This window comes from Zea mays, chromosome 3 (assembly GCF_902167145.1).
Source record: "Zea mays cultivar B73 chromosome 3, Zm-B73-REFERENCE-NAM-5.0, whole genome shotgun sequence".
NCBI lineage: Eukaryota > Viridiplantae > Streptophyta > Magnoliopsida > Poales > Poaceae > Zea > Zea mays.
In genome coordinates this window covers 226,191,914-226,262,776 of record NC_050098.1, presented here as the reverse complement: position 1 = coordinate 226,262,776, position 70,863 = coordinate 226,191,914, and the positions used below count along the sequence as shown (strand labels likewise).

Genomic DNA, 70,863 nt, shown 5'->3' with positions numbered 1-70,863 from the left:
TATTATACCCGTGGGTCTGTTATGGGCAAAAATCTTCACCCAATGGGTAAACGAGTATTAGAACGTTCCGCCTTCCTCCATACCTGTTAACCCGTGGGTATAAAATACCCAATATAAACTTAGCTCAAGCATGAACTTGGACTTTAGTCATCCATCTTTTTTACAATTTAACAACCTTTTAGACCATAATATCATAGAAGGCTTAACGACAATTTAATGGCCATGTAATAGAACATGTAATGTGCTATGTAGTACTATCCTAGTGTTACTATTTTATCCAATTATCTTTGGTGTGTTGAATGGATGGTTAAATGATGCTAGAAAATTTGTAATGGTATTTATATGGATATACTTGACATTTGTATAGTATAATATTTTGATAGATGTTTAATTTTCGTGGGTACGGGTGACCCGATGGGTGACCCATACCCACATGGGTATGAGTATGGGGGTAAATCCATACCCACCAGTGTATATGGGTGACCCGATGGGGTTATTTTTGTGTTGTGGGTATGAGTATGAGATAGTAATACCCGATGGGTATTTACCTATTGTCATCTCTATTCATATGGATGGTTCAAAATTCTTGTTCTTTTATGCGCTCGGAATAGTGGTCACAACGCGTGTTTTCTGTGATTTGCAAGTTGCAACTATGCTTTTATGGCTTTTTGGCACTGTATATTGTGCTGGGAATAAATAAAAGCGCTTAGAAAATGGTGGCTGGAATGTGTGCAAGTTTTGCGAATGATTAAAACCTACGTACTGCTCGCGAAAAATATATATTCTTGCGTTCAGGCCACTATACATGCTGGCGAAATGCCGTTTGGCCATTCCCTCCTGCTGGGAATAAAGGCTAGAATTCGTGCCAAATTTGCCTTGTCACTGTCACAGCTTTGTTTTGACTTAGCGCTGCCTTCTCGAACTAGGCTAGAGTGACATCCGGGGTTTGTTATTGATTCCAAAGCTAAAGTCGTGCTTACATCCTTCAACGACAGAGCTATTGGGTGTTCCGTTGACACGTTTGCTGGTGCGGGCGTGGAGTTTAGCAAGGGCTAAATGGCTCATTCATGCTGCGGTATCACGACGGTACAGGATAGCAACGTTTCAACACGACAACACCTTCACTTTTTTTTAAAAAAAAAACTTATCATCACCTTCTCTTGTTTGGAGTATTTCATTTTTTATACATGGATAATGCATCATGAACTTAGTCACCTCCATCGCATTTTTATAAGTAAAAAAGCTCAAGTTGTTAACCGAATTGTTGGGGACTTGTTCTCAAATGCTAAGAATTAAGAACAAGGCAACATAGAAAATGTTAATCGTTAATATCCTTCGTCCTCCGAAGCATTATTTCCCTTAGGAGATAATGACTTCCGGACGAAGGTGATGAAGGTCATACCTTCATCAATTCATCAAACAATGACGAAGGGTGAAATATAAAGAATGTAAAAGAAAACGTGAACAATCATTTATTATTATTGAGCATAAACAAAGATATTATTGAATTACAAGTGTACCTTCAATTGGAAGGAAATGACAGTACAAGCGTGACGCAAAAAGCGAATGCCAAGTCAGCGTGAACAGTACGGGGATACTGTTCACCTATTTATAGACACGGGACACAGCCCTTACAAAATTACATTCATGCCCTTTACATTTGATAATAACTCTATAGTAGTCTATTGAGGTCTGAATAGCCTTTTCATCTTTAAGTCGGTTCCATTCTTTGCTGTCGCGCCGAAGCTTTCCTGCTCGCACCTTCGGCTCTGAGTCAACCTTCGTATTATTCCGGTCCACTGCAATGCCGACTTTAGTCCGAGGGTACCTGTTTACACATTGTACTGCAGGAATACTGTTAAATCCTGTTTTTGAGGACCTTCGGACGCCGAAGGTCCCCAACACGAATCTACCTTATTTCTGCTTCATCATAAATCACTGGCAAGTGCTTCATCAGAACTCCACCTTATTGCATATCTATTTTCAAAGGGGGCGTTTCAGACTTTTGAAAACCCTCAAAAGACAAAAAGGCGAAGGGAATAGTTCTTCCACGGCTCTTTTACCTTGTTATCTTCACATCTCCTTCAGCAACCATTACCCACGCATTCCCAGTCTTCATGCTACCCGTTGATCGAATCTGTAGGCAAAACAGATTTCAGGCTTTCAGCTACCACTCCAAGTCCAAAGGACAAGCAATTTTTTTATAAAAAAAACCAAACGCCTTTGGAGCAAACTAACTTACCGCATTAGCAGAGATAGTTGCTAACACGATCTAGTTCAAAATCAGAACCTCTCTGTTTCTTACAGTTGGAATACCGTGAGCATATTTACAATTCTGAGCTTTTTCACCATGCTTTGATAGGTAAGTACAGGAGATGTCAGTATGCCACTGATTATAGCAGTAACAATTTTTTTTTGGCACAGAACCTCAACATTTTACGTGCAGTGCTATACTGAATTGGCCTTTTTTTTTTGTTGACATGCATGCAGGAGGGCATGATTCAGGAGATGACGTACCTGAGGGAGAGCAACGAGCGACTGACGAGGCAGATCGAGCAACTGCACAACGACCACTGCGCGCACGTCGAGGAGCTCGTCTACCTCAAGTGGGTCAACGCCTGCCTCCGCCATGAGCTCCGTGACCATGACGGCCAGCCCACCGCCGAGCAACAAGGCCCCAGCGCCGGCTCCAGAGACCTGTCGGCCCTGGAGCTGAGCAAGAGCATGAGCTTCCGGTCCAGCGAGAGGGCCAAGCAGCTCATGCTGAGGTACGGTAGCCCCGGCCTGGACCGCTTCGACCCTGCCCTCTTCTCCCCGCTGCACGAGTCAGTCGACGGCGACGGCTACGGCTACGAGCGGTCGCCGGCGCACAGCTACGAGCCCGAGCGGAGCCCTTGCGCTAGGCCCGCGACGGCGACGGCCTCGTCCTCCCCCGCCGCAGCACCGGGGAAGAAAGCGGGGCCGCGCAGGCTCAAGCTTCTCGGTAACATCAAGAAGCTGCTGCCGGCGGTCGGCAAGAGAAGCCACTCAAACCACGGGCACGGGCACGCCGGCCACGATGGCAGGAAGGCGCCGGCGCCGGCTCCGGCTCGGAGGGACGAGTACCTCGACAAGGCCATGCAGTGGCTGTCGGCCCACGACGTGCTCGACGGCGACCACTCGTACGTGAGCACGCCGCTGTCGTCGTGCGAGAGGACGCCGCTGAGCAGCGCCACGACCAGCACGACCGCGGACTCACGCGCCCGCTGCGGCGACGGTGGTGGTGGCCGCAGCGAGCGCGGGGAGGCGACGCGGCCGGAGGCGGAGCCGACCTTGGCGAGATCGAAGAGCGACGCCGGCGGAGCGTACGGGCGGGAGGCGAGCAGGTACCACGCGCTCAGACCTGAACACCCGGGCAGAGAGGCGGACGAGCCCGACGGGTTCCGTGCGCCGGAGAAGCGGGAGGCAAGGAGGCAGTCGGCGGAGGAGCTGAGGACTCCGGCGGTGGCGTAGTACTTGATGGCCCCATTGCAGTTAACGGATTAATTGACAGGAACGACTGTTAGTCTGTTATGCAGTGATGCACAAGGCTGTTTTTTTTTTTGTGTGTGTGTGTGTGAATATTTGTACTCATGTATGGTTAGGGGCAGATCTAGCTGTAGGACGGATGGAGCTTGATTAGCCCACCCCTACTGCCTCTCAAACAAAAGCCCTCCTTGAACCCCCTCCGTAGCTTTTTATTAGGAAGAAGAAAGAAGAATAATGGAGAGAAAGAGAGAGGAAGGAAGGAGTCCCTGCTAGGTTCATGCTCTGCGTCCGTACCCATGTATGGGTGAATCAAGATACAGAGTTTAATTCCCTTTGTATTATCATCAAGCTTTTCACAAATCCTGGTAATTCAAGAGCTCAGGAGACGATGGCAAAAGCATGGACGCCCCTCAAACTAGAGAACGGCAGCTTACCAATGATGTGATGGCCAGGGACAAAATAGACAACCCTTTGAATTTTGATCTAATGGACACACACTATTCATAAAGTTGTCTCGTCTTGACGCACCCATCACGATAGCACCACATGTCGACTTTGATTCCCTCTGAAACCACGAGCCCAAATAGTGAAACCCGCAAATTATCGTGTTGGGTATTTTTTAGGCTCAATCACAAAAACCTCGTGGGTGCATCCTCAATACACGTCCACTATGTATTGGACATGTGTCCCACCAGTACACAACCGTGTCAGAGACATAATTCGCTCTGACATGTCATCACGCATGTCGGTGTACCCAGTTGTCAACCATCGGGTCTAGTAAGTGAAGACACTGCACTCATCCATCGCCGCTAACCTCCATGACCTTCACCTTCATCGTTGACCACCATCTCTGGACTCCACACTTAGACCAAGAGACATGCTGCACAAAAACACTCATGTCTCATCCCATGACGCTACACTTGTTGACAACCACTCATCACAATCCAAATCACAAAGCCACATATCATCCTTATGTTCAAAAAAAAATCTTTCCTACAAGTACTCAATAGCCTTTTGTTGGTAAATCCTCCTCATGAATGGGCCATGGGAGAAGAGTAATTGCTTCTAGAGCATAGCCCCACATGTTGTAGGTGTTGAGCCCACTTTTGGGCAGGCGGACGGTCCGGCCCTTTAGGCCGGCCGGTACGTGGTCTGGACGGACCGCGGTGGTGGCACGGACGGTCCGCGCGTGCACAGAATCAGTAAAGGTTCTGAGTTTCTTGCGGGATTTGTTAGCTAAATCTACGGGATTAACTCGGGAATCGACTTGTAACGGGTCCAGACCTTCCCCTTTATATAGATGAAGGGATACGACCGATTAAACCCCCCATAATCGATCAAATCAACTTTACTTCTCGTTTTTACCTTATGCATTAGGCATAGCTCTAGTTTAGCCTCCCTCTACCTCAAATCTTCACCTCTCTTTGACTCTACGTCGACTAGAAGCGTCTTGGATGGCCTGCCGACGCCAAGACACACTCTAGGATATCTCCTCCCTGACGGGGTCCCTCCCGGGAGGCGAGATCTAGGTCTGCTGCGAAGAAGCAGACCCTATGCACCATCGCGGACCGTTCGAGCCCTAGGCACGAATCGTCTGGACGTACGCAGAGGAGGAGATGCTCCTACGTTAGGTCGTGGACCAACCGGCTGAAAGGGAATTAGGATTACACCTATTTCCTAATTGATTTTGGTGGTTGAATTGCCCAACACAAATAATTGGACTAACTAGTTTTTGCTCTAGTGTTTAAGTTATACAGGTGCCAAAGGTTCACACTTAGCCAATAAAAAGACCAAGTATTGGGTTCAACAAAGAGAGCAAAGGGATAACCGAAGTGTGCCCTGGTCTGGCGCACCGGACTGTCCGGTGTGCCACCGGACAGTGTCCGGTGCACAAGGGGACTTCACGCTGAACTCCTCACTTTCGGGAAAATCCAGAGGCGCTCCGCTATAATTCACCGGACTGTCCGGTGCCCCAGAGGAGAGCGACTCTGGAACTCGCCAGCTTCGGGAATTCGCTCCGCTATAATTCACCGGACATGTCTGGTGCACACCGGACTGTCCGGTGAGCCAGCGGAGCAACGGCTACCTCGCGCCAACGGTCACCTGCAGAGTCATTCAATGCACGGCAGAGCGCGCAGAAGTCAGGCACGCGCGTAGTGGCGCACCGGACACTCTACAGTACATGTCTGGTGTGCCACCGGACATCCAGGCGGGCCCAGCAGTCATAGCTCCAACGGTCGGAACCCAACAGCCTGGTGACGTGGCTGGCGCACCGGACACTGTCCGGTGTGCACCGGACTGTCCGGTGCACCATGCGACAGACAGCCTCCACCAAACGGCTAGTTTGGTGGTTGGGGTTATAAATACCCCCAACCACCCCACATTCAAGGCATCCAAGTTTTCAACCTTCCAACCACTTACAAGAGCTAGGCATTCAATACAAGACACATCCAAGTGATCAAATACTCTCCCAATTCCACAAAAGCTTTAGTGTTAAGTGAGAGTGATTTGTTGTGTTCTTTTGAGCTCTTGCGCTTGGATCGCTTTCTTCTTTCTCATTCTTTCTTGAGATCAATACTCATTTGTAACTGAGGCAAGAGACACCAATTGTGTGGTGGTCCTTGCGGGGAAGTTTTGTTCCCGGTTGATTTGAGAAGAGAAAGCTCACTCGGTCCGAGGGACCATTTGAGAGAGGGAAGGGGTTGAAAAAGACCCGGCCTTTGTGGCCTCCTCAACGGGGAGTAGGTTTGCGAGAACCGAACCTCGGTAAAACAAATCCGCGTGTCACACTCTTTATTCGCTTGCGATTTGTTTTGCACCCTCTCTCGCGGACTCGATTATATTTCTAACGCTAACCCGGCTTGTAGTTGTGATTAACTTTGTAAATTTCAGTTTCGCCCTATTCACCCCCCTCTAGGCGACTTTCAATTGGTATCAGAGCCCGGTGCTTCATTAGAGCCTAACCGCTCGAAGTGATGTCGGGAGAACACACCAAGAAGGAGATGGAGACCGGCGACAAGCCCGCTACAAGCCACGAGAAAGCTTCATCAGGAGAGTCCCGCAACAAAGGGAAGGGGAAGGAGAAGAAACCCTCTTCCCACAAGTCGCATCGGAGTGGGGACAAGAAAAAGAAGATGAGGAAGGTGGTCTACTACGAGACCGACACCTCATCGCCATCTACCTCCGGCTCCGACGCGCCGTCTGTCACTTCTAAGCGCCATGAGCGCAAGAAGTTTAGTAAGATCCCCTTACACTATCCTCGTACTTCTAGACATACTCCATTACTTTCCGTTCCATTAGGCAAACCGCCAACCTTTGACGGTGAAGATTATGCTAGGTGGAGTGATTTAATGAAATATCACCTAACCTCACACCACAAAAGTATATGGAATGTTGTTGAGTTTGGAGCACAGGTACCTTCCATAGGGGATGAGGATTATGATGAGGATGAAGTAGCCCAAATCGAGCACTTCAACTCCCAAGCCACAACCATACTCCTCGCCTCTCTAAGTAGGGAGGAGTACAACAAGGTGCAAGGATTAAAGAGCGCCAAGGAAGTTTGGGACGTGCTCAAGACCGCGCACGAGGGTGATGAACTAACCAAGATCACCAAGCGGGAAACGATCGAGGGGGAGCTCGGTCGCTTCCGTCTTCGCCAAGGGGAGGAGCCACAAGACATGTACAACCGGCTCAAAACCTTGGTGAATCAAGTGCGCAACCTCGGGAGCAAGAAGTGGGATGACCACGAGGTGGTTAAGGTTATTCTAAGATCACTTATTTTCCTTAACCCTACTCAAGTACAATTAATTCCTGTCAATCCTAGATACACACTAATGACTCCCGAGGAAGTAATCGGGAATTTTGTGATCTTTGAGTTTATGATCAAAGGCTCAAGGAAGATCAACGAGCTTGACGGCCCCTCCACGTCCGAAGCACAACCGGTCGCATTTAAGGCAACGGAGGAAAAGAAAGAGGAGTCTACACCGAGTAGAACACCCATCGACGCCTCCAAGCTCGACAACGAGGAAATGGCGCTCGTCATCAAGAGCTTCCGTCAAATCCTCAAGCAAAGGAGGGGGAAAGATTACAAGCCCCGCTCCAAGAAAGTTTGCTACAAGTGTGTTAAGCCCGATCACTTTATAGCAAAATGTCCTATTTCTAGTGACATTGACAGGTGCGACGACAAGAAGGGGAGAAGAAAGGAGAAGAAGAGGTACTACAAGAAGAAGGGCGGCGATGCCCATGTTCGTCGCGAGTGGGACTCCGACGAAAGCTCTAGCGAGTCCTCCGACGACGAGGATGCCGCCAACATCGCCGTCACCAAGGGACTTCTCTTCCCCAACATCGGCCACAAGTGCCTCATGGCAAAGGACGGCAAAAAGAAGAAGGTTAAATCTAAATCCTCTACTAGATATGAGTCCTCTAGTGATGATAATGCTAGTGATGAGGAAGATAATTTGCGTACTCTTTTTGCTAACCTCAACATGCAACAAAAGGAAAAACTAAATGAACTAATTAGTGCTATCCATGAAAAGGATGATCTCTTGGACTCCCAAGAGGACTTCCTTATTAAAGAAAATAAAAAGCATGTTAAGGTTAAGAATGCTTACGCTCTAGAAGTAGAAAATGTGAAAAACTATCTAGTGAGCTAAGCACATGCCATGAGACTATAGACAACCTTAGAAATGAGAATGCTAATTTGTTAGCTAAGGTTGATTCAAATGTTTGTAATGTTTCAATTCCCAATCTTAGAAATGATAATGATGATTTGCTTTCTAAGATTAAAGAATTGAACATTTCTCTTGCTAGCCTTAGAGATGAAAATGAAAAATTGCTTGCTAAGGCTAAAGATTTTGATGTTTGCAATGCTACCATTTCCGACCTTAGAAGCAAAAATGATATATTGCATGCTAAGGTTGTAGAATTAAAATCTTACAAACCATCTACATCTACCATTGAACATACTTCTATTTGTACTAGATGTAGAGATGTTGATATTAATGCTATAAATGATCACATGGATTTAATCAAACAACAAAATGATCATATAGCTAAACTAGATGCTAAAATTGCCGAGCATGAACTTGAAAATAAAAAATTTAAGTTTGCTCGTAGTATGCTTTATAGTGGGAGACGCCCTGGCATTAAGGATGGCATTGGCTTCCAACAGGGAGGCAATGTCAAACTTAATGCCCCTCCTAAGAAATTGTCTAATTTTGTTAAGGGCAAGGCTCCCATGCCTCAGGATAACGAGGGTTACATTTTGTACCCTGTCGGTTATCCTGAGAGCAAAATTAGAAGAATCTTCATAAGCTTCTAAAGGGAGAGCACATTTTAGGATTAACAAATGTTCATTTTGAGAAAGACAGGATTTGTAGCGCATGCCTAGCAGGGAAGCAAATTTGTGTCCATCATCCACACAAGAATATCATGATGACTGACAGGCCACTGGAGCTCCTACACATGGATCTATTCGACTCGATTGCTTACATAAGCATCGGCGGGAGTAAGTACTGTCTAGTTATTATGGATGATTATTCTCGCTTCACTTGGGTGTTATTTTTGCAGGAAAAATCTCATACCCAAGATACTTTAAAGGGATTCTTAAGACGAGCTCAAAACGAGTTCGGCTTAAGGATCAAGAAAATTAGAAGCGACAACGGGACGGAGTTCAAGAACTCTCAAATTGAAGGCTTCCTTGAGGAGGAGGGCATCAAGCATGAGTTCTCTTCTCCCTACACGCCACAACAAAATGGTGTAGTGGAGAGGAAGAATAGAACTCTATTGGACATGGCAAGAACCATGCTTGATGAGTACAAGACTTCGGATCGGTTTTGGGCCGAGGCGGTCAACACCGCCTGCTACGCCATCAACCGGTTATATCTACACCGAATCCTCAAGAAGACATCATACGAACTCCTAACCGGTAAAAAGCCCAATATTTCATATTTTAGAGTCTTTGGTAGCAAATGCTTTATACTTGTTAAAAGAGGTAGAAAATCTAAATTTGCTCCTAAGACTGTAGAAGGCTTTTTACTAGGATATGATTCAAACACAAGGGCATATAGAGTCTTTAATAAGTCCTCTGGACAAATTGAAGTTTCTTGTGACGTTGTGTTTGATGAGACTAATGGCTCTCAAGTAGAGCAAGTTGATCTTGATGAGATAGGTGATGAAGAGGCTCCGTGCATCGCGCTAAGGAACATGTCCATTGGGGATGTGTGTCCTAAAGAATTCGAAGAGCCTCCAAATGCACAAGATCAACCATCCTCCTCCACGCAAGCATCTCCACCAACTCAAGATGAGGATGAGGCTCAAGTTGATAATGGAGAAGATCAAAGAAATGAGCCATCTCAAGATGACGGCAATGATCAAGGGGGAGATGCAAATGATCAAGACAAGGAGGATGAAGAACCAAGGCCGCCACACCCAAGAGTCCACCAAGCAATTCAACGAGATCACCCCGTCGACACCATCCTCGACGACATTCATGAGGGGGTAACTACTAGATCTCATGTTGCACATTTTTGTAAGCATTACTCTTTTGTTTCCTCTATTGAGCCACATAGGATAGAGGAAGCACTTCAAGATTCGAATTGGGTGGTGGTGATGCAAGAGGAGCTCAACAACTTCACTAGGAATGAGGTTTGGCATTTGGTTCCACGTCCTAATCAAAATATTGTAGGAACCAAGTGGGTTTTCCGCAACAAGCAAGACGAGCATGGTGTGGTGACAAGGAACAAAGCTCGACTTATGGCCAAGGGATACTCCCAAGTTGAAGGTTTGGATTTCGGTGAAACCTATGCACCCGTAGCTAGGCTTGAGTCAATTCGTATAATATTGGCCTATGCTACTTACCATGGCTTCAAGCTTTATCAAATGGACGTAAAGAGTGCCTTCCTCAATGGACCAATCAAGGAAGAGGTCTATGTTGAGCAACCTCCCGGCTTTGAAGATAGTGAGTACCCTAACCATGTTTATAAACTCTCTAAGTCGCTTTATGGGCTCAAGCAAGCCCCAAGAGCATGGTATGAATGCCTTAGAGATTTTATTATCACTAATGGCTTCAAAGTCGGAAAGGCCGATCCTACTTTATTTACTAAAACTCTTGACAATGATTTGTTTGTATGCCAAATTTATGTTGATGATATCATATTTGGGTCTACTAACGAATCTACATGTAAAGAATTTAGTAGGATCATGACACAAAAATTCGAGATATCTATGATAGGGGAGTTGAAGTATTTCTTAGGATTTCAAGTGAAGCAACTCCAAGAGGGCACCTTCCTAAGCCAAACAAAGTATACTCAAGATATTCTAAGCAAGTTTGGGATGAAGGATGCCAAACCCATCAAGACACCCATGGGATCTAATGGGCATCTCGACCTCGACGAGGGAGGTAAATCCGTCGATCAAAAGGTATACCGGTCGATGATAGGTTCTTTACTCTACTTATGTGCATCCTGACCGGATATTATGCTTTTCGTATGCATGTGTGCAAGATTCCAAGCCGACCCTAAGGAAGCTCACCTTACGGCCGTAAAACGAATCTTGAGATATTTAGTTTATACTCCTAAGTTTGGGCTTTGGTATCCTAGGGGATCCACCTTTGATTTAATTGGTTATTCGGATGCCGATTGGGCGGGGTGTAAGATTAATAGAAAGAGCACATCGGGGACTTGGCAGTTCTTGGGAAGATCATTGGTGTCTTGGGCTTCAAAGAAGCAAAATTCTGTAGCTCTTTCTACCGTCGAAGCCGAGTACATTGCCGCAGGCCACTGTTGCGCGCAACTACTTTGGATGAGGCAAACCCTTAGGGACTATGGTTACAAATTAACCAAAGTTCCTCTTCTATGTGATAATGAGAGTGCAATCCGCATGGCGGATAATCCCGTTGAGCATAGTCGCACTAAACACATAGCCATTCGGTATCACTTTTTAAGGGATCACCAACAAAAGGGAGATATCGAGATTTCATATATTAACACTAAAGATCAATTAGCCGATATCTTTACCAAGCCTCTTGATGAACAAACCTTTAACAAACTTAGACATGAGCTAAATATTCTTAATTCTAGGAACTTCTTTTGTTGATTTGCACACATAGCTCATTCATATACCTTTGATCATGTCTCTTTCATATGCTATGTCTAATGTCTTTTCAAGTCTATTTCAAACCAAGTCATAGGTATATTAAAAGGAAATTGGAGTCTTCGGCAAAGACAAAGGCTTCCACTCCGTAACTCATCCTTCGCCGTCGCTCCGGGCAACTCTCCATCTTTGGGGGAGAGAGCATGAGTCCAAAGCAAAAGGACTCCGGCTTTGGTATAATCTTCACTCATATGTTCTATTTGCCAAAGGGGAGAAAATTGTTTAAAGAGGGCTTATATCTCACTCAAGTATCCGTTTTTGGCGATTCATGCCAAAGGGGGAGAAAGTATTAGCCCAAAGCAAAAGGACCGCACCACCACCCTAATTTTAAAAAATGATTTTCAAATTAGAAATTTCAAATTGGTATCTTGTTATGTTCAAAAAGAGGGAGAAAGTAGTATTTCAAAATTGATATATCAAAACCCTCTTGAACACTAAGAGGAGGATTTCATCTAGGGGGAGTTTTGTTTAGTCAAAGGAAAAGCATTTGAAACAGGGGGAGAAAATTACAAATCTTGAAAATGCTTCGCAAAATCTTATTCATTTACCTTTGATTATTTGCAAAAGAACTTTGAAAAGGATTTACAAAAGAATTTGCAAAAACAAAACAAGTGGTGCAAGCGTGGTCCAAAATGTTAAAAAAAAGAAACAATCCATGCGTATCTTATAAGTATTTATATTGGCTCAATTCCAAGCAATCTTTGCACTTACATTATGCAAACTAGTTCAATTATGCATTTCTATACTTGCTTTGGTTTGTGTTGGCATCAATCACCAAAAAGGGGGAGATTGAAAGGGAATTAGGATTACACCTATTTCCTAATTGATTTTGGTGGTTGAATTGCCCAACACAAATAATTGGACTAACTAGTTTTTGCTCTAGTGTATAAGTTATACAGGTGCCAAAGGTTCACACTTAGCCAATAAAAAGACCAAGTATTGGGTTCAACAAAGAGAGCAAAGGGATAACCGAAGTGTGCCCTGGTCTGGCGCACCGGACAGTGTCCGGTGCACTAGGGGACTTCACACTGAACTCCTCACCTTCGGGAAAATCCAGAGGCGCTCCGCTATAATTCACCGGACTGTCCGGTGTACACCGGACAGTGTCCGGTGCCCCAGAGGAGAGCGACTCTGGAACTCGCCAGCTTCGGGAATTCGCTCCGCTATAATTCACCGGACATGTCCGGTGCACACCGGACTGTCCGGTGAGCCAGCGGAGCAACGGCTACCTCGCGCCAACGGTCACCTGCAGAGTCATTTAATGCGCGGCAGAGCGCGCAGAAGTCAGGCACGCGCGTAGTGGCGCACCGGACACTCTACAGTACATGTCCGGTGTGCCACCGGACATCCAGGCGAGCCCAGCAGTCAGAGCTCCAACGGTCGGAACCCAATGGCCTGGTGACGTGGCTGGCGCACCGGACACTGTCCGGTGTGCACCGGACTGTCTGGTGCACCATGCGACAGACAGCCTCCACCAAACGGCTAGTTTGGTGGTTGGGGTTATAAATACCCCCAACCACCCCACATTCAAGGCATCTAAGTTTTCAACCTTCCAACCACTTACAAGAGCTAGGCATTCAATACAAGACACATCCAAGTGATCAAATACTCTCCCAATTCCACAAAAGCTTTAGTGTTAAGTGAGAGTGATTTGTTGTGTTCTTTTAAGCTCTTGCGCTTGGATCGCTTTCTTCTTTCTCATTCTTTCTTGAGATCAATACTCATTTGTAACTGAGGCAAGAGACACCAATTGTGTGGTGGTCCTTGCGGGGAAGTTTTGTTCCCGGTTGATTTGAGAAGAGAAAGCTCACTCGGTCCGAGGGACCATTTGAGAGAGGGAAGGGGTTGAAAAAGACCCGGCCTTTGTGGCCTCCTCAACGGGGAGTAGGTTTGCGAGAACCGAACCTCGGTAAAACAAATCCGCGTGTCACACTCTTTATTCGCTTGCGATTTGTTTTGCACCATCTCTCGCGGACTCGATTATATTTCTAACGCTAACCCGGCTTGTAGTTGTGATTAACTTTGTAAATTTCAGTTTCGCCCTATTCACCCCCCCCCCTCTAGGCGACTTTCACCGGCCCAAGGCTGCAGACCATCCGTGCCTCCGCAGAGAGCACCGCCAGGCGTTCCGTTCTGGTGTTTGGCGCCCAGATCGGCGCCAACACACTTTTTGGCGACTCCGTTGGGGACAGGTGTCTAGATCTACTAAAAATTAGGCCCTCAATTGGTTGGTTCTAAAGATCACACTGATATCTCCCTAGACAATATCCTGAAGCCGGTTGTTGAAAGTCTGACGACCGAGAGGCAACAACAATATGAAGACTACATGCGTCAAGCAAAGGAGAAATTCTTGTCGCAATGCACGGTGGATCGCCACGAAAAGGTTGTCAAACATAGAGAGACCGACGTCACATCTCTTCTATCTTCGCTTTAAGTCCCCAACGTAAGTAAACTCGACGATATCCAATCTATTAAATATTATATAGATTAGCAGCAAGATCAAATGAAATAACAGATTGGAGGGTTAGAATAATCAATTAATAAATTAACACGTGCGTTGGAGAAATTTGTTGCTCCTAGTTTTCTATCAGAAACTAGTAATAGGATATCTATGTCTAATACATTGGCAACAAATGGGGATTCACAGCCCCAACCATTATATGGTATGCCGATGAAATCATATCCAGGGCAAATACTACCGTCGTCGTCCCTACTTAGCAGATCGGCACCCTTGGACACGGCCAAACCGTCTGAGCTTATGCTTGGACAGACCGGCCCTTACACAGACCGTCCGGCTTTCCCTGCCAAATAGTCCGAGGCCGCACTAGGACTACCGCGTGTCGCCCTAATAATAGCGAACACAACCGGGCAGTTCGGATTTACCACCGGACATACCGGATACGCATACACAGAACCTACTGTTGCACACTATGCACCAAATTATTACCCACCACAGCAGCAGTACGTTTCGCCGCCTACATATTTAAACCACAACGCACCATATGATCATAGGCCGATCAACATTATCGATCGGTCGCGGAAAAAAGGTCGGCATAGCAATGCCCGACCGAATGAGCCCCACAGCTAGGGTCTGGTGGTCTGTCACCGGGCGCAATGGAGAAAATTAGGAAAGAGATGGCTGAACTATTTCGATATAGGCTCGGAGTTAGTGTAGCTAGAGTAGGGCAATCATATCAAAAGCCATATGATCACCGGTTTAACACTGTCCCATATACACAAGGGGCAAGGATACCAGAGTTTTCTAAATTTTCTGGTGAAAATAGTAGAAGCACACACGAACATATAAGTCAGTTTCTAGCACACCTATGCGAATTGGCCGATGGGGAAGCTTTTCGTATTCATTTATTTTGTTTATCCCTTACTGGTACCACTTTTGCATGGTACGTCGCCCTGCCTCCTAATTTCATTAATTCCTGGAATGATTTAGAGAGTAAATTTCATGAACATTTCTTTTCTGGGGAATATGAATTAGGGTTAGCAGATTTAGACTGTCTCTAGCAACGTCTTCTATATTCATCCACTATATATGTCCTTTACAGTCTCCTCTAAAATGTTCCATCCTTTATATCTCCTTGCTCTCCAACAACGTCTTTTAAATCATATCCTCTATACACAAATACCTATATTAGAGATATTTTTTATTTTTTTATTTTTGTATATACGTATTTGTCATACTCTAAAATGTATTGTACATATTTTAGTTTTGCTAAACCAATTGTTTAAAGTATTCAAATGGATAGAGAATCATTTAGAGAAACTCTATATATAGAGTATCCAGCAGTGTCCTCTAAATTTAGAAGGTCGTTTAGAGGACGTTGCTGGAGGGAGTAGATGACGGTCCCATCCTCTAAATTTAGGGTACATAACCCTTTAGAGGTCCTTGTTGGAGCTAGTCGTAGCTTCAGTCCGATAGAGACACAAAGAATCGGTTAATGATTATATTCGGAGGTTTCGGGGCACTAGAAACTGATGCTTTCGGATCCATGTCGCAGAGAAAGAGCTAGTAGGGCTGGCTTTTAATGGGTTGCTATCCTACTTAAAAGACAAATTAGATGGCGCCAAGTTTTTTCAATAGCTTAGCTACATCAGCGGGCTTTAGCTTATGAAAGCCGATTTAAAGAGACGTCAAAATTGACCGCCCGTACTATACATATAGTACAACATGATAGTTCAGATGATGAATCCACGAATGTATATACCATCGAGTTTGTTTGGCTAACGAAAGCCAAATCTTATGTATGTTCTTTACAGTCGGTTCAAAAGAATCGACAAGAATAGATTAAATTTACCTTTAATGTTGCCAAATGCGATAAAATATTCGACGAGCTACTAAAAATGGCAACGTTAAATGAACTCATATTATTCCTCCTATGGATGAATTAAAGAGACATTCTTAATGTAAGTGGCATAATTCTTTTTCCCATGCCACCAATGATTGTATTGTTTTTCGTCGACAGATACAATCGGTCATAAATGAGGGTCGGTTGGTTTTTTAGGAGATGCAAGTGGACACACAGCCATTTCCTATTAATACAATAGAACCCACAAGCAAAAAGGTCTTAGTTCGGCCCGAAGTGGTCGATAAAGGCAAAGGAAAAAATATCGTCATTGGCGATCCTCGCACGTCGAATATATCACAAGAAGAGATTGCTTGAAAAGCTCCAGACAGAAACACTAACAAGTCTGGAGGCGCCGAGGGCAGGCTCAATAGAGCAGTCGAGCAAAACTCCTTGACTCGAGCATCGCGGATTGTCCGGCACCTACGCACGGACTGTCCGGTGCTCATGCGGACGGTCTGGCTGACTCAGTTGGACAGTCTGCCCATGTCCAGAGACATCAGCCTCCACACAAAGCAAGGAAAGAGATGCAAAGGCAAAGTGCACATGGTCGGTCGGTCAAAGTCGGCCCTACTTTTGATTAGTTGCTCTCCAAATATGCTAGCAAGAAGGATGTTCTATGTGATCGGTCAACAAAGAAACCTGGTCACCCGTTAAAATAAAACGGCCCAAAAGGCGACGCAACAAGCATCGCATATTCATCATGTGATGTCAAGATGCTTTCCACCCGCCTACTCATCGTCGATGTATTGTCTTGTTCAAATATGGAATGGTATGATGATGAATCCATAGTACATGCATAGTCCCTTTGTCTATTCAGACTTGGGGGCACCTTCATTCTATACCTTTTGATCCATTGATCAAATGGTCATGGTCGAGAAAGATGCAATCCGAAACGACCTTTATGCATTATCACCCGATTGGATTAAAAAGCTGGTGACTTGCATCAGGCTTAGTTCTTACTTCGGAACAATATGACTTGTGAGATCTAGTGTTTTCCGAAGATTGTTGATAGTACATATACTTTTGGTTCATCAACCTTCACCAAAAGGTAGGGGGCATATGTTGAGCCCGCTTTTGGGCAGGCGGATGGCTCGGCCCTGTAGGTCGGACGGACCGTGGTCCGGACGGTCCGCGATGGTGACGTGAACGGTCCGCATGTTTGTAGAATCAATTAGGGTTCTCAGTTTCTTGCGAGATTTGTTAGCTAAATCTGCAGGATTAATTCAGGAACCGACTTGTAACGGGTCCAGACCTCCCCCTTTATATAGATGATGGGCTACGACCGATTGAACCCCCCATGATCGATCAAATCAACTTTACTTCTCGTTTTTACCTTATGCATTAGGAGTAGCTCTAGTTTAGACCTAGTTTAGCCTCCCTCTACCTTAAATCTTCACCTCTCTTCGGCTCTACGTCGACTAGAGGCGTCTTAGGTGGCCTGCCGACGCTAAGACACACCCTAGGATCTCTCCTCCCCGACAGGGTCCCTCCCGGGAGGCGAGATCTAGGTCTGCTGTGAAGAAGAAGACCCTCTACGCCTTCATGGACCGTCCGGACATACGCGGAGGAGGAGCTACTCCTGCGCCAGGTTGCGGACCGTCCGGCCCAGGGCCGCGGACCATCCGCACCTCTGCAGAGAGCACCGCCAAGCGGTCCGTTCTGGTCTTTGGCGCCTAGATCAGCGATAACAGTAGGTGCAGCATTGGAATGTGGATAAACTTTTGTGTGCATCTAGCATTTGCTTCCTTAGCTTCTAGGAGAAGGAAGTATTTGAACATCAGCCACCACCACCACTCATTCCTCCCCTTCATGAAGACCAGAATAAGGGAGAGAGAGTATAGACCATCCATTCCTTGTGTGTGTGAGTAAAGACCAACCCCTTCCTCCTTGTATGTGAGAGAAAGGAAGACAACCAAAAAATAGGAAAGAGAGGAAAAAGGAGATTAAAGAGAAGGTTTGTTCTCAAGATTGTGAAATTTTAGATCCCATTGTTTGTTGGAACGGTCATTTAGCCCATATAAATAGTGTAAATGCTAAACAATGGTATGTCATTCTCTTTTAATCACATGTTTATCCTATTTAATTGACTATGTAGCTCGTTAATAGTCCATTTAGCTTGAATAATAGCTAAACGATATGTGACTAGCAATTTACCGTTTAGCATTTAGGAAAATGTTGTCAAATCCACATTATTGGTGCGTCTAATTTGAGCATCATTTGGTGAGGCCTTTCCACTCTAATAACTGCCACAAATGTTATTGTTTATATCCAAGATCTATAAATCACGATGTATAGTTTTATCTAGTGCTATCTACAGATGAACTTGATATAATCCCACAAATATATAGTGGAAGAAGATTTGGTTGGCTTGGTCCCATGGTTTCTATCTGAATCTGAGGTTTTCCTTGTTAAATAGGTCGCCCCCTCTTGATGTGTGGATCAATTGTAAACTACAGCTACTACTGTCATTTCCTCCATTTATAAGTCTAATACATTTGTTTTCTCTCGTCTGAATAGGTTGAAACCTTGGGCTGATTTCATAGTAAGCTAAAATTAAGTGATTTAACTGTCACTAGAAAGTGTGTTAGAGTGGTTATCCTAACACTTTCATTATCATCCAGAGTCAAGAGTTATGGTGGGTTCAAGATGGTAGTGTCTAGTGATATAAACATGTTGTCCTATAGTTCGAACATGTTTGCCTGATCATGTGGTTAAATGTCCTTTAGGTTTAAACATGTTGTCCTATAGTTCGAACATGTTTGCCTGATCATGTGGTTAAATGTCCTTTAGGTTTCTTCTCCCTCATTCCTAATAGAGAAAAACCAACATTGTAAAACTTTATTTGCATCTCAACTTGAGAAGAACTTTCATGAACATCTAGGAATAAGTCTACCTAATAATTAAGTTGACGACCTCCACCTCTATAGTCATCGGTACTTATTACACAATTGTTGTGGCCGCACTATTGGAAGAGATATTTTTATGGGGTGCGACAGTTGGCGGTTAGGTTGTTCTCTCTATTGACATGCCTAGTTGGAGCTTTGAGGATATGATCGAATTTGTTGTGCAATAATATGTTGGCAAGCGATGGACAATAGGGAAAAAATAACATGGATCAAGTAGGGTTGAGGGAAAGCAATGCTACTAACCTTAGCGGTGGAGACACTATCAAGAACAACTAGCATCTAGCAGAAAAGGGGAAGGGTTCCGAAGAGGTTAATAGGTTATGTCTTATGTTTGTATAATTGATACAACTATTTATTTTATAATAGACGACTTACACATTGACACCAACTAAACTTGATAATGGTTTAAGCCAAAATCATTTTTTGTAGTTCGTTTGTTTTTTCCTGTGGGGCCTATTGGGTTTGGGATCAAATGGGCTAAGCAGACATTTGGGTTGGTTGTGATCGTGAATTGGTCAGGATCAATTTTAGTCTTAGAAGCGCGATCACATAACAATCTTAAACATGGGACTCGATGCCCTAACTCCATGCTCCCACTCCCATCTCTGACTCATTTCTTATCCACACTCTACACGCTGCATGTTGTAGTTTCCTCCTCCATGCTTCTCCCACTAGACGAAATATTTTCCTTCACCTCTCTTTCCTCTCTCCCTCTACAAATTACAACAACTCACGTTTATACGAAGTACAATGGTTATACGTATTATATGTATTGGATTTCTGTTGGAGGCCTAGTTGGCCGAAGATCCTCAAAACAGCTAACGTTCAGTATAAACATCGATATAAACAGGTGTATTTCAGACACATAAGGAAGGGTGGACGAAGATAGCCTTCGGCCGAAGCAGTATGCAAAGATGTCATGGCTAGATGCATGTGTGATGAAGGTGAAAGTTGGAGTCACCAGCTTTGTGTGCGAAAGCGACGAAGAAGAAAAGGTTGAAGATTTGTACAACAAGAAAGGAAGAAAAAAGACATTGATGCCCCTATGATATTTGTAAATCATAATTGTAAACTTTGTGGCCTTATTTGTAACTTCATAGGTGAACAGTGCAATGCATAAATGGACCTTTTTAGAGGATATCAAGCTTCGTCTCTCTTAGCCTTCGAAATACCTTCGAAATGTCTCTTACATAAAGCTAAATATACGTGTACATTTAATTTGTAGAAAGGATGAAACAAGAGAATGCCAAGGCATACAAGATAAATAGAAAGCTTCATTCTTTATCACACTTTTAGGCATCCTTACTTTGTCTTTGTTCTTGATTTATCCCTTCTCTCTTTGACTATACCTTCGAAGAAAGGATAGTTCAATGGAGAAAGTTTAAATCCTCTAATTTGTGTTGTCTTGTTTTTGATATCATAGAGTAATAAAAAAACAAATGAAGTGACCAATAGTTCTATTGCAACACTATTTTTTTAAAAAATACAACCTTTCAATTAACTGGAGAGAAAAAACAGGTTGTTCGGTCAAATATTTGAAGAGGTTTGGCTAACTTTCCGACCGAACCAGTAACCCCTTCAATTTCATTCGCCTTGCTCGACCGGTCAAAACCGAATTTTTATATCCCTGACCATAACTTGCAGGAAACAAACCAAGTACTCTTGCATCTTGCATGGTCATGATTTGTTTATGATGTAAGCAACTAAGGGAATGTTTAGGAACAAAGTTTTTCTGCAGTATTGAAACAATACTGTAGTATTGAGCAATACTGTGGTATTATATACTTTGAGGTGTTTGGCAATTCATCTGAAATCTCTGTATACTAAATTGTAGTATTGTAAATACTGCACTTGTTTTGCAGTTTTGGAAACTTTGGTCTCAACCAAAGTTTTTCTCTGTAAAGAGAGCGCCAGCTAGGTCCCGCTCTGGCTGATTGGTCTCAACCAAAGTTTTTCCCAAACACCTTGATGTATTGGATACTGTTGTATTCGAAAACTGAAGCATTGTAAACTGTAGTAATGTCATGACTAAATTATACTTTAGTATTTGAAAAACTGCAGTTTAGAAAAACTGTGTTCCCAAACAGGGCCTAAAGTATTCAGCAAGATGGCATCCATGCAAACCATGTCCAACAAAACACTGACTCAGGCAAATGGAAGATAACTGGTGTTTTATAATCTGAACCAACATTTTCTTTACTGTTTCATTACTAGCTAGAAAAATTCATAAATGATTGACCCTGAACATTTACATTGCACCCTCCAATGACCAAAAAAATGAATGACCAGATAATGCAAAGCCAATTGCTGGCCTTTTGGCAATCTCCAACCCAAGAGCCACCGCGCACATGGACTCAGGTAATAAAGCAGAGTCTCATCTGCACCCTCACCTGCCAGACCAATTCTACTGTGTAGAGAGCTACAAGACTTAGTTTCTCACAGCTAGGGTCCTAACCACTTCTTCCATGCAAGTCTCATGTGACCTAAGTTACATACACATACGATGCTTAAATCTAACATACAACTAATTCCTGTAAACCCTGGCAATCCGTGTGTCGCAGTTGCCGCCACTTTCACCTCTTGCCAGCTTGATATAGGGTAACATTATTGTAGAAACCAGTACGTTATATGGATCATATGACTCAGCCGCATATAGCCTCAACAACGGCTCTTTTCATAGTCCCAGGGCATGGATCTCCACCAAATGCATCTGGAACCACGCTTACCCCACAGCGCTCTTGACCAATGCAGCTCTGCAAGAAACGCCAATTGTAATTGTAGCTAAACACAAATACCGTTCGATGTTTTGGATTTACTTGACCAGTGTTTGCAGATCCTTTACCTTCCAAAATATGTCGTATGACTTGTGTGCATGGCAACCGCCTTCAGAGTAGCTCCCGCAGGAGCCCTGTGGTGTGCCAAAGCTGGCAAATTTTATGTGAGTCATTTTCCGTCCATGATCACACTGGAGGTGGACCTTGGCTTTCTCATAGCCTTTTGTTCGCCAGTTTGCCATCGATGGCTGCCATTCGGAGACATCAGCGCAGATACTCCCTGCTATTCTTTTCACCATCGAAATTCCGGTAGGATCACCGCCCCACTCCTCAAATATCACCAAAAGGTTCCCCGTCGGATTAAGCCATGAACGAGGAACATGGTACCTGAGCGAGCATGACATGAATATAAAGGATTTCAAATGTGAGCTTTCCAGGGATATTTCTGCATTGATATACGAAGTGCCTACCATCTCTGAGAAGAGTCACCACAGTTGGTTTGGCACTTCTTTTCATCATACTCTCCACGGTAATCACAGATCCCACAGGTTCCAGAAGCTTTGTAGCCAGGCCAGTACCTTCCAATACCTTGTCCATTTATCCAGATTTGACCTTTACCCATGCTACTCATATCCAAAGCTAATGGCTCATCACCATCAGGTGCATTGAAGAAAGCCTGCACAGGATACAATAAACGATCTTTTTGTAAAATAAAATGTTTTTCCCCACATGGAAAGCGATTAAACTTATGATCTTCCTTACCTTGTACCATGACAGAGGCTGCTTCTGAACAGGTTCTCCCCACTCTACTGAAGAGCTGCCACTAAGTGAATGAAGACTCAAAGCCTCACCTTTCAGACCAACCTGGACAAGTACAGAGTTATTTAGGTTCACATGTTTCACACATCATACATAAGGTTAAGGTTCATAACAATGACAGTAGTAACCTTATAGGTCCATTTCTGCCATGTGAGATCTCTTCTTCCCTCATTTAGGCCATCCAGTGTCACAGGACCTAGAATTCCAGCATTCCAAGTCTCAAAATGTTCTCCCACATTCTGCAGTGAAGGTTAACGGAATGAATCTCGAAAGGTCCACACAGCTCAGAGCCAAGAGTACTGTCAGCTGTTGGGAAAAAACGGTCCACTTACCGGGAGACCAACTGCTATACTTAAGCATGAAATAGTGTTACTGCCTGACCAAAGTTTCACATTTCCACTATATGTCAATTTTGGATCTTCTACGCTTCCATACACAGTCCCTGCCAATGAATTAGAGAGCATGATGAAAATCAAAAGGATATATAGAGAGAGAGAGACAGAGACAGAGAGAGTCCTTTGTTTTACCTGTTAGTTGTCCATTAACGAAAATATGCAAAGCATGACCAGCTGACATAACAGTTAGCATAGGATTCTTCCCATTGCTGAGAAACTGCTCATCCTGAGCAATATCAACGCTGAAAGTAAAACCTTTAGCATCTTCAAAATGTAAAAGTTATTATTAGATTTTTTGAGGAGTTAGGGACTTGGAGTACTCACTATGTTGTATACCATAAGTAGTCTGTGTTATCCCTTGTCACATTTATCTGTTCCAGTAATCCAACTGTTGCAAATGATTCGTCACCCAAGGAGTTTATATCCTCATTGTATGATTGCCATGTGAATCCTCCAGCCCATTCCATTTTCATTTGTGAAATCTGACTTCCAACCTGTATAAACATATCAGTATAAAAAGTTTTTTGCCAAGAATTATACAGTACAATAGCACCAAGGAAATGTTGTATGAACTCAATATTAGGGAAGCCATACAATTTAAGAAAGCAACCCAATTAAAATAAGAACAAAAGGAAGTTGTAGAATGAACAAAAAGAATCAGGTGCCCAATCTCACGCTGGCGGTGTTGTAGACTGTTGTTTTGCAGTCTGGGAGAATACTTATGGACCAGGGAGGTAGATCATAATGCATTCCATTGAATGATACCCTAGCATAAGATACTTTATCCTTGTTCTCAAGGAAGGCCACACAGGCATCGGTGCTTGATCTAAAAACAGATGCCTAAAGAGGAAATTACCAAGTCAGTCATGTATAAAACATTATTGTGTTCAAGAGCAGAAGAGTGAACTTTAATGCTGTACTAATTAACAACCTGCTGAGCATTGCCAAGTGAAGTTACAATTGGGTCTCCTGCAACCAATGCTGGTTCACAAAGCTTGATAGCTTTATGCAACTCCTTCAAGTGACCCCATTTCGGTTCTCTCAGCAAACCTGAGGAAGTGAAGGGGAGGAACTCAGTCAACTTGATCAACATAAGGGATTATTTAATTATGAAAGGATTGAAATATAACCAGTTCCCATTACGTACCAAATGCCCCAATGTATTCCGTCAAAGTAATGAAATTGTGCTAGATGCATTTGCTTTTGATTGCAAAAACATTTTTTCATGAACATGCCTTGGCATGTGTTTCATTTAGAATAGAATTAGCGCAGGTTACAAACCACCAAAACAGTGGTAGACAACCCAAAGTAACCTAGAACACTAAGAAAAAGTTGGGGAGGGGGTCATCAACCAAGACGCCCAAAAAATATGCTAAGCATGTGAAAAAAAAATAAAAAGACATGAAGAATCCAACCGGAGATGACACGAGCATCCACAAGCATTGGTGGCAAAGTATTTGCCGAAGGCGAGCCCCAAACAACCACGGCGGCAAACCATCTGCCACAAGGATGTGATCTAGGCGGTAAGGCATCTGCACATCTGCCCCCGAGGGGAGGAACATAATGTCAAGGATGCCATCGTCGCCAGCAGCAGCTAGCTGCTGAGCAAGGATTCACAAGGAACCACCACGTACACAGGCCCGCCCAAGCCACCCATAGCCATTCAGGAGCCGAACACCAGCCTCAGATCCGCAAACCAAAGCAGCGACTGTGGGCCAGGAACAGCGGCCGCAGCCACCAGCCAATGTGGAGGTGTCCCACAGCTGCGCGGCAGACGCGGGAACCTGATTGGGAGCCACTGCACCACAAAGAACCAGCCCCCAAAGGGAGGAGCCGCATGGCCGCGTGCCTGCCGAAGCGCTAGTGACAGTGCAGCCGCCGCCCAGTGCCCACCAGACACGAGAGCAGCCCACGTCAAGGAGCCCGCGAACGCGCACACGGAAGCAGCAGCACAGCACCACCACCGTGGGCCACATCGAGGACAGCGGGGCCCAGGAAGGGCTGGGGGTACCAGATCCCTGATAGCCACAGATCTGGCATGGAGGAGCGTGGATCTGGTGCTCGGCGAACGAGAAAACTGCTGAACCCTGCCCCGCGCTTCAACAGACTGAAATTCGCTCTCATGTGAAGTCGGACTCAACTTGAGGAGCTTAGACCACTTAAGTCATGTATAACCCTGAGCATTGAAACGATTCCAAATACGAGAGACAACTAAAGGCCTGTTTGTTTACCCCAATAGATTATATAATCTGGATTATTTTTGGATGATTATATAATCTGGATTATATAATTTGGATTATATAATCTGAGTAGTCCTGTTTGTTTACCCAGATTATCTGGCGTGTTTCTGTTGGGCGGCGGGCTTCTCCGATCCGATAGGCGCAAAAACGATTCGGTAGATTATAATGGCAATGGTGGGTAATTTCTAGGAAACTTGAAAGGGTAGTGAGGAAGTGAGAAAAAAATAATCTGAAATAAGCACCTCCTCACTTGCTTATGGATTATCATAATCCAAGGGGTTAGATTATATAATCTGAGCAAATAAGCTAGACTGTTTGTTTGCCTCTTAGGATTATTTAATCCAGATTATATAATCTGGGGGTAAACAAACAGGCCCTAAGAGACTGGATGATACAACCTTAGGCCCATAAATAATAAATACAGTCAAGACACGGTATGCATAGAAAGTCGTGTATAGACACACTCTTGATTTTTTTTGCACTTAGCCCTCAAGAGACACCTCTTTTAATTGGATTGTACATGCCCTTAACCAACTCAACTAGAGACCCTTAAGCAACAAGTCTCAAGTATGATTGCAGAAATAATGTCTGACCCATTTTAATAATAAAGGAGATTAGAGGTTACACTTATCCAACAATTTTAAGGGCTTGTTCGGTTTCATCAAAATCGATATGGATTGGAGAGGATTAGGTGGGTTTCAATCCAAAAGTCAGATTTTTTTCATAATTTTTTCTGATCTATTCGAATCAATAAGGCATAAGAATAGCCAAACAAGGCCTAAGTAAAATCTTGTAGTCCCATGTACTAGGGATTGTGGATATGAATATTACTATATCATGCTGTTGCCACTGCCAACAGGATAAACATATCAGAAAATACATACATATTCATTGAAGATGACTGGGGAGTACTATTAAATCAACCTTATAGCATCTATGGAATCATGTATACATGATACATTATGGGAAATTACGTAGCAGTAATCCTTACATGAGAGGAGGTTGATGCAAACTGTATAATGCATGCCTTTTACCAAAGTAGAATGTGTTCAGCTCACCATATTCATCAATAGGAGCATCATAGTCGTAGCTAGTTGCAATGAATGGACCACCAGCTGTGCGCCCAAAATTTGTTCCACCATGATACTGTAAAGTGGTGTCGTAAGTCATAATTTTGCTTATTCAATAATATGGTAATAAGCTTCAGCTGCATAGCATGAATCATGGGAGTTACCATGTAATAATTAACAAAAGAGCCACCCTTCTGAATAAACTTGGCCACACCATATGCTAGATCCTCTACTGGTCTATGTGGAACTGGAATACCAAATCCTGTATACCTGCATTCAAGAGAGAAGAATAGAGATATATAAGGAGAAAATTTTAAGAAATTACAAGTGCCAGGTTTCTTTTTTTTATTGAGGAAGCATTTATTAACTAAGGATAACTATTAACTACATCAAGTTGATATAACCATCTTGAGATCACTTCCGACATCTGCATAAAAGTACAAAGCCTATAGAAAGTTCTTTTCTTGAAAGATACAGACACACTAATGACTATCAATCCGGTAGACTTGAAACAATTACAGGTTCCTGGTTTCTTAAGTTAAGAAAAGAAAGCAAACTAAATTACCAAGATGTCCAAGCCTCAGTCCACATTGTAGGCTTGTGAGGTTTGTTTGGGGAGAACCAGTCACAATAAAATCCATTGCAAGTATTAATCTGCAACCATTAAAATAAACTAAGTTCTTGTTGAATGAAAACGAGGAAGAAAATAACAAACCATCCAACATAGGAGTATGATCAATCATTTAGTTTCCTTTCTTAGAAGGTGGTCACAAGTTCAGACCCCATCATATTTAGGGCTAGTTTGGGAACTCCAATTTTCCAAGGAATTTCTATTTTCACAAGAGAAAATGAACTAATTTTCCTTGGGAAAATGGAAATCCCTCGGAAAAATGGGGTTCCAAAACTAGCCCTTAAGAAATCCTGCCCAAGTAACACTCTTAGAGAAAGGGGGTACAGCCTACAGGACATACAATTGGATCCGGGGCATCATCTTCTTTGCACATGACCCATGGAACACTTGTGTTGAGCGCAACCGCCATGTTAGCTGCCCATGACGCATAGGCCTTGGCGGGCTCTCCCTGATCCCACTCCAAGGGCCCAAATTCATTCTCAATCTGCAAGGACAATTAGAATCCAATGGTGGGTTGCATTCAAAAGGTGGCACCATTACATATCAAAGGATATGAGTTGCAACTTGCAAACATACCTGGGAAAGAATTATTGGCCCTCCCTGCCATTCAAAGAGCCCTTCGGACTTCATCATGTCAACGATCTTTGTGGTGAAATTCTGCATCTCAGCCTGTTCAAGATTGACCTCAGAGTAAAAAAAAAAAGATCGAGTTTCGCAGTAATTTTAGAAAGAAGAAGCGCATAAAAAGCAGAGCCATAAATCAATTCTTGCCTTGAACGGTTCATTATCAGTCCTAAAGCTAATGCCCGGGACATACTTGAGCCAAACAGGGAAACCACTGCAACCAAAAGTGGGGAATAGAGGCATAGCTTAGCATACTTCACATCACCTTAACATCAATGGATCTGTGTTAATTATTCCTCACTAGCCAAATTTAAAGCACAGGAAAGGAATACATGACTGAGTTATTACACGCGAACACTCAATATCAACTACAAGAGCATGAAAACGACTTCAGGAAACCAAATTAATAACTACCAAATTTCCTAATGGTCTTTTTTTTCCGCAAGAAGAAACTCACACACACTACAAGAAACCAATGGTCACAGCAAGATGCAAGAACATCAATGTCGGCCAGAACATTTCGACTAAAAATAGAGCAAAACCAAGCAAGTTCCGCTTACCCGAAATTCCACTCGGCGCAGACGTAGGGGCCAATGCGGAGGTGCACGTAGAGTCCGGCCTGCTTCACCAGCTTGATGAAGTGCACCAGATCATACCGACCCTCGAAGTAGTACTGCGCACGGGCAGCCAACCACCACATCAAGAACAGCAGACGAAGGCGGGAAAGAAACCGACATTTTTTTTACCAGCGTAGCAGCGTCGGTAACTACCTGTCGACGGGAGGGCTCATGGCCGTTCCAGAAGACGTACGTCTGCACGACGTCGAGGCCGCCGTCCTTGGCCTTCTGTATCAGATCCGGCCACATCTGCGCGCCAGAAGAAACAAGCAGGCAGGCAACCAACCAAGGGAGTGAGACACACTACAGTACTACACCAACTCCAGCGGAGGGCCAGCTAGCCCGCATTTCCGGGGAGAGGAGAAGGACGCCATGCTCCGAAGGAAGGAAGGAAGGAAGGATGAAGACGAGCAAGAAAGCGGCGCGCACCTCGGGGACGCTCCTTGGGTAGTGGATGGAGCCGGACATCAGGATCCGGCGCTGGCCGTTCACCACGACGGCCTTGCGGTCGTAGGTGACGGCCGCCGACGCCGCGGCGGCGAGCACGGCAACCGCGACCGCGACCGCGACGGAGGCCAGGCCCGCTGGCGCCGCGGGGGCCATGGAGCGGGGAGGAGAGGAAAGGGAGGGAGGGAGGGAAGTGAAAAGAAGGGGCAAGCAAAGCGAGAGAGAGGTAAAAAAAGCCGCGCCTTTCGGTGCTTTCCCTCCACTCCAGTGGAAGCAGGTGCCACTGCCACCGCCCACCGGAAGGACGGACTCCGGTAGTGAAGCGCCACTCACTGTCACTGAGGGCACAAGATGACACTGAGGGAGGTATCAGTATCACTCTCTTCTTTATGGTGCTTCGCGATCGCATGAGATCTTCTTGCTCTATATTTGGCCTTTGGGATTGGAGAAGCAAGTGCTGATTAACCACCAAGCCCATCGCTTTTCTTGAACAAAAAAAATGTGTGTCCACAAGAAAGGGCCGCGAAGATCTAGGACTGGAGGGGTATGTATGAGAGAGCGTGATGGCGTGGGGGGAGTCAAAGGCAGCTACTACAGAATACAGTGTTGTTAATTGGAGAGAGAAGGACAAGAAAGGGAGACTGCATTGATGGACCCACAGGCCGTCAAGATGACAGAAGACTTTGGCGCGTGGAGGGGTCAGATCTTGTTGGGGCTGGGGGTTTGCCGTGTTGTGGGATGGGACCCAGTTGGCCTTTCCTCCGTTCTTTGCCGTGCCTTTGGGTGGCCCCCTTCTGCAAGCGTCGAACCGTGGACTGATTGTTCGTTCAGAAGAAACAGAAGCCAAGCCTGGTATAGTGTATAGTTTGGAGAAAACTACGTAGATTTTTCTCAAAATGAAATTCCTGTTCCACATTTTAATACATATAAGTATTACTATACCGCTAAACCCCAGCTAGAAAAAAGAATAATAAAGAGTTGGAAGTGGACTTTATATTAGGGGTATTTATTATTATACTTGCAATTGTGATTTTACCTTTTGTTTTTTAACTTTGTGATTTTACCTCTCCGTTTCAAAAAATAAAGCTTTGTCGTACCCTTGCGATGTTACGTGCAGGGTTAAAATCACAAAGTTAAAAAAGAGGGCAAAATCACAATTACAAGTTGAAAAAAATAGCCTTTGAAGCTTTTCTTTACATGAACTTATGACCCACTTTTTTTGTTAACAGAGTTTTAAAAGCTGCATGTAATAGCTAGCAGTAAAAAACATAGAGCAGAGAATGAAAAAAAAACACATGAGGCGGAGTTGTCCCAACCGGACTAGCTAGTATCGTCGTTCATCGGTGCCACATGGGTTGCAGGCAGCTGCCAAAATGTTCACTGGATTTTATGCCCGTGGAAGGACAAGGGAGAATCGTTTGTTTATTATTGAGGCGCGGTGCGTGGTGCCGTGGTGGCCATGTCGTCTACGACGAGGAGTTGAGATCCTGACGTACTTACTGTACAAGCGTGCGCGCACAGCAATGCATCATTCGGTGCCTCCCGCTGCAGACGGGCACCGGCCATGCCAACCCAGCATGCATGGCACTGGCACGGGGTCACGGAGAGGATCAGGTCAGACATCACAAGAACAGAGAGCCCTGGACGTTGGGTCATGTCCTGCGGCTCTCACGTTTTTTTTTAGCGGTGGCAGCGGCAGACTGTTTGGAGCACCACCTATGCTATACCAGCTGGAACAATAGTGGGGTGGGCGAGTGATGACTCACGGTTTTACGACAGAGTTAATGTGCAAGTTCCCAACGTGTCAGAGAGTTATATGGTTCTCCTGTTTTTTATAGATTTTTATTCTCAGTAGTCAGTAACGACTTCCATATTTAATTATTAGGCTATCTCAAACTCCATTACGTGAGTCTACAGTGCAAAAACATAGTTAAATTGTTGGATATTATCTATATACTACTCTATTAACACGTAAGGAGGGCGTCCACCAGGTACGCCATACCCCCCGCCTCAGTAGATCACGCCTATCGTCGTCCTCCTCGCACGCGATTTGCGCACCCAGCGCGATTTCACCTACCCTCTAGCCGACCTTTTTCTCCTTCTTCATTGACCTGTCACCGACGCCGTCGTCATCTCCTCCCTGTGCTCCGTCTCCTCGCCCTTCTCCGCGTCGGGCGCTAATGCTGGGAATTGGGCCGGGTCGGGCCAGCCCGGCCCAAGCCCATCGTGCTTCGTGCCAAACGGGTTCGGACCAAGAAAGCCCAACAAACTTTTGGGCCGTGCCGTACCAGCTCGAAGTGCAAAAACAGTGGCCCAGCCCGGCCCTAAACCACGTCGTGCCTTCATTGGGCCGTGCCGGCCCAAGCCCGGCCCGAATATTTAACCGTATAATATCAAAATATTACAACCACATAAAGTACATAACTTACTAAATTAAAGATATTAAACAATCCTAACATCATTTGACCATATAAACTCTAAATATCACACCAATATAAAGGTGATATCTTACTAAATTAAAGAAATTAAATAAATTGGGCCTAATTAGGCCGTGCCGGCCCAAGCCCCGTCCATCTGTGCGGGCCGTGCTGGGGGCCCGATGGGTCGGAATTTGAGGCCCAGCCTAGGCCCGGCTTCGGGCCGTGCTAGCCCGGTCTATATTATTTAGTGTCGGACCGTGCTTTGAGCTGCTGTTTTTGGGTCGTGCTCGTGCTGGCCCGAAAAGCCCAGCCCATACTCCCAGCACTATCCGGCGCTGTCTCTTCCCCGTCCTCCGTCTCCTCGTATTGCCCCTCTCCTATCCCGGTCCCTGCCCCTCTCCCATCTCGCGCCCCACCCCGCCCCCGCGAGGCCACGACGTAGATCCTGCCCATATCATCGCCCCCGCCACCGCCCCCACACCTCCCTCTCCTTGTGTCCACCTCATCATCCTCGTGACGCTATCACTCCTCCTCACGTAACACCCCCCCCCCCCCCCCCCCCTCGCCGCGTCCTGCAGCCCCCGCCCCTGCCCAGCCATGCGATGCCTGTACCGCAGCCCCGTGCCCGCCACTCCTCGCGCAAACCCCCCGTTCCTCCTCCCAGCCACGAAACCGAAACGAAGGTCAGGCGATCAGCCGCAGCCCGAGGCGGTGGAACCGCAAAACGACGCCTCCTCCAGCGCCGCCGGGAGCAAGAAGATCAAGAAATCCAAGGCCCGGGGGAAAGTGCACAGCGGGCTGGGTGTGAAGCTGGTGAACCTCGACGCCGGCAACAAGGACCTGCTACTGTCGCGGGTGGGAGAGCAGCAACGGCACAATCGTAAAGGGGCAAGGGTACATCGATTTCATCTGTGAGTGCGGGTTGAAGGCGAACGACAAGTCTGGGCGTTCGTTCAGCCCCGCTTCCGTCTCTTCGGCAAGGATATCTTTGGCGACTATCTCCTGCATTTACTCATCGTCAAGAAAGACGACCAGCCGCAACAGTGCCGCTACTACCGTCCGATCATGATGAGCTCATGATAGCTCAGGCAGGACCCATTTAGATATTCTTAATGTTTTAGTATTAGTTAATAGTTATCATTTTTCTAGCTACAAGCTACATATCTATGTAATTAAAAATAAGGTTAACTAATTTTACAGAAATTGCTCAGTCATTATGTGCGCTAAACTTTATATCCTGCAGAGTGTAGGCCATATTGGCATTCTTCTCTTTTTCTATACAGGATGCATGTATACGTATGCGATTAGCATTTTTTATTTTCCTTTTTTACAACTGTAAGTTGAATATAAAGACTATTATCATTTGTATGGTACAGAGTTATGTTGTAGATTACCAGCCTTGTAATTATACTTGTCACTTGACTGTCAGTAAAACCATTATATTGAATTCAGATTGTGAACCCTGTTAGATTAATAACTGTTCACCTAACTCGGTTTCATAAAACGTTTTTTTGTTGCACTCGACAAATGTTTCTTATGTCCTTCAGATGGATGAAACTAGCAATGCACTCAAGTTCTGACATTTTCAAATGACTTAAGAATAATTAGTGATCAATTATAATATTTGGGTGGTTTGTTTTCATATAATCAGGTAATCGTTGTACACTAGTATTTTATCAAATAATTCGTGTGCCGTTGCAACACACGGGTACACTACTAGTACAACTTTATAATTATTTCTAGACCATGTCTTTCATTTAAACTTTTTTCTCTCTCTCCCCGCCATTCCTTTGACACTACATGGTAACGGTGGCTAACGGAGTTGCAAAAGGATTTAAATACCGCAAGACTACTGAGACTAGGTGATAGTTTCATTCCACTGCTATGCCACTACGTACCCCGATCCTTTTTGGCGCCAAACCGATTCCATTGGTGCCAAAACATGCCCAGGCAACGGTCAGCAGTCACCACTCAGGTTCTCTCCATTGGTCTCTCTCCTTCAACTTTTTTTTTTGCCATGTCTGAAACCTCAAGCAGCTATGGGAGGAGAAGATGGGTCTTTCGTCAATCGGTTCGGTTCACGTCGATGAGCGAAGAGAACTGTCACCGTGTCTTCCATAAAATTACCCATATTCACGGCCGTCCCAACTCCCAAGTCCCAACTATACGACCACACACGTTCCCAACAAAATTCCTAGGGCCCAATATATATTGATTAAAGCATGGTCTAGAATTATGAGAACGTTGAAATAGATCGTTATTCTTATTGTTAATCAAGCTATTTCTTCACTTATAAGAAGATATAAACAGTATTAAGGTTATCAATAAAATATTTGATTTCTTATTTATTTATAGTACATTGCGGTCATTAGATAAATAAAAATGTTTGAAATCTTGGTATCGCCGTCTTAAGGCCGCACATAAAAGAGACACACAATCTAATTTAATGTAAGTGATCTATTTGTAGAGTTGAGTTTTCTCTAAGATTTTATTATACAATAAAATATGACCTATTTACATTCTAAATTTTTCAAAGTGGCATGATTATTTTTGATGCAACAAGTGTATATAGAGTTTTTTTAACTATTCCTGTTGCGGCGGACGAGTGAAGTTTTTCTAAATTAAAGTTATTAAAGTCCTCTTTGTATTCGATAATGACACAAAAAAACTTAATGCAATGGGTGTAGTAGCAAATGACTGTAAAATGCCGGAGAAAATTGAGTATGAAATATAGAGGACGTTCTTAGTAATAAATGACTGTAAAATGCTAGAAATGGCTAAGAGCAACTCCAACAGACTAGATATAAATTCTAGCTAAATTTGAAGTATTGAAGGCTGTAAAAAAGATAGAAGAGTTCAACCTAGGTGGATGTATCCAATAGACTAGCTAAAACAAAAACTATCCAACATTTTTGGTGCTTTTTTCCCGGCGCTTGAATTCTCAACTCTGGTGGCTGAACAAACAAAGACTGCATCATATCTTTCCCTTCCTCGCAGGGCATCCAGTAACCGCATTTGCCAGCAATCAGCCTTCCCTCACGAGTGCGAGTGACCGCGCCCGGTCTTGAGGTATGCGAGTTGACGACAACAGCGATCTGTAGATCATCGACATGACCGAGATGGCCAGCCGCTCGCCTGTTCAGTCAAGACTCGAACGCCGATAAACTGAAGGCCGTTGCCACGAGCAAGTCGACAGTGGTGGGCGGGAGAGCTAGAGGAAGCGTGGGAACGACAACTGTCCACTACGGGCGGCTCGGCTGGAGGGCACAATGGGAGGTAGATGGCGAGCCGTATGCCTCGGCAAAAATGCCTAGCGAGGCGGAGAAGATATCGATCAAGATGGCGAGGAGTGGAAGACAGCTAGTCTCTTGGATGCGTATTCAACGGAATTTTTAAATTTTTTATCGAGTCTAATCAAGTTACCGAGCCTGTTGGAGGTGCTCTAATATTGACCATCTAATCTATTTGTTTAGCGTATAGAGGATGAAATATAGAGAACGTTGTTTTTGTTGTCGTGTTATTGGTAGAGATAAATGAGGTGCACAGAAAAAGCGGAGCCATTGGCGAAAATAACTTTCTTTCGTGCGCGCCTGTCATCGTCCGGCTCAGAGCCGCCACAGCCTCGCCGTCGATTCTCTCCCCTCCCCTTCGTCCTCACGAGCGACGAACGTCACGAACCCCTCCTCCACCTCCTGCTACTATCGGCGCCGGAGCCCTCCTCTGGTCTCACCGTGCAAATCCCCAACCCCGAGGCAGACGCAGGCCAGCCCCTGTGATGGCACAGACCAACGGCAACGACCCCTTCAGTCCCCGTAAGAACCCTGCGCCTTACGCCATCGATTGACCGTACGGCACCCCCTTTTTCCATGTTTTTGGGCGAGAAATTTAGATTCTGGGACTCCAAAAGTCTGGAGCCTAAAAATCCCCTATAACTTAAGTGGGCCGTGTCCTTCCGGGATTAGTATGCCTGTACTTGGTAATTGCAGACTGTTGTTGTGAAAGTTGCTTGAAAATTACAGTTTTGTTCAGCGTCAGTAGTTAGATCAATGCATGCTGATGGACCTCAGCACCTTGTTAGTGAGTAGTCACCGATCCAATGAACAAAGCTCCTAGTACCATGTGGAGAAGAAAGCTTACCTGCTATGACGCATCATTAGCTCAATCATGATGCCTCGTTTGCCAGCCTTACCCACCGAGTAAATCTTGCTAGGTTCAGAGTTGGGGCTTCAAGTGGATGTTGTTGTTCTATGTGGATGTGCTTGGAACTGCACAGTGTGGGGGTATATAACTGAATAGTTTTGAAGCTACAGGAACGTTTCCTTCAAGCTGCAGTGCTATTTTGGCGCAATGTATTGTACACGAGTGTTGAGTATACTCTGTTGAACTGAACTTTGAATAACATAACCACCTCCGCACAGCTGTTTCCCAAGAAAGGGTTGTGATAACAAACAAGCATGGTGAGAGGCTTGTGGGGCTGCTGCATCACACCGCTTCAAACAAGATTGTGGTCTTGTGCCATGGTTTTATAGCTACCAAGGTAAATGTACCCTGTTGCCTTCAAGATATTTATATATCACTTAATTGCAGGCCAAGTAGCCAACTATTACTTTGTTTGGGAAATTCCAGGCATTTTAATGTTGTTAAAATATTTACGGCTGCCTCATGCAATTTATTGCTCATTTCCAGAATGACAGCCTCATTCTTGACCTGGCGGAAGCGTTGACAAAGGAAGGGATCAGTGTCTTCCGCTTCGATTTCAGTGGAAATGGGTAACACCAGAACTGTGTAATCACCAGCAACATTAACCAGGCTATTGAAGCAATTATAGAAAAAAATCGTTATTGTGACATCATCTTGTTTGTTTCCAAAATTTTGGCATAGTAGTTATTGCTATTTGATGAGTTGAGGTCCTGCATGCTTGTTATGTCGAGTCTTGCATATATATTCTATGAGCTGTTAGATGTCATTAGCAAATTATCAGAGTATGTAGCAGTTGGTTTTTTCTTGTATGTGGTCGTTTAAGTTCCTGTTGCTTGATATATGATTTTGCAGTACCATTTCTTAAAGTGCCACATTATATTTGACATGAATGCACTCTATATAAACCTCCTTTGGGTGATCTATTTTTAATTATATGCAGAGAAAGTGAAGGCCAGTTTGAGTATGGCAACTACAGGAAGGAGGCTGACGATTTGCATTCTGTTGTATTGTATCTGTGTCAAAAAAGTTATGATATAGCAGCTGTTGTTGGTCATAGCAAAGGTTGGTGATGTCTATCCTTTCTTTAGTAATTTGGTCATGCATCATTTTTTGCTGGCGAGTTCCATTGAATTTTCATCAGTAATATACTAAAAGAGTCTGCTGAGTTAAACAAGAATTTGCATCTCAAGTAAGAATATTATGCTCGTGTAGTGTACTAGAATTATGAGAACACGAAAACCTAGTTGTGCCATTTTTTTGGGACCACTAACTTGTTATGGGTTTGCTCTTGTTTGAAACTTTTAAGAAGTTTTGATGATGGCTATTACCTTCCTTACGCAGCCCTCTTGCGTACTCGAGGAAACATGTGGTTATTACTTGCCTTACGATGTTATTGTTGTTCTGTTAAATGCATTAAGCATGTCATATCCAGTGTATTTAACAATTAGTTTTGGCTTAGATTTCCAGTGTTAGCAAACTAAGTGAATCAGAATCACAAAGATTCCTTTTGTTGATGGTATTCTATTTTGCCACACTTTGTGTTTGACTATTATTTCCTGTATCACCGTACCCTTATTTAGTGACTTCTGTTCCCATATCTTATTGAATGATAAACATATCGTTTTTGGAAATTTTACTCATTGAAACTGCATTTGATTTTGCAGGAGGAGATGTGGTGATTCTATATGCTTCTGTCCATGATGATGTGGGCACAATTGTTAATTTATCGGGCCGGTTTGATTTAAGAAAAGGCATTGAAGAACGGATAGGGGAAGGGTCTATCGATAAAATAAACAAAGAAGGCTACCTTGATGTCAAGGATAAATCTGGTATGAATGGGGGCTTAGGTAGCTATTGCTGTGCAATAACTTATTCACTTTCATTTGTGTGTGTGTTTTTTACCGTGTTGGAACCAATGTAGAAAATGCCAGCTACAGGGTAACCAAAGAAAGTTTGATGGAACGGCTTAATACTGATATGCGCGCTGCAAGTGTTTCCATAAGCAAGGGATGCAGGTACTGAAACTATTTTTCAGACGTTATGGCTCTCATGTTTATACTCCAAAGTCCAAACAGAAAAAAAAAATAATTTTCCGAGCATTAGTGTTCATCTGTGCACACAAGTCCAAATTGTGTTTTTTTCTCTCATTAAGTTTCTTTCCATTGTGCTGGAATAGCTCGGATGTTGTGGAGATTTTCAGACATGCTATTGTCTCTGTTCAGGTTCTTAACAGTCCATGGCTCAGCTGATAAGACCATACCCGTAGAAGATGCCCATGAGTTTGCGAAGCATATACCCAACCATGAACTGCGTGTCATAGAAGGAGCAAATCATAACTACACCTCACATCGCAAAGAAGTTGCTGATGCAGTAGTAGATTTCATCACGTCCAATGTAACCGTATAATAAGGTATTTAAAACTCATCTTTTATACATTATTTTTTGTCGTAGGTGCAGATATTCCATATGACAGATGTTTTCTTTTTGTGATGAAGGCTGGGGGATGAATGTCATTCCAGACCACTTGGTCATGCACCTATCGATCCCCTCCATCATGGGGCAATACTGGTACTAGGTGTCTATTATCTTCTGAACCGAAAACCCCATGTCATGCAGGTTTGATATGATGATGTTGCTCGTATGTGCTCTTAAGAATTACTGTAAATATTGAACTCCTGGTAGACTTGTATGCCGCAGCTCGCAGTTTATATAGGCTCATATCTCTATAGTTTTTTTTTCTTTCTTCTTTGTTCGAGGGCTCTATTCCCTTGCTCTTTTTTGCCTGGTTCATGTAAGTTTTCTTCCTTGTACCCTATAGTTATTTAATTTATTTAAATTTGGCACTGTGGACTATTTTGTACAAGAAGTCTTAGTACAAACGTACAAGCAGGCCTATTGGTTCTTTTAGATCGTGATCTAATCATAGTTGTACATTTTAGTACTTAAAACCTGCCCCACCAACAGGTATATAAGTATTGGGCAACAATCTGCGTGAGCTGGTGGAGGATTTAAACACACAAGACCATTTCAACACACGTGAATAAATTTTACTCTAAACCATTTCGACATGGTTTGTTCACTAGTGCAAAAAGAAAAGAAAAGAATGCAGAGACTAAATTTTACACTAAACCATTTCAACACACGTGAATTGAGGTGAATCGATGAATATCCAAACAAATGCTGAGGTGGGAATTACAGGCCAAACGATGCTCTACACGATGATTTCATACTTTTTCTAACCTTATTAAAAAAATCCATGACCATGCGATGATGCAAGCATGACTTCAATAATGTAGGATTGTATATGCAATGATGCATAGCACAACTATATCAATGATGCAAGACTGTAGCAGATGTAAAGTAAGGCTATCTGCAGTGAATCTTCTATCACATTCTTTATCTCATCTTATATTTTAAACTCCTCTCTGCAAGCAGTGTCATTTATAGTTTTATGTCCCCTACTTTTTCACACTCTACTGAAGACGGTCTAACGTAACCCACCTGATGTCAGGTTCCTCTTTAGATTAGAATGATAACATCAAACGTAAAAGATCGCCTTGACAGCAGAGACCATGTGTTTAGATTTTTGTTTCCCCCTTTTTGTCGTATAATAACAAAGGGTAAACCGAAAAATATCAAGTCAAAATTCTACAAACATCTTATACGTTGTTCGGATGTAGATATTGTAGCACATAATTGAGAATTGTAATCGGCTTTCCTAAATTTTGTTGTTCGATTGCACGCATAAGTGAGATTTGGATTTAGAGGCCTAATTCCCTGGAATTGGACTATAACTAGAAATCTTGTCTCCCAATACAAAGTCTCGCCCCTCAGTATTGCATGGAATTACTACACAATTCCAAACTCCAATTCAGTAACATCCAAACAATAGAATTGAAATTACATCTTATTTCATTATCACGTCTGATTCGGTATTCAACCCAATTCAATTTCATACTCTCCAATATCGATGTCCAAACGTAGCATTAAGGATGTCATGATACAACGAGTTAACAACGTCTAGATTCAAACGATATTTTCAAAGAACTCGTTTTCTTTTAAAAATTGTGACAAGGCAATGTGACTGAGATGGAAGAGCGGCATTGCAGGATTGGAAAGGCAGGCTGCCGTTCTGCATCAGATCTAGGGTGTGGTCTCCCCTGCCTGCAAAGAAACCAGTCAACGCGATGCGATATCAGTTACCATAGCTGAAACATGTTCCCAATCCCAAGCATCGAAGTTGGGTTGCTATTTGTCTACATATACATATACCTCACTGGTTGTGATGGCTTCTACTACGGCATCAGAAAGTTCTCTACGGTGAGCAGTGTAGCAGTGATTTGCTCCCTCGATGACACGCAGCTTGTGGTTTGGTATAAGCCTTGCAAACTCATACGCATCTTCCACGGGTATGATCTCGTCAGCTGAACCGTGAATTGTAAAGAACCTGGGCAAAGAGTCCAATAATAATTAGCATGAGTACGGTGTGCTGCTATAATTGGGCGCTCGATTGTTGTTAATTAGCGTGAAGGGAAAATTATGCCTAAATAAGCTGATAACCTGCACTCTTTGCTGATGGAAAGGCTCGTTGCGTGCAAATCATGGCTCAGCCGTTCCATCAAGCTCTCCTTGGTTACTCTGTACAAAACATTTCCTACATCGCAACAGGTAAGCAGTTATTAGATGCACATGAAAAGCAAATAAATCACAGGCAGAAGATATGGTTTGTGTAGCGTAGCGTTCAATGTAGGTCAGACATGTTCCCATACCTGATTTGTCTTTGGCATCGATGTAGCCTTCCTTGTTTATTCTATCCATAAACTCTTTGCCTAGGCGCTCCTCAATGCCTTTCTCCAAATGAAACCGGCCAGAGAGGTTAACCACCATGGGGACATCCTTGTAGATAGAGGCATATAGAACGACCACATCTCCACCTGAAGAAAAAGAGATGAGTACGTGATGAGCAAATTTGCAAATGGCTAACAATTTCAAGGGCAATAGCATGAGAAGGGTATCCAGACAACTACAGCTCGCTTTCTGTGAGACAAGGATGATTTTTTTCTCTCTTGCTTGTGTTTAAGGATAACAAAGCCCCTCGTTAAAGTCTTTTATGAAAGGAATCCGTTAACAAACAAAGCATATAACACAATATGAAAATTAACCTCATAGATTCCAATTGTTGCCAGTTGATTGCATCGCAGCTTCCTATTCTGAATAGAACTAATGGTGTGCATGGTTATGCATTAATACACCAAAATACAGGAAATATTTCTCTATGTTTGAATTGTGTGTAATCTAATTGCAAATTTTGTTCAGTTTCTGAACAAAATTTGCAATTAGATTACACACAATTCAAACATAGAGAAATATTGAATTCCATGATTATATCAACCAATGACATGAATCCAATGACATGAATCCAATGGAACACTATCGAAATTAATAATGAATTCCATGATTATATCAACCAAACGATGCATATAACCCACCTTTGCTGTGACCAACAATTGCTGCTACGTCGTACTTCTCCTGGCGAAGATACAAGACAACAGAGTGCAAGTCAGCAGCCTCCTTCTTGTAGTTGCCGTACTGGAATTCACCTTCACTTTCTCTGAAAAGTATGCAATGAAAATCAGCATATCAACTGAGACCATGGAGCTGGAGCATGCATGGTGACTAAAAAATATAGTAACAAACTATGAAGTATTGTTAAAAGCTATAGATTATGAACTTCTTTCAAAAAACCTACAGATTATGAAGAGAAATTTGTTGGAAATGTATGAAATGACTTTATGAAGAAACACTACAATAATATTTACAAAAATCGCACAGAAAGGGACGATAAATCCCTAATTCCATGATCGACTTACCCATTTCCACTAAAATCAAAGCGAAACACACTAATCCCTTGCTTTGTTAGTGCGGCCGCAAGGTCAGTGATGAGGCTATAGTCCTGCAAAAGAGCGTCAGATTTCGTCACATCAATAATAATTACATGAACAGCATGCACAAAAACACGCAATAATTAATATTTGTGGAGCCATATCTTCAAGATTAGGAAGCAAAATTTCTTCATCGATGTATACCTTGGAGCCCGTAAAGCCATGGCAGAGAACTACAACCTTGTCAGACCCCATGTGGTGCAGCAGGCCGACGAGTTTCTCCCCATGCGTGTTCGTCATCAGTACCCTCTGTGCCGGAGCAGCTGTTCAGAAACCAAACCACATGGATTCAATTCAACTGTCCGGTCCGGTGCCGGAGCACCAATAATCTCTATGGAGAAATGGTATTGGCAATCACAATTCACACGGGGGTAGTAGGACAAGATCAAGAGAAGAGAAGTGCTCACGGGGATTGGGAGCATCTTGGGATGCGAGCTGCTCCGCCATGGAGAACGTGTGTGCCGATCGGGGTCGGATCAGAGACTGGCGTTGCAGACGCCGCCGGCCGCAGAGGTGATTGGTGTGCGGCTGGCAGGCGAGTGGAGTGAGCAGGAGGGCGGACAAGGATCCGGGCACCAACCGGCGGCGTCGGTTGACCACTGTGTGTCCGAGGGGACATCTCAGTAATTTTCATTTTGATCGTTGGCACACCTTATTCTATGGCGTCTTTAAATAATGTAGATAGGGTACTGAAAGATTTCGTTGAATTATTTGTTTAAAAAATCCAAAAATGATTTTAAGTGAATCCACAAATATTTTTAATAGAAAGCCACGAGTATTGTCTACTGAAAGCCATTTCAAAATAAAAAGTAAAAATTATTTAGCTTATTCACTCAGTTTCAATTATTATTTACAATCTTGCGTGGGTCGTTCTATCCCAGGGCTTGTTCGGTTCTATCCCAATCTATATGGATTGAGGAGGATTGAGGAGGTTTCAATCCCTAGCAAGTCAAAATATCTCTCAATTCGTATCAATTCCCTCCAATCCATATGGATTGAAAATAACCGAACAAGCTGGAAATAACCGAACAAGCCCCAGGGGTCCTTATCTCAAGCTCTAACGTATACCTTATTTTAAACTTCTCTATTTAAACCGTGTTAAATAGTATCATCTACAGTTTCATATCCCCTGTTTTTCAGGCTCCACTAGAGAGTGTAAGAAATGGCTACAATATTTATACTGTACAAGCTATTAAGTGCAAGCGAGTCTTCTAGGGCTTCACAAGTTGGTTGTGAGTTCAAGTGTTAAATATATAATTACAAGTTGTACATGTTGGTAGGGGGTTCAATTGATTGTTTGGGACATGTCGTGTTTCTAAAAAGAAACACGACAAGCAGATATATAGGACTCGATCCTTGTATAAAAGCTAGGAGGATTCAAAACACGAGTAAATATATGGCTTATAGGGGACAGATCCACATGCTATATAGAGGCCAGTTTTTATGATTTTTTCGGTCTATCTCGATTAAACTTGTACGGGGATGGTCTTTCTCCTACCGACTAAGTTTTTTAAACATGGTTAAAACTTGTACCTTTATCCCCCCTCTGCAATGAGAAAAGAAAAAAGCTATGTAAAATTTATTTGTAACACCAATTCTTATGATTATTGCATCGTTTCAACAAAACGCGAATGCCATTATGGCAAAAGATGAAGGTAATCATTTTCATTCCTTCTCAAATCACTGCTTACGCATGATGTATTCATTTTTTTGGTTATAGATTCAACATGAGAACAATATGGAATCAAGCTTTGTCTCTTCCGTACCTTCATAAGCTTTATATGTGGGTGGATGCTCTCCATGGAGAAGCTTTAAGAGTGAGAGGTTATAATAAATGACCTCGTAGTTGTGATTATGGCAGGTCTGGTGGTGCACTGGACTGGTCCGATAAACTCTGCCAGGCTGACAACTTTATCCAGCGGTCACTGAGTTGGCAAAGATGACGCAAGTTCGGTGTGCACGGAACCAAACATCGTTTGAGGTCCAGTGTAGTTCTTTGAATGCTCCACCAACGGCTATTTGGATGATTGGAGGCTATAAATACCACCCAAACCAAACCATTCAACATCCAAGAGCAGTACAATAACTCCCATAAGCTAGAGCAATATCTTCAACATCTCCAAAGTGATCAAAGTGCCTCATATTGTGTAGTTGCTGGAAAGCATCCATTTGAGTGTCCAAATGCTTGAGCACTTGTGTTTGAATTGCAAGGAAGAATATGTTGCGATCTTATGCATTGGAGCTAGGCTCCCATTGAGTTGTAAAGCAATCAAGAGTAGGGATGAAAACGGTCGGAAACGATCGGTAAACACTAAAACCGTTACCGTTTTCATATTTTTTATCGGAAATGAAATCGGAAACGGAAACTCCGGAAACGGAAACGATATCGGTACTTCAGAAACATCGGAAACGAAATTTCGGTACGAAAAATACGCCGGTAACGGTCGAAATCTAAAATTCGATCGGTAAACATATCAATATAATAACTTCACAATACAATAAAGATCGCAAATATCACAAGTACATAATTCACAATATAATAAGCTCACAAAGATTACAAGTTAATAATATAATAAGTTTAAGTTCATATAGTCAAAGATCAACCTTTTCTTACTCCAACTATATTAAAAAATAGCTAGTTAATCAAACAACTCGATATTATAAACAATTAAAATACACTATATATATAACGGATATACGGCAGGCACGAGAGCCTAGCTCCTGCCACACATGGCCACCCACGACGGCCCACATCGTATAGACGTGATGGCGGCCCAGCAGCAAGCGCTAATACAACCGCATGTGATGCCCAAGTGCCATGCGCAGCATGTAGCATTTGTCCCACATCGCCTAGTCATAATAGAATGAGCCACATATTTTTCTATATAAAGACGCCATGACAAGCTTTCTCTACAATTCCTGAACAACTAGACCATAGTGAAGTGTGGGCCTAGAAATACTTTTGTTTTTTACTATCTTCGGATTCGGAAAATTCTGAAATCTAAAATCGGTAAATTCTGATTAAATTTGGTAACCGAAGAAAACGGTCGGTAAAAGGTTGTACCGATTTCGGTATAAAATTCCGATAACCGATTTCGATATCGAAAAAATACTGTTATCGTTGAATCCGGTCGAAAAAAATCGAAAACGATATCCGAAAAACCGAAAAAAATCCGAAATTGTTTTCAACCCTAATCAAGAGGCTCCAAGTTGTGGAGTGCCTAGCGAGACTTGGTCCCACACTTGAGAAAAGAGAAAGGAGACTCAAGTTTGATCTTGGCGATCACTTGAGTGAGGAAAGGGTTGAAAGAGACCCGGTTCATCAAGACTCCTCAATAGAGACGTATGTTTCGTTGCGAAACCAAACTCCAGTAAAAAAATTGTTGCGTTCTTGTGTTCTTTGATTTGCAATTTGTTTTCAACCTTCCTCCCTAAGTTCACTTGCGTCAATCTTCATTTAAATCTTACATTGTTGCTTCAAGTCATATTTCCGCACATCTCACTAGAGCAACATTCCGCAAGTTGAACAATCCTTCATTTGAACTAACCCTTATATTGTGTTAACAACTATATTGGAACCAAGTTGTGTTTTAAGTTGTAAATTTAGGTTTCGTCTATTCACCCCCTCTAGGTGACTTTTAGTTAATCCAAGGTCTAATATTAAAACACAACTTCAATCTAAGGGCTAATGAGAAACACACACTTCTAACTGTCAAACTGACTTCAAACTAAATTGGAGAAGGAATATGAGTCGTTGGATAAAGTTTGGAAGGAGGGGAGGCCGATCAGCTCCTTCCTTGGTCGGCCGACCATTGGAGGTCGCCTGCCCTACCACATGTCCCTTTCTCCAACGACTTAACATCCAAACCAACCTAGGGGCACTATATGTATTTGTAGCCCTATGCTTGGGGAGTGTATAAATAGCCCCTTAGAGCTCACTTATAAAGAAGAAAAAAAAGTTGAGAGTAGATACACCCTAGAGAGCTTCCTCTCTTTATCTTAGTAGTTTACGTAGTTCCTAAGAGTTAGAGTTGGGTCTGAGCTTTGTCTCAGGAGTTTCATATTTCTCTTTGGGGTCCTTGGGTATATCCCTTCTACACCACTAGCTATCAAGTGAAGTCCAATTATCTTGTGTCTTACTGTGAGTACTACCTTGATTTTACTTTAATTACTACATTCAAGTATTACTTCATTTTACCTTTACTTTTTGGTTATTGATGTGGTAGTCTAGGAGTGCTTTAACTCAAGGCTTAGGACTGTGTGAGTCTGTTGATGAAAGTAGCCTAGAGGGGGGGGGGTGAATAGGCTACACCTGAAAATTTTCACTAAAAAACTTCGAGATAGGTTAAATTAAAGTTGCACTGGTGCAAACCGGTTCAGTTGATTTTAATTACAACTGAACAAGTTTGAACCTACTCAACTTAGATAAGATAATCTGTTAAACAATTACGAAGTAGTGAAGAATATAGCTAAAGACTTGCCCTACACAAAATCTACTCGAATGGATAATATGAACCAACCAACGAATTTAAAGCTCTTAACAACAACACACAAGAACACGCAATATAACCCGAGGTTCAGCAACCACCACAAAGGTGTCCTACTCCTCGTTGAGGAGCCCACAAAGGGCCGGGTCTATTCCAACCCTAATCCTCCACAAGCCGACCACAAAGGTCAAAGCAATCTCTTCTCAAATAAGCTCAAAGAGCGGGTGATACAAACTTCTTGGGGTCGTCCACAGATTTGGAGACTCCCAAGCAACCTCTAACCGTCAAGGAACACGAGGTTCCAAGAGTAACAAATCCGCACAAGGTTAAGTTTGCAACGAGCTCAAGAACAAAGAGAATAGGAGAATCGAGATGAAATTAACAGCGTGTTCGATCGAGTTCACCTCACACCAAAGGTCCTTCAAATGATTGAAGGAGATGCGATTGCGGGTGTGAAAGGTGAAATGAATGCACTTGTTGGGAGTTTGGTCAGCCAAGATTTCGTGGGAGAGACAGAAGTAAATGAGAGAGAGTGTGTGAGGGGGTATATAAAGGATCCCCCAAAAGCTGGTAGCCGTTGGGAGAAAAGGAGTAAAAACCGGTTGAACCGGTTTTCAGACCGGTTGAACCGGTTTCTACCAGGGAGATCCCGATTCACTGACCTACTCAGCCAGAGACTCGACCGGTTTCAAAACCGGTTGAGTAAGGGAAAATTCCGGTTGAACCGGTTTTCCAAAAAGATCTGCAGCGACTTTTCTGACAGCTCTGACTGTCAGACAGGTCAGAGCAGGGATGGCAGAGGAGCAGTCCCAAAACCGGTTGAACTGGTTTTAGGACCGGTTGAACCGGTTTCCAGGGCTGAAACCAAATTTTGAGTAATTTTGAAGAGAACAAACATGGAGTATTTGTGGGAAGTGAAATTTGTTTTTCTCAAGGGCATTCATGATCTGGAAAAAATGTTCTCGAAGATGTTTTCAAAGGATTTTGAACTTGGCTCATTGCACAACTTACTTAACCATCACGGATCCCTCTTAATTGTACGGCGATTCCTATGACTCAAGAATTATAAATTTAGCACCACCGATGTTTCTAAGCACTTGGAGCACGCCATTTGATGTGGAATTTTAAATCCGCTGTGCTTTCTATTTTTATGCTCGTAAGATCTGTGCTTCTCCTGTCTGTAGAATTACTGTGTACATGCTAGGAGCAAACATGTTAGAATCTCAGTTTGTTTTGTCATTTAATCACCAAAACCCTCAATTATGGTTGATTGCACTTACAATCTCCCCCTTTTTGGTGATTGATGCCAAAACAAACTGGAGTAGAGATAAAAATTAAAAGTTACGAGTACTTGCGAAATAAAAGCCTTTGTGTATGTGTAGCTCCCCCTAACTATGTGCATGAGTTTTGCGATATTAATATTGACTTGATATGTCAATTTGCAACATATTTAGAGAGAGAGAACAATCAACACCATACACAAAACAATGAGGGATGAAACATAATTATAGAGAGTGATGATAGAAAGAGTAAAATTACACATACAAGCTCATTATTGCATAGCATATGATATGAAAAGTTACTACTGCTATTACAATAATGATATCACATCTCATCACATCATTAAAAAAGTTTATGGCTTCAGAGCCATGCATGCATCATACGATAGACCAATAATTATTACAAACCGATGTTCGTTACATAAATAGAAGGTACTGCCAGGCTAAGAAACCTTCTCCCCCTTTTTGGCAACAAGAACCAAAAAGAGAGAGAGCCGCCAATCCAAAGATCACCAGTTAGGAGGAGGCTGATGAGGAGCAAAGAAGTGGTGCGCCAGGTGAGAGGCAAAGTGTTCTTCTCCAGACTGATCCGGGGGAGGAGCACTGCCAGAAGGATCCTGGGGCGGAGGGTGAGAGGATGATTGACCCGAATCACCGTGATAGGGAGGCGGGACAAACTGCTCGCGATCATCAAAATAGGCTTCTTCTTCTTCTTCGTCGTCTGCTGACATAAATGGCACCCCGTAGGCCTGCTGGTGCCACTCGTTGATCTCCGGGGGAGGAGGATGGAGAGGCACGTCAGGCGAGCGAGGGGCGAAGGGTATACCCATAGTGGAAGCTTGACGACGAAGGTTGTCGTCAGTCTCCCGCTGACGCCTTGCCACCTCATGTACATCAGCAGCAATGTTCCGGCACATAGAGAAAAATGTCGCAAACTCGTGGGCCAAGCGGGCACCCATCCCTCGGCCACGACCACGACCACGACCATGTGGCGTGGGAGATCCGCGACCAGGGGAGGGACGCAAGGCACCGGCAGCAGCAGCAGGACCAGCAGACGGACCCGCGAGGTATGTGCACAGGAGCTGGAAGGGGCTTTCCTTAAGCGCCCTGCTGGATTGTTGGGATCAATCCAGAAAGGGGTATAGGATTGATGTCTTGTACCTTTACCATATCGAAACTGGGTCACAACTTCAATCATCTTCATGATAAAAGGTGCATGAAGACATCCCTTCAGTGGAAAGCAGGCAGCATGGATGATTTCCTGCCAGATCATATCAAAGACATTGATACTCTCTGAGCTGCTGGGCTTCATGAATGAGAGCAAAACCTTGCTCTCTCCAAGAATATTCATCTGATTACCCCCTTTAGGAATGAGGGTCATCCTGCTGAGGGAGTTGATGTATCTATAATACTTGTGCATGTTGGTGGACTCCCAATATTTCCCAGACTCAGAGAGATGAAGATCTCTGGCTTCATCTCTGGTAGGTTGGCGGAAATCATGGATCTTGATCTTATCACCAGAAATATCATTGTCAGTGAATCCAAGAATGTGAGCAAACCGACGGTAGCTCACCTTGTACCAACTGCCTTCAATGTAGAAGTTCAGATAAGGATAGTTGTATGGACTTTCCTCGTCAGCTGGCTTGATCCACAGAGTTGAGTAAAACTGGGCAATGACTTCATCATTCCAATCATATTGGAATGTCATTATACTCTTCATCTTCTTTCTTTCACAGGCCCTCAATGCCTGTGTCATCTCTGGGTCCCCAATGGCCTCACATCCTTCCCAGTTGATATAGCGTTGAAGCAGTATGGGTTGATGTTTCTTGGGGAGGATCACGGAATTGTAAAAATCCACATGATGAAGCGTCCAAAAACGGTTCCCATCAATCCTGGCATCACGAATGCGCAATGCAGGATTCTGGAATCGAAGATCCTGAAGGAGAGCAGAACCTCCACTGGCAGTGAAATCAGTTACTAGCTCATTGCCAGCACACCGAGCCTCCGCCCGATGGAGGACCAACCCTCGAATAACAGGGGCGTGGGCAGGGGGAAGATTAATTTCATCATCTTTCCCGCCTTCATCATCACTTGTAGCTTCCCACGCCTGTGGATTTGTCGTGGGTCGGGACCGACCGGAGGGATTTCGGGTTGTCCGACCGCGAGCTCCTTGAGACCCGGAGGCCTCACCACCTTGCATGACGTTGCCACTTCCTCGCCCATGCTTGGATCTAGAGCGTGGGGGAGTATCTCCATGAATTTCTTGGTCGTCAGAGGAGTCAGATTCAACCACAGAAGGATTCCTCCGACGCACCATCCTAAAAAAATAGAGCCTATGATGAGCAAGGATCAAACACGTTTGAGTAGAGACGCGTATGATATTGAGCATGCACTTCAACCGTTCATATTAGCGGTTCAACTACAATGAACAATATCAAACCGCTAAACTCTAACAATGTTCGTGACAAATGAAGATAATCTAAGTGTTGCAAGCACCTAAACTAAAATGTACCCAAAGAATGATACACTAGATAATCAAGAACGAGTGGGATCGAGTAAAAAGAAATGAAATAGGGCAATACCTCGATCCGAAGTTTGAATCAAGAAATCCCAACAAGATCGAGGGAGATGATGGAGAATGCCGGGATGAACGGATCTTCAACAAATCTTCCAAAGATGAGAGGGCACAAGTGGGTTTTTGGAGTGGAGAAAGTGTGAAGGAGAGAGAGAAAAAAGAGTGGGCGACGACGGCTGGAAAGAGAAACTGAGAAGAAGAGAAGAGAGGAGGGGGAGAGAAATAGGGGAGGCGTCGGCCGGTCAAAAGATAGAAAACCGGTTCAACCGGTTATAAAACCGGTTCAACCGGTTTCTGGTCAGACTGCGCAGAAAAAGGCATTGACTGCGCAGAATTTCTGGCAGACTGACAGCGCAGACTGTGAAACTGACAGCGCAGACTGCGGCGCAGACTGACAGCACGGACGCGGAGGTGGCCAAAACCGGTTCAACCGGTTTTTATACCGGTTGAGTGACCTACTCAGCCGATTCACTCAACCTGTTTTCAGATATTGCCCGGAACAGCTATAATAGCACTTAGCAAATATGACATGAGTGATTTTAATGATAAAAATAGTATTTCTCATGACATATTACACAAAACAATCAATTTACATCCATCAAACTTGATCAAAATTTTAGTTATTAAGACACGTTTCGAGAATCCAAGATATTTAGCTCACTCCTAAGAAAACAAAACCTAGTCTCATCGAGGGGTTTTGTGAAGATATCGGCTAGTTGATTTTCGGTGCTCACATGAAACAATTCGATATCTCCTTTGGCTTCGTAGTCTCTCAAGAAATGGTGTCTGATGTCAATATGTTTAGTTCTAGAGTGTTGCACCGGATTGTTTTCAAGTTTTATGGCACTCTCATTGTCACACAAAAGTGGAATTTTGTTAAACTCACAACCAAAATCTCTAAGGGTTTGCTTCATCCATAACAACTGTGCACAACATGCCCCAGCTGCTATGTACTCAGCTTCTGCAGTGGAAAGTGCAACACAATTTTGTTTCTTGGAACTCCATGACACTAAGGACCGCCCAAGGAATTGGCAAGTCCCAGTAGTGCTTTTTCGATCTACTTTGCAACCGGCATAATCTGAGTCAGAGTAGCCAAGTAAATCGAAAAGGGAGCCTTTGGGATACCATAATCCTAGGTTTTGGGTGTGGACTAAGTATCTCAGAATTCTCTTAACGGCTACAAGATGGCAATCTTTAGGGTTTGCTTGAAAGCGTGCAAACATTCAAACACTCAACATTATATCAGGTCTAGATGCACATAAGTAAAGCAGTGACCCTATCATTGATCTATATAATTTTTGATCTACAGGTTTACCTTCCTCATTTAGGTCGAGATGTCCATTTGATGACATTGGAGTCTTGGCGTGTTTTGCCTTTTCCATGCCAAACTTCTTGAGCATATCTTGTGTATATTTGGTTTGGCATAAAAAAGTACCTTCCTTGAGCTGTTTGACTTGAAATCCCAGGAAGTATTTAAGCTCGCCCATCATAGACATCTCAAACCTGTTCGTCATTACTTTGCTAAACTCTTCACAAAATTTTTCATTAGTACTACCAAATATAATGTCATCAACATATATTTGGCACACAAATAATTCATTGTCAACTTTGCGAGTAAATAATGTAGAGTCAGCTTTTCCTATTGTAAACTCATTCTTAATTAAAAAATCTTTAAGGCAGTCATACCAAGCTCTAGGGGCTTGTTTAAGCCCGTAGAGTGCCTTGTGAAGTAGATAAACATGGTTTGGCTTATTTGGATCTTCAAAGCCCGGTGGTTGCTCCACATAGACCCTCTCTTGTAGTGGTCCATTTAGAAATGCGCTCTTGACATCCATTTGATATAGCTTGAAATCATGGTTAGTAGCATAGGCAATTAATATTCTAATTGACTCTAACCTTGCTACCGGCGCATATGTTTCACCAAAATCAAGTCCTTCCACTTGAGTGTAGCCTTGGGCAACCAACCGTGCTTTGTTTCTTGTAACCACGCCATGTTCATCTTGTTTGTTCCTAAAGACCCATTTTGTCCCAATCACATTTTGTTTGGGTCTTTGGACTAAGGACCAGACTTCATTCCGGGTGAAGTTGTTCAACTCCTCTTGCATGGCAATTATCCAATCCGGATCACCCAATGCTTCTTCAACCTTAAGTGGCTCAAGAGAGGAAACAAACGAGTAAAATTCACAAAAATTAGCTAAACGAGATCGAGTTGTTACCCCTCTCCTCATGCTACCCAGGATGTTGTCCACCGGATGATCCCTTTGAATGGTATGATGGACTCTAGGATGAGGCACTGATGGTTGTCTTTGTATTTGCTCCTCCTCATCATTCACTTGATCAAGAGGCACTTCACCATCAACACTTTCGTGTTCATTTTCTACCACTGTTGGCATCCCTTGGGATTGATGATTTTCTTCATGACTTGGATGACTTGAGGTTGATGAGTTTGCTTGAGTGGAGAACTTGTCACCCACCACCTTTGCACCCACATCAACAACCTCATTGGTCATCCACAAAGTTCCTTCCTCATCATCCTTTTCTTGAGGTCTCACTTCACCTATTGTAAGTTTCTTTATGGCCTCACAAGGTAGTTCTTCATTTCCTGCAGTGTCATTAGAAACATGCCCTTGCGAGCCATTAGACTCATCAAATGTCACGTCTATCGCTATTTCAACAAGACCGGTGGTATTGTTGAAAACACGATATCCATGCGCATTTGATGCATAACCAAGCAAGAAGCCCTCGTCCACTCTAGGAGCAAACTTTGAGCTCTTGACTTTCTTGTTAAGAATAAAACACTTACAACCAAATACTCTAAAATAATCAACTTTAGGTTTGTTACCAGTGAGAAGCTCATAGGCAGTCTTTTTGTAGATCTTGTGAAGATAGAGACGGTTGATTGCATGACAGGCGGTGTTGACCGCCTCTGCCCAAAAGTTGTCAGGTGTCTTGTACTCATCCAACATGGTTCTAGCTGCTTCAATTAAAGTTCGGTTCTTTCTTTCCACAACACCATTTTGTTGTGGAGTGTAAGGAACCGAGAACTCATGTTTGATTCCTTCTTCGCCTAAGAATTCTTCGACACCTGTGTTCTTGAATTCTGTCCCATTATCACTTCTTACTTTCTTGATTTTGAGCTCAAACTCATTTTGAGCTCTTCTCATGAATTTCTTCAATATTTCTTGAGTTTCACCTTTATCACTCAAAAAGAAAACTCAGGTGAATCGAGAAAAATCATCAACAATGACTAAACCATACTTACTACCACCAATGCTAATGTAAGCCACAGGTCCGAAGAGGTCCATGTGAAGAAGCTCCAATGGCCTCTTTGTTGTGACCACATTCTTTGATTGATGTGGGACTCCATGTTGCTTTCCTGCTTGGCATGCGCCACAAACCCTATCTTTCTCAAATACAACATTTGTTAGTCCAATGATGTGATTATCCTTTTGAAGTTTAGCCAAATTCCTCATACCGACATGGGCTAGCCGGCGATGCCATAGGCAACCCTTGTCGGACTTTGCCACTAAACAAGTCTCAGGCGCCACTTTACTTGTTGTGAAATCAACAAGATAAAGCTTGCCCTTCAAGAGACCCGTAAAGGCAACTGATGAGTCCTCCTTTCTAAGGATCTTCACATCCACATCAGAGAATAAACAATTATAACCCATTCCACAAAGTTGTGAAACGAACAACAAATTGTAGCAATGAAAAACATTTGAAAGTGATTGTTGGTCAGAGATAGGATTTTACGAATACCAATCACCTTACTCTTGCCACTATCTCCAAACACAATTTCTTGTGCTTCTTGAGTTAGTTGCAATGAATGAAACATGTCTTCCTCCCCGGTCATGTGATTTGTACATCCACTGTCAAGCACCCAACTTGACCCACCAGAGGAGTAGACCTGCAAAACAAGTTTAGGCTATGCTTTTAGGTACCCAAATTGAATTGGGTCCTACAGTGTTAGTTATAGCCTTGGGTACCCACACACTTCTTTTCATGACTTTTCTTTTAGTGTAGGCACCCACATATTTGACAACCAATTTCCCTAAATCCCAAGTCAACATATAATCACAAAGATAAGAGTGAGAGATGGGAGCATTAAATTGTTGTCCACTTGAGGATCCCACTTCCTTCATCTTACTCTTTGTGGAACTCAAGTTTACCTTAACTTGAGGTGACTTGTCATTTGAGGAGTGAATCCTCCCCAAGGCATCATATAGGGTGGTTCCCTCTATGAACTTGGGGGATCTCCACCCCTTATGCACTGTGCTAGGGTTTTCCTTGGATGAGTTGAACCCAAGCCCCCTTCTTCCATTGTTGGGCTTTAGGGACTTGTACTTGGGTTCAACTTTCTTTAACCCATTGTAAGGGAAATGTGCCCTTGGGCCATTTCTAAGTATTTTGGTGATTGAGTGCCAACACAAGTGCTTAAATGTGAATTCATGCTTATGGATGGACAAAGTGCAAAATAAGAGCAAAGGTATGTTTCTAAGTCTTAGTACATTGGTTTTGTGTACTAATATACTTGTCTAAGTATTAGAAACAGAAAGAAGAAGAAAAGAGAAGAGTTGGCTGTGTACAGCCAAAAGGCTGTTTCGGTCTGGGGCACCGGACTGTCCGGTGGTGCACCGGACAGTGTCCGGTGCGCCAGGCTGACTCGGCGCGAAGTGGCCGCTCTCGGGAATTCGCCCGACGGCGTACGGCTAAAATTCACCGGACTGTCCGGTGTGCACCGGACTGTCCGGTGAGCCAACGGTCGGCCGGGCCAACGGTCGGCCGCGGAATCTGCGCGCGACACGTGGCCGGGCCAACGGTCGGAAGGGGGCACCGGACTGTCCGGTGTGCACCGGACATGTCTGGTGCGCCAACGGCTCCCAGATCTGCAACGGTCGGCTGCGCCATCTTGGGAAGGAAATCGGGCACCGGACAGTGTCCGGTGTGCACCGGACTGTCCGGTGCGCCCGATGACAGAAGGCAAGAATGGCCTTCCAGATTTGCTCTCAACGGCTCCTAGCTGCCTTGGGGCTATAAAAGGGACCCCTAGGCGCATGGAGGAGAACACCAAGCAACCTTAGAGCATTCTTGATCATCCACACTCAGTCTTTGCGCATTTGTTTGTCATTCTCAGTGATTCGAGCTCCGTTCTAGTGAGAACTTTGAGATAGTCTTTTGAGCTCGGTTCTTGGCCGTGTGTGTGCGCATTTTGCTGTGGATTTGTGTGTGTTGCTTCTCTCCCTTACTCCATGCTTCTTTGTGAACTTCAAGTGTAAGGACGAGAGACTCCAAGTTGTGGAGATTCCTCGCAAACGCGATAAGAAAAGAAAAGCATAACACTGTGGTATTCAAGTTGATCATTGGATCACTTGAGAGGAGTTGTTGGGAATAGTCCCACATTGTCTGGTGAGAGTAAAAATGCATGGTTTATAAGGTTGAGGGTGCAACCCCTATCAGGCTAGCTTTTTGGGGGGAGTGTTGGCCCAAGAGACCTATAGCCCGCTGCTATACGTGCGGGCGCGTGTGTCGCGGCCCGACAGCCTGGGTGGGCGCGCCGTGTGTGCGGGCGGCCTTGACGGACACGCCGTGTGTCGGCGGTCCGGTTCCAACAATTGGTCTCAGTCCCAGGTTGGCCCAGTGCACTCTCAGACAAATCACGGCTCACAATGTGTGAGGGGGAGATTGTTGGGAATAGTCCCACATTGTCTGGTGAGAGTAAAAATGCATGGTTTATAAGGTTGAGGGTGCAACCCCTATCAGGCTAGCTTTTTGGGGGGAGTGTTGGCCCAAGAGACCTAAAGCCCGCTGCTATACGTGCGGGCGCGTGTGTCGCGGCCCGACAGCCTGGGTGGGCGCGCCGTGTGTGCGGGCGGCCTTGACGGACACGCCGTGTGTCGGCGGTCCGGTTCCAACAGGAGTTGAGTGCAACTCTCGTCCGTTGGGACGCCACAACGTGGAGTAGGCAAGTTTTGTACTTGGCCGAACCACGGGATAAACCACTGTGTCTTCTCTGTGTTGAACTCTGTGTGGTTATCGTATTGTGCAAAATCTTCTCTCTAGCCACTTGGCATTAACTGTGCTAACGTTTAACCAAGTTTTGTGGCTTAAGTTTTTAAGTTTTACAGGATCACCTATTCACCCCCCCTCTAGGTGCTCTCAATTGGTATCAGAGCCGTTCTCTTCAAGAAGAGGGACTAACCGCCCGAAGAGATGGATCCTAAGGGCAAGGGGATAGTGATCAACGATAAGGAGAAGGAGTCCTTCGTCAACGAGCCAAGGGATGACAAGTCCAACGACTCGGGCTCGGGCCATAGACGCAAAGATGGGAAGAAGAAGAAGACAAGACGCATCAAGGAGATCGTCTACTACGACAGCGATGAGTCTACTTCCTCCCAAAAGGACGACGACCACAACGACTACGAGAAAAAGAAACCGGTCAATTCGAACTTTTCTTTTGACTACTCTCGTATTCCGCATAGTTCAAGTTCACATTTGCTCTCCATTCCACTCAGCAAGCCCCCACACTTTGATGGAGAGGACTACGGATTTTGGAGCCACAAAATGCGTAGTCACCTATTCTCTCTCCATCCTAGTATATGGGAGATTGTAGAAAGTGGAATGCACTTTGATAGTTCGGATAGTCCCATGTTCATTAATGAGCAAATACATAAGAATGCACAAGCTACTACTGTTCTTCTAGCTTCCTTGTGCAGGGATGAATACAACAAAGTGAGCGGCTTGGATAACGCCAAGCAAATATGGGACACCCTCAAGATTTCTCATGAGGGAAATGACGTTACCTTGCTCACCAAAATGGAGTTGGTGGAGGGCGAGCTTGGACGATTCGCGATGATAAGGAGCGAGGAGCCGACCCAAACATACAACCGGCTCAAGACCCTTATCAACAAAATAAGGAGCTATGGGAGCACGCGATGGACGGACCACGACGTCGTCCGACTGATGCTAAGGTCCTTTACCGTTCTTGATCCTCATTTGGTGAATAATATTCGTGAGAATCCCAGGTACACCAAAATGTCGCCCGAAGAAGTCCTTGGAAAATTCGTAAGTGGGCGAATGATGATCAAGGAGGCAAGGTACGTGGACGACGCCTTGAATGGACCGATCAACGAGCCGCAACCTCTTGCTCTCAAAGCAACAAGAAGCAAGGAGGCGCTACCTAACAAGGTGGCACAAATTGAGGCGGCCGGACTTAATGATGAAGAGATGGCTCTCATCATCAAGAGATTCAAGACGGCGCTCAAGGGTCGCAAGGGACAGCCAAGCAATACCAAAGCCAAAGGGAAGCGCTCATGCTTCAAATGCGGTAAGATTGGTCATTTTATTGCTAACTGTCCCGATAATGAAAGTGACCAGGAACTCGGGAGCAAGAGGGAAAAGAAGAAACATTACAAGAATGCCAAGGGCGAGGCACATATCGGAAAGGAGTGGGATTCGGATTGCTCCTCCTCCGACTCCGACAATGAAGGACTCGCCGCCACCGCCTTCAACAAGTCGTCCCTCTTCCCCAACGAGCATCACACATGCCTCATGGCAAAGGAGAAGAAGGTATGTACTCGAGAAAGTACCACTTATTCTTCTAGTGATGATGATTCTAGTGACGACAATGAAATAGACTATTCTAGTTTATTTAAAGGTCTAGATAGAATTAAAATTGGCAAAATTAATGAGTTAATTGATGCCTTGAATGAAAAGGATAGGCTTTTAGAAAAGCAAGAGGATTTGTTATATGATGAACATGATAAATTTGTAGAAGCACAAAAATCTCATGCTTTAGAAGTTAAAAGAAACGAAATGCTTTCTTGTGAATTATCTTCTTGCCATGAGACAATTTCTAGCTTAAGGAGCATTAATGATGACTTGAATGCTAAGATTGCTAGTAAATCTAACTCTTGCGTAGAGAATGTTATAACTTGCACTAGGTGTAAAGATATTAACATTGATGCTTATAGTGAACACCTAGCTTGCTTTCTAAATTAAATGAAGAGGTGGCTAGTCTTAATACCCAACTTGAGACTAGCAAAAGTGATTTTGAGAAACTAAAATTTGCTAGGGATGCCTACACGGTTGGTAGACACCCCTCAATTAAGGATGGACTTGGCTTCAAGAGGGAAGCCAAGAACTTAACAAGCCATAAGGCTCCCATCTCCGCCAAGGAGAAAGGGAAGGCCCCTATGGCTAAAAGTACTAAAAGGAACCATGCTTTTATGTATCATGATAGGAGACAAACTAGAAATGCTTGTAGGAATTATAATGCTTATGATGACTTTAACTCTCATGCCATGGTTGCTTCTAGTTCTTCCTATATGCATGGTAGAAATATGTCTAGGAGAAATACTATTCATCATGTGCCTAGAAAGAATATTATTCATGCTCCTAGGAAAGTAGTGAATGAACCCTCTACAATTTATTGTGCTTTGAATGCTTCCTTTGCTATTTGTAGAAAGGATAGGAAAATAGTTGCTAGGAAGTTAGGGGCAAAATGCAAGGGAGACAAAACTTGCATTTGGGTCCCTAAGGATATTTGCACTAACCTTGTAGGACCCAACATGAGTTGGGTACCTAAGACCCAAGCCTAAATTTGCCTTGCAGGTTTATGCATCCGGGGGTTCAAGCTGGATTATCGACAGCGGATGCACAAACCATATGACAGGGGAGAAGAAGATGTTCACCTCCTATGTCAAGAATAAAGATTCCCAAGATTCAATTATATTCGGTGATGGGAATCAAGGCAAGGTAGAAGGGTTAGGTAAAATTGCAATTTCTAATGAACACTCTATCTCTAATGTGTTTTTAGTTGAGTCTCTTGGCTACAATTTGCTATCTGTTAGCCAACTATGCAATATGGGATATAATTGTCTTTTTACAAATGTAGATGTGTCTGTCTTTAGAAGAAGTGATGGTTCACTAGCTTTTAAGGGTGTATTAGACGACAAACTTTATTTAGTTGATTTTGCAAAAGAGGAGGCCGGTCTAGATGCATGCTTAATAGCTAAGACTAGCATGGGCTGGCTGTGGCATCGCCGCTTAGCACATGTAGGGATGAAGAACCTACACAAGCTTCTAAAGGGAGAACACGTGATAGGTTTGACTAACGTACAATTCGAAAAAGATAGACCTTGTGCAGCTTGTCAGGCAGGTAAACAGGTGGGAGGAACGCATCACAGCAAGAATGTGATGACCACATCAAGACCCCTGGAGCTGCTGCATATGGACCTCTTCGGACCCGTCGCTTATCTAAGCATAGGGGGAAGTAAGTATGGTCTAGTTATTGTTGATGACTTTTCCCGCTTCACTTGGGTGTTCTTTTTGCAGGATAAGTCTGAAACCCAAGGGACCCTCAAGCGCTTCCTCAGGAGAGCTCAAAATGAGTTTGAGCTCAAGGTGAAGAAGATAAGGAGCGACAACGGGTCCGAGTTCAAGAACCTTCAAGTGGAGGAATTCCTTGAGGAGGAAGGGATCAAGCACGAGTTCTCCGCTCCCTACACACCACAGCAAAATGGTGTGGTAGAGAGGAAGAATAGGACGCTAATCGACATGGCGAGGACAATGCTTGGAGAATTCAAGACCCCCGAGCGTTTTTGGTCGGAAGCTGTGAACACGGCTTGCCACGCCATCAACAGGGTCTACCTTCACCGCCTCCTCAAGAAGACTTCGTATGAGCTTCTAACCGGTAACAAACCCAATGTATCTTACTTTCGTGTATTTGGGAGTAAATGCTACATTCTAGTGAAGAAGGGTAGAAATTCTAAGTTTGCTCCCAAAGCTGTAGAAGGGTTTTTGTTAGGTTATGATTCAAATACAAAGGCGTATAGGGTCTTCAACAAATCATCGGGTTTGGTTGAAGTCTCTAGCGACGTTGTATTTGATGAGACTAATGGCTCTCCAAGAGAGCATGTTGTTGATCTTGATGATGTAGATGACGAAGACGTTCCAACGGCCGCGATACGCACCATGACGATTGGAGATGTACGGCCTCGGGAGCAATTGGAGCAAGATCAACCATCTTCCTCAACTATGGTGCATCCCCCAACTCAAGACGATGAACAAGTTCATCAAAAGGAGGCGTGTGATCAATGGGGAGCACAAGATGATCACATGATGGAGGAAGAAGCGCAACCGGCACCTCCAACTCAAGTCCGAGCGGTGATTCAAAGGGATCATCCCGTCGAGCAAATTTTGGGTGACATTAGCAAGGGAGTAACTACTCGATCTCGATTAGTTAATTTTTGTGAGCATTACTCCTTTGTCTCTTCTATTGAGCCTTTCAGGGTAGAGGGCCTTGCTAGATTCGGATTGGGTATTGGCCATGCAGGAGGAACTCAACAACTTCAAGCGCAATGAAGTTTGGACACTGGTGCCTCATCCCAAGCAAAATGTTGTGGGAACCAAGTGGGTATTCCGCAACAAACAGGACGAGCACGGGGTAGTGACGAGGAACAAGGCTCGACTTGTGGCAAAAGGTTATGCCCAAGTTGCAGGTTTGGACTTTGAGGAGACTTTTGCTCCTGTGGCTAGGCTAGAATCAATTCGTATCTTGCTAGCATATGCCACTCACCATTCTTTCAGGTTGTACCAAATGGATGTAAAAAGCGCGTTCCTCAACGGGCCGATCAAGGAGGAGGTGTACGTAGAGCAACCCCCTGGCTTCGAGGATGAACGGTACCTCGACCACGTGTGTAAGCTCTCTAAGGCGCTCTATGGACTTAAGCAAGCCCCAAGAGCATGGTATGAATGCCTTAGAGACTTTTTAATTGCTAATGCTTTCAAGGTTGGGAAAGCCGATCCAACTCTTTTTTACAAAGACATGTGATGGTGATCTGTTTGTGTGCCAAATTTATGTCAATGACATAATATTTGGTTCTACTAACCAAAAGTCTTGTGAAGAGTTTAGTAGGGTGATGACGCAGAAATTCGAGATGTCGATGATGGGCGAGTTGAACTACTTCCTGGGGTTCCAAATGAAGCAACTCAAGGATGGCACCTTCATCTCCCAAACAAAGTACATGCAAGACTTGCTGAAGCGGTTTGGGATGAAGGACGCCAAGCCCGCAAAGACTCCGATGGGAACCGACGGACACACCGACCTCAACAAAGGAGGTAAGTCCGTTGATCAAAAAGCATACCGGTCAATGATAGGGTCTTTACTTTATTTATGTGCTAGTAGACCGGATATTATGCTTAGCGTATGCATGTGTGCTAGATTTCAATCCGATCCTAAGGAGTGTCACTTAGTGGCGGTGAAGCGAATTCTTAGATATTTGGTTGCTACGCCTTGCTTCGGGCTCTGGTATCCAAAGGGGTCTACCTTTGACTTGGTTGGATACTCAGATTCCGACTATGCTGGATGTAAGGTCGATAGGAAGAGTACATCAGGGATGTGCCAATTCTTAGGAAGGTCCCTAGTGTCGTGGAACTCTAAGAAACAAACCTCTGTTGCCCTATCCACCGCTGAGGCCGAGTATGTTGCCGCAGGACAGTGTTGCGCGCAACTACTTTGGATGAGGCAAACCCTTCGGGACTTTGGCTACAATCTGAGCAAAGTCCCACTCCTATGTGACAATGAGAGTGCTATCCGCATGGCGGAAAATCCTGTTGAACACAGCCGCACAAAGCACATAGACATCCGACATCACTTTTTGAGAGACCACCAGCAAAAGGGAGATATCGAAGTGTTTCATGTTAGCACCGAGAACCAGCTAGCCGATATCTTTACCAAGCCTCTAGATGAGAAGACCTTTTGCAGGTTGCGTAGTGAGCTAAATGTCTTAGATTCGCGGAACTTGGATTGAATTGTAGCATACATGTGTTTATGCCTTTGATCATGTTCATTCTGAATTTTGTTGCTTATTGTGGTGCTCAAGTTGTACAAACATTCCCCGGACCTCACAAGTCCCTGTGTAAGTGATGCACATATTTAGGGGGAGTTGTGCTACAACTTGACCCTTTGAGACTAACCATATGCTTGAGTTTGGTTGTTTTAGTCTCCAAGGAGGATAGGAAGGGAAAGGTGGACTTGAACCATGCAAGACTTCCACTGCACTCCGATGAAAAGAGTAACTTTTCCAAGTTCATCTTTAAACTCTTATTGCCTATTTTGCTCTTAATTGAAGAATTTGGTAAGGCAATGGGGCTACAGGGCCAAGATTGATCCCGTTTTGGTGCTTGATGCCAAAGGGAGAGAAAATAAAGGCCAAAGCGATAAATGGATCAGCTACCACTTGAGAGATTTTGAAAACAGTAGAATAGAGCTTTTGGTTTGTCAAAACTCTTTTGTTGTCTCTCTTGTCAAAAGTTGGCTTCTTGTGGGGAGAAGTGTTGATTATGGGAAAAAGGGGGAGTTTTTGAAATCTTGAATCAATTTCTCTTGGAATGACTCTCTTTATGTCTTAACATGTGTGTTTGACTTAGAGATAGAAATTTGAGTTGGATTTGCAAAAACAAACCAAGTGGTGGCATAGAGTGATCCATATATGTCAAAATTGAATCAAAACAATGTTGAGTTCTTATTTGATTTAATTTTGTACTTGTTCTACTTGCTTTATGTTGTGTTGGCATAAATCACCAAAAAGGGGGAGATTGTAAGGGAAATGTGCCCTTGGGCCATTTCTAAGTATTTTGGTGATTGAGTGCCAACACAAGTGCTTAAATGTGAATTCATGCTTATGGATGGACAAAGTGCAAAACAAGAGCAAAGGTATGTTTCTAAGTCTTAGTACATTGGTTTTGTGTACTAATATACTTGTCTAAGTATTAGAAACAGAAAGAAGAAGAAAAGAGAAGAGTTGGCTGTGTACAGCCAAAAGGCTGTTTCGGTCTGGGGCACCGGACTGTCCGGTGGTGCACCGGACAGTGTCCGGTGCGCCAGGCTGACTCGGCGCGAAGTGGTCGCTCTCGGGAATTCGCCCGACGGCGTACGGCTAAAATTCACCGGACTGTCCGGTGTGCACCGGACTGTCCGGTGAGCCAACGGTCGGCCGGGCCAACGGTCGGCCGCGGAATCTGCGCGCGACACGTGGCCGGGCCAACGGTCGGAAGGGGGCACCGGACTGTCCGGTGTGCACCAGACATGTCCGGTGCGCCAACGGCTCCCAGATCTGCAACGGTCGGCTGCGCCATCTTGGGAAGGAAATCGGACACCGGACAGTGTCCGGTGTGCACCGGACTGTCCGGTGCGCCCGATGACAGAAGGCAAGAATGGCCTTCCAGATTTGCTCTCAACGGCTTCTAGCTGCCTTGGGGCTATAAAAGGGACCCCTAGGCGCATGGAGGAGAACACCAAGCAACCTTAGAGCATTCTTGATCATCCACACTCAGTCTTTGCGCATTTGTTTGTCATTCTCAGTGATTCGAGCTCCGTTCTAGTGAGAACTTTGAGATAGTCTTTTGAGCTCGATTCTTGGCCGTGTGTGTGCGCATTTTGCTGTGGATTTGTGTGTGTTGCTTCTCTCCCTTACTCCATGCTTCTTTGTGAACTTCAAGTGTAAGGACGAGAGACTCCAAGTTGTGGAGATTCCTCGCAAACGCGATAAGAAAAGAAAAGCATAACACTGTGGTATTCAAGTTGATCATTGGATCACTTGAGAGGAGTTGAGTGCAACTCTCGTCCGTTGGGACGCCACAACGTGGAGTAGGCAAGTTTTGTACTTGGCCGAACCACGGGATAAACCACTGTGTCTTCTCTGTGTTGAACTCTGTGTGGTTATCGTATTGTGCAAAATCTTCTCTCTAGCCACTTGGCATTAACTGTGCTAACGTTTAACCAAGTTTTGTGGCTTAAGTTTTTAAGTTTTACAGGATCACCTATTCACCCCCCCTCTAGGTGCTCTCACCCATCATTGCTAGAACATTTTTCAATAATCCTTTGACCTTCACCTGTGGGCTATTCTTCCTTGCATGGTTAGTTAGACAACAAGAAGCATGATATTTGGCACAATGTTTGCAAAAATTATCATTTAAGGAGCTAGACTTAGATTCAATCACTAAAGATGAGGCATTGATGTTCTTGCAATTTTCAAGTTGCACTTGAAGTTCTTGATTTTGAACATTTAAGCTTAACATGCTTGTTTCAAGTGCATTCTTTTCATTGGCAAGATTAGCTATAGAGGTTTTCATATTAATTACTTCTTTATCTTTATTCTCTATAGTTATCTTGACTAAAGATATTTCCTTAGTCAAGACATCTAGCATTTCATCTTTATTGTGAATCAATTCTTGAAGCTCTAGGTTTCTTTCCTTTTCAAGGATAAGCAAGTCTTCTTGAGCATCAAGAGTTGCTTTTCTTTTATCTAGCTTCTCCATTAATTTGGTGATAACATTGTACCCATTCAAGCCAAATTCTTTAATCATTTTATTTTTCATGGCAATTTGTTCATCATCATCATCATCATCATTTGGAAAATCATTACTAAATAAGGTTACCTTATCTCCTTTTGCCATGAGGCAAGTTGGAGTGTAGGAGTCGTCTTGTAGGTTGGTGAAGAGTTGCGAGCTTGACGTAGATTGGATGGCCACATTTGCCACCACTTCCTCTTCCTCGGAGCTATAGCTCTTTTCATCGGAGTTCCATTCTTCACCAATATGGGCTTGACCATATTTCTTCTTCTTGAAGTATCCCTTGGTCTTGCCTCCCTTTTTGAACTTGTCCTTCTTGTATTCCTTCTTGGCTTCTTGTTCCTTTTTGTTAGGACAATCTGCTATGAAATGACCGGTTTGGCCACATTCATAGCATGCCCTCTTCTTTCCTTTCCTTTGGAACTTGTCATTCTTCCTTACAAATTTCTTGAATGTTTTGATGAACATAACTGTGTCTTCATCGCTTGAGCTATCTTCATCACTTGAGGTCTCGACCACTTTCTTTGCTTTGTGGTCTTTGTTCTTCTTGAGGGTGTCTTGTTCATTGGTGATCAAGGCATGAGAGTCCCTTGTCTTGATAGGGGCTTCTTCGGACTCGTGTTGTTGAATCTTTGCAAATAATTGACGAGGCGTCATATCCTCATAGTCATCATGATCCCTTATCATCCTTGCAAGACTCTTATCCTTTTCTTTATATGCTCTCATGAATAATCTTGTGACCTTGGAATCACTCCAATCTTCACTCCCAAGTACTCTTATTTTGTTTACTAACACCATCAACCGATCAAAGAGTGATTGAAGCGACTCACCCTTTGTCCAATCATATCTTGCAAGCTCACTTTCCAAAGCTTCAACTCTATGTCTCTTAGCTTTGGGATCTCCTTCATGTGACATTTTAAGAATATTCCAAATGTCACGGGCATCTTCTCTTCCTTGAACTTTCCGGTATTCTTCCGGACAAAGACTTCCTTTAGTTATGCTCACTGCTTGAGCATTGCGATGAACCTCTTGCATCATTTCTGGAGTCATCTCTTCTCCTTGGGCGGGCTTATACATACCTACATTAACAATCTCCCAAAGACTAGGATGCACACCGATTAAGTGCGACTTCATCTTGTCGGCCCACTCGTCATAGTTCAACTCACTAAGAGTTGGTAACTTTCCAAGTGGGGCGGAAGAGAAGTTGGGAATAAAATTTCTAGAGTAATCGAATTGAACTTTACTAAATTCGTTACCTTTGCTTTTGGTAGATGATCCTTCGGTGTTGAGACTTACCTTGCTCAACACCTTCGACACCAAAAGATCCACTAGATCGTCATTGTAATCAAATGTTCCCTTACCTTTATCTTCTTCGGCCTTTCTTCTTGATTCTTCTTCATCGGCCTTTTTCTTAGCATCTTCCTCTTTCATTTTGAGGAACATTTTCTCGGCAATCTTCATGGCGAGGTCGAGGACCTTGGGGTCCACTTCCTCACCGGAAGATGTGATGGGGATTTCCTCGAGGAGAGGATCCACATAGTCCCGTTGAGTAGACATGATCGTTTCCTCACGCGGTTAAGCGTAAAACGAGGTACGAAGCTTTGATACCAATTGAAAGTAGCCTAGAGGGGGGGGGGGTGAATAGGCTACACCTGAAAATTTTCACTAAAAAACTTCGAGATAGGTTAAATTAAAGTTGCACTGGTGCAAACCGGTTCAGTTGATTTTAATTACAACTAAACAAGTTTGAACCTGCTCAACTTAGATTAGATAATCTGTTAAACAAATACGAAGTAGTGAAGAATATAGCTAAAGACTTACCCTACACAAAATCTACTCGAATGGATAATATGAACCAACCAACGAATTTAAAGCTCTTAACAACAACACACAAGAACACGCAATATAACCCGAGGTTCGGCAACCACCACAAAGGTGTCCTACTCCTCGTTGAGGAGCCCACAAAGGGCCGGGTCTATTCCAACCCTAATCCTCCACAAGCCGACCACAAAGGTCAAAGCAATCTCTTCTCAAATAAGCTCAAAGAGCGGGTGATACAAACTTCTTGTGGTCGTCCACAGATTTAGAGACTCCCAAGCAACCTCTAACCGTCAAGGAACACGAGGTTCCAAGAGTAACAAATCCGCACAAGGTTAAGTTTGCAATGAGCTCAAGAACAAAGATGTCGGCGTTTCGAGACCGGGGGGTCCCTGGGCCGACGAGTGAAAATGTCGTCGCGTGCCCCAGCTCAGATGGGTCGGCGCGAGACGGAGCGCGAAGGGGGGAAGGAAAGGCAGCCGGAGCGAGAGAGGGAGGTGGAATTCCCGCGGCCTTCGTGTTCGTCCCGCGCCCAGGTCGGGTGCGCTTGCAGTAGGGGGTTACAAGCGTCCACGCGGGAGAGGGAGCGAGCGGCCTCACGCGAGCGCCTGTCCCGTCCTCTTCCCCGCGCGGCCAACCCTCTGTAAGAGGGCCCTGGTCCTTCCTTTTATAGGCATAAGGAGAGGATCCAGGTGTACATTGGGGGGTGTAGCAGAGTGCTAACGTGTCTAGCGGAGAAGAGCTAGCGCCCTAAGTACATGCCATCGTGGCAGCCGGAGAGGTTTTGGCACCCGGTTCGTGTGGTGTCGTGGCCGTCGGAGGAGCGTTGAAGCTTGGCGGAAGGACAACTGTTGGAGTTGTTGAGTCCTTGCTGACGTCCTTCTTGCTTCCATAAGGGGACTGAGAGCCGCCGTCGTCATAGAGCGTGCGGGGCGCCATCATTGCTTGTCTGGTGGAGCGAGCCAGATGGGACACCGGTCTTGTTTCCCGTAGCCTGAGTCAGCTTGGGGTAGGGTAATGATGGCGCCCCCTGTTGACGTGGTCGGTCCGTGCCCTAGGTTGGGCGATGTGGAGGCTCCTCCGAGGTCGAGGTCGAGTCTGTCTTCCGAGGCCGAGATCGAGTCTGAGCCCCTCGGTCGGGCGAGGCGGAGACCGTCGGCTGAGGCCAGGGCTGAGTCCGAGCCCTGGGGTCGGGCGAAGCGGAGTTCGTCGTCTTCCGGGGCTGAGCCCGAGTCCGAGCCCTGGGTCGGGCGGAGCGGAGTTCGTCGTCTTCCGGGGCTGAGCCCGAGTCCGAGCCCCGGGTCGGGCGGAGCGGAGTTCGTCGTCTTCCGGGGCTGAGCCCGAGTCCGAGCCCTGGGTCAGGCGGAGCGGAGTTCGTCGTCTTCCGGGACTGAGCCCGAGTCCGAGCCCTGGGTCGGGCGGAGCGGAGTTCGCCGTCTTCCGGGGCCGAGCCCGAGTCCGAGCCCTGGGTCGGGCGAAGCGGAGTTTCCTATGGTGCCTGAGGCAGGGCCTGACTGCCTGTCAGCCTCACTCTGTCGAGCGGCACAGCAGTCGGAGCGGCGCAGGCGGCGCTGTCCTTCTGTCAGGCCGGTCAGTGGAGCGGCGAAGTGACTGTGGTCACTTCGGCTCTGTCGACTGGAGGACGCGCGTCAGGATAAAGGTGTCAGGCCACCTTTGCATTAAATGCCCCTGCGATTTGGTCGGTTGGCGTGGCGACTTGGCCAGGGTTGCTTCTTGGCGAAGACTGGGCCTCGAGCGAGCCGGAAGTATGTTCGTCGCTGGAGGGGGGCCTCGGGCGAGACGGAGATCCTCCGGGGTCGGCTGCCCTTGCCCGAGGCTAGGCTCGGGCGAGGCGTGATCGAGTCCCTCGAATGGACCGATCTCTGACTTAGTCGCACCCATCAGGCCTTTGCAGCTTTGTGCTGATGGGGGTTACCAGCTGAGAATTAGGAGTCTTGAGGGTACCCCTAATTATGGTCCCCGACAGTAGCCCCCGAGCCTCGAAGGGAGTGTTAACACTCGCTTGGAGGCTTTTGTCGCACTTTTTTGCAAGGGGACCAGCCTTTCTCGGTTGCGTTTTGTTCCGGTGGGTGCGCGTGAGCGCACCCGCCGGGTGTATCCCCTGAGGCCTCGGAGGAGTGGTTTGACTCCTCCGAGGTCTTAATGCCTCGCGCAATGCTTCGGCTGGTCTGGTTGTTCCCTCATGCGAGCTGGCCGTAGCCCGGGTGCACGGTCGGGTTCCAAGTTCTCGGGCTGGTATGTTGACGCTGTCAACGGTTTGGCCGGAGCCGAGTTTGCGAGAGCAGCCCTCGAGCCTCTGCACAGGGCGAGAGGACGGTCAGGGACAGACTCGACTTTTTTAACATACGCCCCTGCGTCGCCTTTCCGCAAGGAGGAGGGAGGGGGAAGCGCCATGTTGCCCTCGGAGGGCGCCGAACATGGTGTCTCCGGTGAGCTGCTGGCGGGTAATCCGAGTGGACGCTCGTGCCCCATTTGCTAGGGGTCGGCTAGAGGCCCAGAGGCGCGCCCAAAAGTACCTGCGGGTGATCTGCCGGACCCGGTCCCCTGTCGATGGGGTCCGAGGGCTCAATGCCTCCCTCTGATGGGATTCCGTTACAAGATCGTTCCCGCTGGTCTCGGAAATGTCCTAGGGTACCTCGGGAGCGTAGCCCGAGCCTCGGTTATGTATCGAACGTACCCAGGGTCATCCCTCGCTCTGTGTCTGAGGCGGCTGTGAACCCTTCGAGGGCCAACCTACGAACCCCTGATCAGTAGTGGGCGCGGAGCCCGAGTGGCCTGAGGCAGCCGTTGAACCCTTCCGAGGGGCCGACCTTCGAACCTCTGACCAGTAGTGGGTGTGGAGCCCACGCGCTCTGAGGCGGCTGTTGAACCCCTCTGAGGGGCCAGCCTTCGAACCTCTGATCAGTAGGGAGGCTCGGAGCCTGTTTCCTTCACGGAGAAGGGTCCTTTTCGGGGTATCCCCCTTTCCCGGTCCCTGTTGTAAGAGAGAGAAAGAGGAAAAGGAAAAGGACACGAAATCGAATGACGTGGCGTACCTTTTTTGACGCGGTCATTATGGCGAAGGCGAAGCGTCGCTCGCTTCCCCTGCCAGAGGCGCCGCCTGCCGCGGAGTTAATGCGACGGGGCGAGTGGTTCGCGGGGCGGCCATTGCACGTGCGCGAGCCGTTCGAGGAACGGAACATGGGCGCGCCGTCTTCACGCCGTGAGAGAGGGTTCTCTCACTGCCCCAGGATGGGACGTAAGCTTGGCTGACGACGTGACCGCTGCTCCCGCCCGCCTGCCACCGCCATTACTGCCGGCCCATTTTTGGCCGCATTGACCGTCGCGCCTGGCTGGCACTGCTGGGTCGTACGCAGGGTTGCCTCGAGTCGCGGTACTGGTTCTGCAGTCGAGGAGGCGTGGCAGTGGGGCGAGTGGCGGCGCAGTTGCTTGCACGTAGCGACCGGTGCGCCGGTTGCATGACGCGTGGGCGTGGGCCCCCATGCTGGGTGCGTTGGAAGCCGGAGGGGCGCGCCCACTTGGCGCGGTTGCATGCCGCCTGCATGGTTGTCCGCCCTTTCGCCCGCTGGTCTGGGCGAAAGTGGAGGAATGCTCGTAACTACTGGGCGGTTGCATGCACCGCGCGCGGCGGTTTGGCTTCTTCTGCTCTGGGCCAGTTTGCATGACGTGTGGGACCCAGCCCCTGCGCCGTAGGGGGAGGACCTTGGAGCGTGTTGGAGAAGACTCAACCCACGACGGCTGGGGACGCAGGTAGGGAGAGTCGCCTTTAAAAGGAGGGTGACCCCCTTGAAAGGCGACCATGTCTTCGCGCTCCCTTATGCATCGTGTCTTTCCACCTTCCGAGCCCCCGGATGGGGGACACCCGCAGTCCTCCCGCCTTGTCGTTGGAGGAACGCAACTCCGTGGGAGTTGGTACCTTTCAGCCATCGTTCGGCTTCAAGGATTTTCATCAGTCAGCCCAGCTGCATCCCCTCGCCGGTGGTCACCCAAGACGGTGACCACCAGCCCCTGGGTGGGGAGAAGCAAGCCGGGCTACGATCTTGGTCCCACCCTCAGCTTCAAGGATGTTCATCATCCTCGCTGGGGTGGAGGTCGGGCTGAGCCGGAGCTCTACCTCCGCGCGGGTTCGTGGGTCAGCCTCTCCCTCAGCGTTCGAGGGAGAGGGCGCTCACTGGCCCTGCGAGAGGGGCAGACTTCGACAACGCGGGGCCGGTCGACGGCGGGTGTTGGGGCGAAGGCAAAGACACCACCCTTCGCTCGTCGCCTTTCGCTGCAGTCGCTGGTCTGTCAAAGACAAAACGGGCAGGGACACCCTTCGCTTCATTCAGCACCAGACGAAGGCCTGCAGTGACGTCTCCCCGCAGCACGGCCTCGTCCTGCTCTAAGGCCCACGTGTGATCTGGCCCATTGTAACGGGCCCCGCGTGGCCGCCTTTGTGTTACGGGCCTAGTTTGTAAAGGCATTCTTGTAATTACAGCTTGTAACCCTGCTTTATGGGAATATTCTGGGGATAAACTAGGTGTCTGAGGGCACATGCGTCCTTAACACAAGGCGCTGGGCACTCAGATACCTATAAATACCCCCGCACAGTGCCCGTGAGAGGCTAGATCAACAGAGCTATTGCCCCCGTGCACGTAACCCTGTTGTCACCACCGTTCACCCTTGTTGGCTTCCTTGCTGCTGAGAGCAAGTTCCAACATTTGGCGCCCACCGTTCGTGCTACGACAAGACCACCCGCGATGGCACCCAAGAGAGCTAACCCGAAGGCTGACGAGGCTGCGAAGGCAGCACTGCTGGCCGCAAGAAAGGGCAAGGCCCTCGCCCTCACCCAATCCACCCACCAAGAGCCCACTGAAGACAACATTCCCCGCACCTGCGAAGACGATACCTTCCGCACCTGCGGGCCCGAAGGACAATCGCAACCGCCCCAGGCTTCGCCCCAGTGGAGGGCGCGGATCTCACCGAGGAGGGCGAGGTCCTCGGCGTCTCAACAGAAGAACAGTTACAGCTGCGCGCCCTGCGCCTCAAGAACCGCAATCTCCAGAGGCAGAAAGAGATACTGGAAGCCAAGCGCCAACGTGTGTCCGCACTAGCCAAGGTGCGGCAGATGATACGCGACGAGGAGCAGAAGGCCCAAGACCTCGAGCGCGAGATCGCGCTGATGCAGCGCGAAGGCCACCTCGGTCTACAGCAAGAGCCACCCCTCCAGCAGCGCGCGCAACCGGA

At 45.2% G+C, this 70,863-nt stretch overlaps 4 protein-coding genes across 6 annotated transcripts in view; 2 read left to right on the top strand and 2 right to left on the bottom strand.

The window, feature by feature from the left end:
- The window catches only part of LOC542681 (submergence induced protein SI397), a 5,848-nt gene extending 1,981 nt beyond the window's left edge, over positions 1-3,867 (top strand). For 2 of the 3 annotated variants that reach the window (XM_020550060.3, XM_020550061.2), the window contains exon 5: positions 2,491-3,867. In XM_020550060.3, coding sequence (XP_020405649.1) covers positions 2,491-3,492 — 1,002 coding nt within the window. In that variant the 3' untranslated portion in view covers positions 3,493-3,867. 3 annotated transcript variants of the gene reach the window in all.
- Positions 3,868-21,081: 17,214 nt separating this feature from the next.
- LOC100272556 (Beta-galactosidase 1) lies at positions 21,082-28,841 on the bottom strand. Its single transcript, NM_001359659.1, has 19 exons — positions 28,525-28,841; positions 28,249-28,344; positions 28,039-28,151; positions 27,626-27,692; positions 27,431-27,523; positions 27,195-27,338; positions 26,789-26,877; positions 26,388-26,493; positions 26,212-26,299; positions 23,845-23,963; positions 23,589-23,753; positions 23,238-23,407; positions 23,046-23,155; positions 22,851-22,960; positions 22,647-22,757; positions 22,462-22,563; positions 22,170-22,375; positions 21,768-22,086; positions 21,082-21,678 (listed from the first exon to the last, which is right to left on the bottom strand). Exons 1-19 carry the CDS (start codon positions 28,696-28,698, stop codon positions 21,568-21,570), a joined length of 2,493 nt encoding a protein of 830 aa, NP_001346588.1. The 5' UTR covers positions 28,699-28,841; the 3' UTR covers positions 21,082-21,567.
- A 5,694-nt stretch (positions 28,842-34,535) lies between these two features.
- Positions 34,536-38,023, top strand: LOC100276031 (uncharacterized). The gene is made up of 8 exons (NM_001149921.2): positions 34,536-34,774; positions 35,381-35,499; positions 35,649-35,731; positions 36,103-36,224; positions 36,827-36,991; positions 37,084-37,177; positions 37,385-37,572; positions 37,658-38,023. Exons 1-7 carry the CDS (start codon positions 34,738-34,740, stop codon positions 37,566-37,568), a joined length of 804 nt encoding a protein of 267 aa, NP_001143393.2. The 5' UTR covers positions 34,536-34,737; the 3' UTR covers positions 37,569-37,572; positions 37,658-38,023.
- A 1,033-nt stretch (positions 38,024-39,056) lies between these two features.
- Positions 39,057-41,729, bottom strand: LOC100282186 (uncharacterized). The gene is made up of 8 exons (NM_001155098.2): positions 41,512-41,729; positions 41,249-41,367; positions 41,033-41,115; positions 40,652-40,773; positions 39,932-40,096; positions 39,723-39,816; positions 39,435-39,609; positions 39,057-39,326 (listed from the first exon to the last, which is right to left on the bottom strand). The coding sequence occupies exons 1-8, from the start codon at positions 41,549-41,551 to the stop codon at positions 39,306-39,308; spliced, it is 819 nt and encodes a 272-aa protein (NP_001148570.2). The 5' UTR covers positions 41,552-41,729; the 3' UTR covers positions 39,057-39,305.
- Positions 41,730-70,863: the final 29,134 nt, after the last annotated feature.

What these genes read in the sequence shown, in the direction of transcription:
- LOC100276031 (NM_001149921.2), top strand. Translation starts at nt 34,738, where the DNA reads ATGGCACAGACCAACGGCAACGACCCCTTCAGTCCCC. An exon ending in ATGGTTTTATAGCTACCAAG is followed by an intron (nt 35,500 to 35,648) that starts GTAAATGTACCC and finishes GCTCATTTCCAG; the next exon opens with AATGACAGCCTCATTCTTGA. An exon ending in TCCATAAGCAAGGGATGCAG is followed by an intron (nt 37,178 to 37,384) that starts GTACTGAAACTA and finishes GTCTCTGTTCAG; the next exon opens with GTTCTTAACAGTCCATGGCT.
- LOC100282186 (NM_001155098.2), bottom strand. Translation starts at nt 41,551, where the DNA reads ATGGCGGAGCAGCTCGCATCCCAAGATGCTCCCAATCCCC. An exon ending in CGATGCCAAAGACAAATCAG is followed by an intron (nt 39,817 to 39,931) that starts GTATGGGAACAT and finishes GTTGCGATGTAG; the next exon opens with GAAATGTTTTGTACAGAGTA. An exon ending in TCCATCAGCAAAGAGTGCAG is followed by an intron (nt 39,610 to 39,722) that starts GTTATCAGCTTA and finishes CTCTTTGCCCAG; the next exon opens with GTTCTTTACAATTCACGGTT.
- LOC100272556 (NM_001359659.1), bottom strand. Translation starts at nt 28,698, where the DNA reads ATGGCCCCCGCGGCGCCAGCGGGCCTGGCCTCCGTCGCGGTCGCGGTC. An exon ending in ACTGAGGCTTGGACATCTTG is followed by an intron (nt 26,494 to 26,788) that starts GTAATTTAGTTT and finishes TCTTGAATGCAG; the next exon opens with GTATACAGGATTTGGTATTC. An exon ending in CTTTTGTTAATTATTACATG is followed by an intron (nt 26,300 to 26,387) that starts GTAACTCCCATG and finishes ACCACTTTACAG; the next exon opens with TATCATGGTGGAACAAATTT.